We start from the raw sequence: 71,534 nt of genomic DNA, 5'->3' as shown, positions 1-71,534 counted from the left end.
ATAGAATTGTAGATTTGGAAGCTTCCTGGTGAAGTGAGAATCTTGACCATTAAGGGAGATTAAGGTGCTCAGTGCAAGACAGCAAATGGTGGGGCCCACCCCTCAAGAAAGAGTTGAGGAGCAATGATGTGACCTAGAAAAAAGCAGCAAGTGAGAGATCTCTGCTTGAATCCAAGGTTGTAGCAATCAGAGAAAAAAGGACTCTTGGGGGGGGGGTGTTAATGCTCCATCATAGGCTCAGGTTGTATATATGTGTAAATAAACCATAAATCCTAAAGACACCACAGCCTCCACTGTGCCTCATTCCAAAAGGAAACACAAACCCTGGGTAAATGCCTGGAAACCCTGCAATCTTCCACTGCTCAGAGATGGGGGTGGAATGAAAGAATAATATATCAGCCCCACTCTGTATTAAGGATTCCTTGGCAGAAGGATGGAACATAAATGTAATAAATAAATCAAAAGGCTCCTTGCTGCTTTTCCTAATACATGAACCCCTGTGCCTTAAAAAAAAAATCACCTTGGTAATATTTTTAGGATCACAACACGTTAGTGTTGTTTTTAATAACCTATTGCTTTAATAGTCAGCCAAGACATTTAACTCCCCCACCCGCAATGCTTCTTTGTTGAGACAAATGGTGCATTTTTCCTGAGCTATTTGGATTAGGGAAGTGTTTCAATAATTGTTTTCAAATAAAGCCTTTAAAAGCTGTCCTTTGAAAACATTATTTAGCACTATAATTTCTTCTTCAAATGTCCCTTAAGATGAGACATGTTCTTTCACATTAACAATGATCAAGGCTTTCACAGAAGGTCAGCTCCAAACACAAGGGTAGCAGGATTAATTAATCTTGCTGCAGTTCTTGACAAATAAATTTGACTGTGTAAAACTAGCATTTGCTGTTAAAGCCAAATATAAATTTGGAACAAATTAACTAGGTTTCTGATATGAGGCAGGATGTTGCTCATTTGTGACATCCAGCTTATTCTAATCCTTTTGGCTTTCCTACTTAAAGGAACAGCTTGTCCCCAAGTACCAACAATACATCCCTACTGATCTCCAGAGTTAAGTGATGCTTGTCTCTAAAAAAAACCCCAGATAGATTTTTTTAAGTAGATGTGTGCATAACTGAAATTAGCACCAATACAATACAATACAATACAGTACAATAGGCTTTTCTATTTTTGGACACCAACCTTTGCAACTGTTCTCAAAAAATACTACTACAATGGGTTTATAATTGCCTCCCTGTCTCCACATGGGAGATTTTTGAAATGAGAAGACCAAAAATAGTAACAGTTCCTGTAGTGTGATTTGGGTAATTAAAGGGTAGTATTAGTCCTCATTTGTGCTCCTTATGATCATTCACAGAAAACTTGTGAACATTCTGAAGTGGCTCAATATAGTACTGCTATTGTACTATAGCAGTTCGAAAAACAGTTTAGTAATGCTGGTGACATGACCCAGAAAGCTGACTGTGGACAAACGCCGGCTCCCTTGGCCTGAAAGCAAGATGAGCGCTGCACCTCTGTGCTGCCAAATGCAGCAGTTCTTTCCAAGAATATCAGGACAAAAGGAATGAGGAGGTGGAAGGGGAACCAAAACAGTTTTATTAACAAACAAACAAACATACAAAAGCACAACATAAAACATACCCGACAGGGGCCACCCAATCTCCCCTTCAGCTGCCCGGAGCCCCAGGTAGAGCAGCAGGAGAAAGACCCCCCACCGTCGGTCTCCTAGCAGCAGGTCCTTTCTGCTCACCGGGCCCCTCCCACCTATGGATTTTATAGCCTGCCTTGATGTAATCAAGTGCACCTGATGTTGTTGTTGTTGTTTAGTCGTGTCCGACTCTTCGTGACCCCATGGACCAGAGCACGCCAGGCACTCCTGTCTTCCACTGCCTCCCGCAGTTTGGTCAAACTCAATAACATTGTCCAACCATCTCGTCCTCTGTCGTTCCCTTCTTCTTATGCCCTCCATCTTTCCCAACATCAGGGTCTTTTCCACCTCTCTTCTCATGAGGTGGCCAAAGTATTGGAGCCTCAGCTTCATGATCTGTCCTTCCAGAGAACACTCAGGGCTGATTTCCTTAAGAATGGATAGGTTTGATCTTCTTGCAGTCCATGGGACTCTCAAGAGTCTCCTCCAACACCTTAATTCAAAAGCATCAATTCTTCGTCGATCAGCCTTCTTTATGGTCCAGCTCTCACTTTCATACATCACTACTGTGAAAACCATAGCTTTTACTATACGGACCTTTGTTGGCAAGGTGATGTCTCTGCTTTTTAAGATGCTGTCTAGGTTTGTCATTGCTTTTCTCCCAAAAAGCAGGGGTCTTTTAATTTCGTGGCTGCTGTCACCATCTGAGGTGATCGTGGAGCCCAAGAAAATAAAATCTTTCACTGCCTCCATTTCTTCCCCTTCTATTTGCCAGGAGGTGATGGGCCCAGTAGCCATGATCTTTGTTTTTTTGATGTTGAGCTTCAGACCATATTTTGCGATCTCCTCTTTCAACCCCATTAAAAGGTTCTTTAATTCCTCCTCACTTTCTGCCATCAAGGTTGTGTCATCTGCATACCTGAGGTTGTTGATATTTCTTCTGGCAATCTTAATTCTGGCTTGAGATTCATCCAGCCCAGCCTTTCGCATGATGAATTCTGCATATAAGTTAAATAAGCAGGGAGACAATATACAGCCTTGTCGTACTCCTTTCCCAATTTTGAACCAATCAGTTGATTCGTATCCAGTTCTAACTGTAGCTTCTTGTCCCACATAGAGATTCCTCAGGAGATAGATGAGGTGATCAGGCACTCCCATTTCTTTAAGAACTTGCCATAGTTTGCTGTGGTCGACACAGTCAAAGGCTTTTGTATAGTCAATGAAGCAGAAGTAGATGCCTTTCTGGAACTCTCTAGCTTTCTCCATTATCCAGCGCATGTTTGCAATTTGTTCTCTGGTTCCTCTGCCCTTTCGAAATCCAGCTTGCACTTCTGGGAGTTCTCGGTCCACACACTGCTTGAGCCTGTCTTGTAGAACTTTAAGCATAACCTTGCTAGCATGTGAAATGAGTGCAATTGTGCGGTAGTTGGAGCATTATTTGGTGCTGCCCTTCTTTGGAATTGGGATGTAGACTGATCTCCAATTCTCTGGCCACTGCTGGGTTTTCCAAATTTGCTGGCATATTGAATGTAGCACCTTAACAACATCATCTTTAAAAATAGTTCAGCTAGAATATCATCACTTCCACTGGCCTTGTTATTAGCAGTGCTTTCTAAGGCCCATTTGACTTCACTCTCCAGGATGTCTGGCTCAAGGTCAGCAACCACACTACCTGGGGTGTACGAGACATCCATATCTTTCTGGTATAATTCCTCTGTGTATTCTTGCCACCTCTTCTTGATGTCATCTGCTTCTGTTAGGTCCTTACCACTTTTGTCCTTTATTATGGTAATCTTTGTACGAAATGTTCCTTTCATATCTCCAATTTTCTTGAACAGATCTCTGGTGTCAGGGAGAGGCAAACGGGAAAAGATTCAAGAACAGAAACTAGCACTTATAGAGAGCCTAAAGAGATCATTAGCAGCCTGTTGTCTGGCAGCGAGTCTGACACAGGGAGGGAGGAGGATGAGCCGAGAACAAGTCATTCTGTACACAGAGGAAGTCAGGGGCGGGGTTTCCACAGACTTGCATGCTGGGTAAAGAAAAGGGGGGGAAAGTAGACGCGGCAACTGTGCCCTAAGGGTCGGACGTAAATTGAAACACTGGAGATGTACTTTTGAACTTTGTCAATAAATCAAATAGATTGGAACTGGCCGTGAGCCCGGAGTTTTATCTATGCCAGCTTGACAGCATAAAGCCTCTGACAGCTTGCCGCGTCTCTCCTTTTGCTGCTGGAAAGCTGGTGGAATAAGGAAATAGCCTCAACATGGAAAAGGAGGTGTTGGAGCTGAAAAAGCGAAATGTCGCTCTGGAACGAAGATCGGCCGACCTGCAGAGCTGTTTGGAAGAAGCCAGGGCTGCTCAGAGAGGAACCCAAGGTGGGCTATCGGCAGATGGGGGCAAGTGTGTGTGGGTGGAACGGTTCCAGGGCGATCCGGAAAGTTACTTGGATTTCAAAACAGAGATGCGATATTTTTTAGAACTTGAAGGAGCCAAGTTTCAGAATGATGCAGCGAGAGTTGCTCACATCATTAGACACCTGGCGGGAGGGGCTAAAAGCTGGATCAGGCCGTTAATAGCCTCGGGGAATGAAGCCCTCAGAAATGAAGCCAAATTTTGGCAAGCTATGGACTTTATCTATGCAGATCAAAGTTTAATTGACAAAACGCAGGAGGAGCTGCTGGCTTTGAAACAAGGCAAATCCACGGTGCACAGTTATTGGTCCAAATTTGCTATGCTCATGCAGAAACTGGGTTGGGATTTAGAGACTGAGCCAGTACAAGCAATGTTTAAAAATGGACTTAACCCAGAAATTAAGGACGAGCTTGCAAGGGGGCCACGACCTAAAAATATATATGAATTAACAAAGGCTGCTCTTGGGGTGGGTTTGAGACAAGAAGCCAGATGGCGGGAAAGGAAGCAAGGCAGAGAGCGGAGTTTCCATGGTGACCGTATTCTTAAGATACCTGCAGCTGCCTCAGAACGTCAACAAGAGCAGGAGTCTATGGAGATAGGCACGGCCAGGGTGCGGGAGAGTTTGAAAGCCCAACAGTCTGGCGGGAAGGAGAAAAAAGACTGGCAAGCGGCAAAAAGATGTTTTGTGTGTCAGAAGACTGAGCACTTTGCCAGAGTGTGTCCAGAGCGTCGTAACTGGCAGGGAATGGTGGGGGCCACCCAGCAGGCAGAGGCAGAGGAGCCCCAGCATTCGGGAAACAAAGAAGCCTGGCTGGTGGTGAACTGGGGCAATAGCCAGGCAGGAGCAACACAGAAAGTCCTCGGCTTGGGCACCCCAAAGCAAGCATAATGTTGAAGGTGGTGCTAGAACTCCCAAATGGACAGACAGTGGAGGAGTTGGCGCTCGTTGATTCGGGTGCCTCAGCTTCCTTTTTTAGCAAGGAGTTTGCTGCGCGGCATCAACTGAACCTGAGGCCTTTGGATTTTCCGCTGCAAGTGACCACAATTGATGTAAGAGAACTGCTGGGAGGTGAAGTGACGCATCGAACACCTCCAATGCGAATGCGTGTGGCCACCCACTCCGAGGTCATCGCCTTTCACGTTGCCACACTGGCGGGTCCGCCTATCATATTGGGCATGAACTGGTTGGCGTTGCACGATCTTGTGATTTCCTGGCACCAACGGTCCCTGCCGTTTGGCTCGCCGCACTGCATGGAGAACTGCCTGGCTCAAGGGCTATCTCGACAAAGCGAGGGCAGCAGCATGCAGAGCAGGGACGAGTGAGATTCCGTCGTGTTACAGGGATCTACAGGAGGTGTTCAGCGAGAAAGAGGCAGGTGCGTTGCCACCACATCGGCCATATGACTGTCAGATCAACCTGGTCCCGGGGGCCACGTTGCCAGTGGGGAAAACCTATTCCATGTCGGAGGGAGAGCTCAAGGACCTAAAGGAGTTTATTGAGAAAAACCTAAGAAGGGGGTTCATCAGGGAGTCCATGTTAGGATATTTCCGTTCCACCTTAAAAGGGAGCAGGATGTTTGTATAGCAGCCTGCGCGTTTCCTGTCTCACAGGATGTTTATGTTGTCTGTTCCTTTCGTTTTCTGCTGTTTTGCCTGAGCAGTCGGAGCAGACGGTCATGTCATTTTTGTTCTGACCAACGCCAAATAAATTGTAAATATGCTCTCATGCTGTGCAACTTTTTGCTGTGTGAATTCTGCTGAAAGAGTGTGCACAAGTCCAAGAATGTGGCTATCTTTTCTTGAGGCTTCGTGTCGCTAAATTGCTGATATTGCCTGACTACGGGAGGTCGATGGATCGTCCGGCACCGAGCTTGGGGGCTCAGATGGACTTTATCTCCCTGGCAGTATCCCAACAACAGGTTATGGGCCCAGATTCACGGCACTTGCAGGAGAGTAACACAGCGACAGACTGCTGAGGTATGTGCTGGGAAAGTGAAAGTAGAGGCTTTTCTGGATGCCGCGGAAAAGGCCTTTGATGTCCGGCAAAGCCTAATTGGCCTGGGAGCCGAGCCAGAGGCATCGTGATTTATGAGCTGCCGAGATAAGACGTCTTTGAAGGCATAACGGCTCACGTAAAAAGCTGGAATGGAGATTTCCCAAGCTTCGGAGGCCACTGAGTGCCCAAAGTTAAATCGGCACAATTATCAGACCTGGGCAGAATGGTGTGAGAGTTTGCTGCGTCAGTTTGGAGTCTGGCATACTGTATCTGAAGCCACTCCAGTTCCTCGGACAGAGAAATGGCAGGGCCAGAATTTGAAGGCCATTGATATAATAGTCTTATCCGTCTCTCTGGAGGAAATAAAGACGCTTGCTGGAAATCTCACGGCACGTGACATGTGGGATGCTTTGAAAAAGGCCCACCTGCCAATCACCCCAGCCCAGGGTTTGAATGCATCGGAGGTCCTGGCTGTTTCCCAGAATGCGAGTGAATGCAGGGATGCTGAGGGCACCGATTGCAAGCTGCAGGGGGAGCAGACTGCCACGTCATCCCAGGCAGCATTCCATCCTCCAGGGGGAGCCAAAGAGTCGGCTGCTGAGAGCTCTGTTTCTCGTGAGAACCAAGGTCAGAGCCTATGCAGAGGCCAGAAGACCAGATGTAAACAAAGGATAAAGCCTGCAGATGGCCAGGAGCAGGGGGGCAAGTTGCAAAAGCCCACGCCAGTGGAAAACAAGGCTATGTTTGCTGGCACAGCTCCACCAAAGGCTAAAGGCATGTCTGATGGCCAGGAGCAGGGGGGCAAGTTGCAAAAGCCCTCGCCAGTGGAAAACAAGGCTATGTTTGCTGGCACAGCTTCACCAAAGGCTAAAGGCAAGCTGCAAAAGCCCACGCTGGTGGGAAACAAGGCAAAGACCAGGTTTGTTGTGGATTCAGGGTGCACGCGCCATCTCACCAAAGACCGCCATCTGTTCATCTCCTTCACACCTCAAGATGGAGAAATCCACCTGGCTGATGGAAGGACTTTGCAAGCTGCAGGAGTTGGGACTGTGAAACTTGCAAGTCTGCATACTACCATCAGAGATGTACTTTTTGTTCCAGGAGCTGCGGACAATTTGCTTAGTGTCCCACAGCTGAATGGGCGTGGTTTTGAGGTTTCCTTCAAGAGGACTGTCTGTGTCATCAGAAAAGGCAAAGAGGACATTTTGCATGCAAAGTTGATGGATGGTTTGTTCTGTCTAACTTATGATGACAATGCTGTTATATCTAATGCTGATACTTGTTGTGTTGCACAAACTAACAAGGTTCTTCATGCAGGATGCATTCATGATGCACATAGAAGATTTTGTCACTTATCTTGGCAAGCGCTAGCCAAGATGCCTGGGTTGGTTGAAGGTTTGGACATCAAACCCTGTAAATTTCACATGAAATGTGTATCTTGTGCAGAGAACAAGGTGAAGGTTGCTCCAAAAGGCAAGGAGTCTAGCAGGCAGGCTTCCAAACCCTACCAGCTAGTTCACGCAGACCTGGTAGGTCCTCTAGCGCCCTCTTTGGGAGGAGCAAGGTACTTCATGGTTCTAATTGATTCTTTTTCCAGGTACATTCATGTGTTTATGCTCGAGCAGAAATCGCAAGCATTTCCTAAGTTCAAGGCATTCTGTGCTTGGTTGGAGAATGCTCACGGTAAACGTATTGGTTGTCTGTTTACTGATCGAGGCGGGGAATTCACTTCTCAGCAGTTTGAAGCTTTCCTGACTGAGAAGGGAATTCAGCATGACTTGTCAACGCCTAGATCGCCATGGATGAATGGGCTTGCGGAAAGAGCAAATCAAACATTGCTGCAAGGGATAAAAACCTTGTTGCATGATGCCAACCTCCCTGAGAAGTTTTGGGGGGAGGCTTTGGCGAATTTTGTTTATTCTTTTAACAGGAGACTGTCATCACCTATTGGCTGCACTCCCTATGAGAAGATGTTTGGTAAGAAATCTAATGTCAAGCACATGAGAATCTTTGGTTCTGACATGTGGGTACACACCCCACAAAGCAACAAGCTTGGGAAGCGTGGGGCACATGGTTTGTTCATGGGGTACGAAAAAGGTGCATACAGGGTGTGGATGACTAACTCTAAATCCATTAAGTTCACAAGGAGTGTTGAGTACAATCCTAAGTGGGGGGGGGGGGAAATGTGGGAATTTTCCAGAGTTACCCAGAGGAGGATGAAGGTGATGTGAAGAAAGCAGATCATGCTGAGAAAGCTGAGGAAACTGAGGATGATGATGATGATGATGATGATCAGAGTTCGGATTCCAGTTCAGTGGGCGGTGCTGCTGCTGCTGTCAGTGACAGTGATGACACAGCAGACTACAAGAGCGCAAAGGCCTCAGTCAGACCATCTGATGAGTCTGACAATGAACTGGAAGAACCACTGTTCACCATTGGTCACTTTTCTCCTAAGAAGGAGGAGATGACTCCAGAAGACTTGCGTCTGGTTCGCAGGTCTGAAAGGGCGACCAAAGGCAAACCTCCAAAGAGATTTGCTGATGAGTTTGCTAAGACAGCAACTGCTGTTCTTAGTAGCTCAGAGAAGGTGTGGGAACCTTCTAGCTTCAAAGAGGTTCAGGAGTTGACCTCTAAAGATGCTGAGCCTTGGCTTAGTGCCATGAAGGCTGAAGTTGATTCCTTGAACAGGAACCAAACTTGGGAACTGGTACCGGTAGTCCCAGGAATGAGACTGGTTGGCAGCAAATGGGTCTTCAAGGCCAAGACAGACCAGAATGGCAAGGTTGTCAGACACAAAGCCAGATGGGTTGCCAGAGGTTTTTCACAGGTACCAGGACAGGATTACCACGAGACCTACTCACCCACGGTCAAATATGAGAACATTCGGCTGATGCTAAAGATCGCTGCGGAGGAGAAACTGCATGTTTCCCATCATGACATTAATACAGCTTTTTTGTACGGGATTTTGAACGAGCAGCTGTACATGCTTCCACCTGATGGAATGCAGATACAGAAGGGAATGGTCTGTAAACTGCGGAAATCCTTGTATGGTCTCAAGCAGAGTGCCAGGTGTTGGAACACAAAACTCACTGAGACATTGCTCTCTCTAGGTTTTCACCAGGGCAAAGCTGATCCATGTGTGTTTGTCAAGGAGGAGGGGCAAAACAAACTGTATTGTTTATGTTTTGTTGATGATCTTCTGATGTTTTGGAAGAATCAGGCTTTTTACCAAAGCACCCTAGCTCAGCTGAAGGAGCACTTTGACATGAAGGATCTTGGTGAGGTATCCAACTATCTTTCTCTGCAGGTGGAGAGGGACCAAGCAGGTAATTTTCTGGTACACCAAACACAGAAAATTACTGATGTATTAACCAGGTTGAATTTGGTCGATGCAAACCCAGCAGACACACCGATGGTGACAGGTTACCAGGTAGACAGTACTGCTGAAGCGTTTTCTGACACAACGCTATACAGATGCATTCTAGGCAAGTTGAATTTCATTGCTAGATGTTCAAGACCTGACATTGCTGTAAGCACTAACCTGCTTAGCAGACATGCTAACAATCCTACTGTTCAGGATTGGAAAGCTCTGAAGCGCATAGCCCGGTATTTGAAAGGGACTATGCACTACAGGCTGAGGTTCACCAGTCAGAAGACTGGAGGTCTTGAAATCTTTGCAGATGCAAGTTTTGGAAGTGACACCACGGATGGTACAAGCACTTCTGGAGTATGCTACATGTACAACCACTGCCTGTTTGACTGGTTGTGCAAAAAGCAGACGACAGTTAGCCTAAGTTCCTGTGAAGCAGAACTCAATGCTCTGTCATTTTCACTCATGGATTGTGAATGGTTGATGCAACTGTTTAAGGACATTGGGGTTTCTGTGAAATGTCCTATACAAGTGTATCAAGACAATAGATCTTGTTTGGCTTTGCTGAACTCGGAGAGTTGCAAGCAAAGGACCAAGTACCGTATTTTTCGCACCATAGGACGCACTTTTTCCCTCCTAAAAAGCAAGGGAAAATGTGTGTGCGTCCTATGGAGCGAATGCAGGCTTTCGCTGAAGCCTGGAAAGTGAGAGGGGTGGGTGCGCACCGACCCCTCTCGCTCTCCAGGCTTCAGGAAGCTATCCGCTAGCCGTGGGAGACCCAGCTCTCCCACGGCTAGCGGAGCGCTGCATTAATCCCGAAGCTTGGGGCGTGCGGAGCTCAGCGCGCCCCAAGCTTCTGGGTGCCGGCAAGGTCTCCGCTAGCCGTCTAGACCTTGCCGGCACCCAGAAGCTTGGGGCGCGCTGAGCTCCGCAGCCCCAAGCTTCGGGATTAGCGCTCCGCTAGCTGTGTCTAGGCTGCGGATAGCAGCCTGCCTCCCGGAGCGTCGGGCGCCCTGAAAGCAGAGCGCCCGGCGCTTCGGGAACTCATCCGCAGCCTAGGCAACCCTGCGGGAGATCCCGCAGGGATGTCTAGGCTGCGGATAGCAGCCTGCTTCCCGGAGCGTCGGGCGCCCTGAAAGCAGAGCGCCCGGCGCTTCGGGAACTCATCCGCAGCCTAGGCAACCCTGCGGGAGATCCCGCAGGGATGTCTAGGCTGCGGATAGCAGCCTGCTTCCCGGAGCGTCGGGCGCCCTGAAAGCAGAGCGCCCGGCGCTTCGGGAACTCATCCGCAGCCTAGGCAACCCTGCGGGAGGTCCCGCAGGGATGTCTAGGCTGCGGATAGCAGCCTGCTTCCCGGAGCGTCGGGCGCCCTGAAAGCAGAGCGCCTGGCGCTTCGGGAACTCATCCGCAGCCTAGGCAACCCTGCGGGAGATCCCGCAGGGATGTCTAGGCTGCGGATAGCAGCCTGCTTCCCGGAGCGTCGGGCACCCTGAAAGCAGAGCGCCCGGCGCTTCGGGAACACATCCGCAGCCTAGGCAACCCTGCGGGAGGTCCCGCAGGGATGTCTAGGCTGCGGATAGCAGCCTGCTTCCCGGAGCGTCGGGCGCCCTGAAAGCAGAGCGCCCGGCGCTTCGGGAACACATCTGCAGGGTGGGGAGCCCTGCAGGAGTTCCCTGCAAGGCTCCCCAAGCTGCGGATAGCAGCCTGCCGCCCGGCGGGTGGGGCGCCCTGAATCAGAGCGCCCCTCGCGCCGGGCAGACATCCGCAGGGTGGGGAGCCCTGCAGGAGTTCCCTGCAAGGCTCCCCAAGCTGCGGATAGCAGCCTGCCGCCCGGCGGGCGGGGCGCCCTGAATCAGAGCGCCCCTCGCGCCGGGCAGACATCCGCAGGGTGGGGAGCCCTGCAGGAGTTCCCTGCAAGGCTCCCCAAGCTGCGGATAGCAGCCTGCCGCCCGGCGGGCGGGGCGCCCTGAATCAGAGCGCCCCTCGCGCCGGGCAGACATCCGCAGGGTAGGGAGCCCTGCAGGAGTTCCCTGCAAGGCTCCCCAAGCTGCGGATAGCAGCCTGCCGCCCGGCGGGCGGGGCGCCCTGAATCAGAGCGCCCCTCGCGCCGGGCAGACATCCGCAGGGTGGGGAGCCCTGCAGGAGTTCCCCGCAAGGCTCTCCAAGCTGCGGATAGCAGCCTGCCGCCCGGCGGGTGGGGCGCCCTGAATCAGAGCGCCCCTCGCGCCGGGCAGACATCCGCAGGGTGGGGAGCCCTGCAGGAGTTCCCTGCAAGGCTCCCCAAGCTGCGGATAGCAGCCTGCTGCCCGGCGGGTGGGGCGCCCTGAATCAGAGCGCCCCTCGCGCCGGGCAGACATCCGCAGGGTGGGGAGCCCTGCAGGAGTTCCCCGCAAGGCTCTCCAAGCTGCGGATAGCAGCCTGCCGCCCGGCGGGTGGGGCGCCCTGAATCAGAGCGCCCCTCGCGCCGGGCAGACATCCGCAGGGTGGGGAGCCCTGCAGGAGTTCCCTGCAAGGCTCCCCAAGCTGCGGATAGCAGCCTGCCGCCCGGCGGGTGGGGCGCCCTGAATCAGAGCGCCCCTCGCGCCGGGCAGACATCCGCAGGGTGGGGAGCCCTGCAGGAGTTCCCCGCAAGGCTCTCCAAGCTGCGGATAGCAGCCTGCCGCCCGGCGGGTGGGGCGCCCTGAATCAGAGCGCCCCTCGCGCCGGGCAGACATCCGCAGGGTGGGGAGCCCTGCAGGAGTTCCCTGCAAGGCTCCCCAAGCTGCGGATAGCAGCCTGCCGCCCGGCAGGTGGGGCGCCCTGAATCAGAGCGCCCCTCGCGCCGGGCAGACATCCGCAGGGTGGGGAGCCCTGCAGGAGTTCCCTGCAAGGCTCTCCAAGCTGCGGATAGCAGCCTGCCGCCCTGCGGGTGGGGCGCCCTGAAGCAGAGCGCCCCTCGCGCCAGGCAGACATCAGCCAGCCCCACAAGCTCGGGGGACAGCAGGGAGGCGCAGCGCCACTATCCCGCTGTTCCTCGACCTGGTTCGGTTTCCCTGACCTGCTTTTGGGGGGGGAAATAAAGGGATTTTTTTTTCCCTTTATTTCCCCCCAAAAAAACTAGGTGCGCCCTATGGTCCGGTGCGTCCAATCGTGCGAAAAATACGGTACTTGCAGATTAAGCTACATCGTGCAAGAGAGTGTATTCAGAAAGGACTCATTCAGGTGTCCTACATGCCAGGAAATGAAATTCCTGCTGATCTGTTGTCTAAGGTTGTTAACAGAGAACAACTTAAGGTTTACGCACAAAGGTTGCAATTGGGTTGAACCACAGGTACTACAGGTTACACGGAAAGGGGGAGGATGTTAGGATATTTCCGTTCCACCTTAAAAGGGAGCAGGATGTTTGTATAACAGCCTGCGCGTTTCCTGTCTCACAGGATGTTTATGTTGTCTGTTCCTTTCGTTTTCTGCTGTTTTGCCTGAGCAGTCGGAGCAGACGGTCATGTCATTTTTGTTCTGACCAACGCCAAATAAACTGTAAATATGCTCTCATGCTGTGCAACTTTTTGCTGTGTGAATTCTGCTGAAAGAGTGTGCACAAGTCCAAGAGTGTGGCTATCTTTTCTTGAGGCTTCGTGTCGCTAAATTGCTGATATTGCCTGACTACGGGAGGTCGATGGATCGTCCGGCACCGAGCTTGGGGGCTCAGATGGACTTTAACTCCCTGGCAGTATCCCAACAGTCCAAGGCGGCAGGGGGGAGTCCAGTGTTCTTCGTCGACAAGATATCGACGAGAGACGCCTGGTGGTGGACTTTAGAATTTTGAACAGCCAGATGGAACCGGTGGCTTTCCCAAATGCCGAGGATCGACGTTTTGGCACGGGTGCGGGAGGGGAAGATTTTCACCAAACTGGACCTCCGGGGGGCTTACAACCTCATCCGAGTACGAGAAGGCGATGAGTGGAAGACCACCATGTTCCCCCTGATGGGGGTGTTTAAGTATTTAGTTATGCCCTTTGGTTTGCAGTGCGGAAGTCACTGTTTCCAAGCCTTCATGCACCACGTGCTAGGACCTTTGCTCTACAAAAACTGTGTTTGCTTTTTGGACGATTTGTGTACTCAGAAGACGAACAACAGCACGTGAAGGATGTACGTCAGGTCCTGAGCAAACTCAAGGAGCACCGCTTGTGGGTCAAGCTGGAGAAATGTCAGTTCCACCCAAAGGAAGTTGAATTCCTGGGGTACCGACTGTCGGACCAGGGGTTGGCCATGGATCCGGAGAAAGTGAAAGCGGTGGTGGAATGGGAGAGTCCCAAAACCAGGAAAGATGTTCAGCGTTTCCTGGGTTTCAGCAATTTCTACAGGAAATTCATAAAGGATTTCGCAAAATTGACGGCACCCATAACGGACTGTCTCAGTGTCAAGAAGAGGTTTCAGTGGATGCAGGCGGCCCAAGAGAGGTTTGAGAAGCTTAAGAGGGCGTTCGCTTCGGAGGAGCAACTGATCCATGTCGACCCTGCTCAACCACTACAGGTGGAAACAGATGCGTCAGATCGGACGATTGGGGTGGTGCTGCTGCAGCCAGATCGAAAGGGGGAGTGGCGACCATGTGCTTTTTTTCTGCGGAAACTGAACAAATCAGAGCAGAACTACACCATCTATGATAAGGAATTGCTTTCGATCGTGGCTGCTTTCAAACAATGGAGGCACTTCCTGGTTGGGGCAAAGCACCAAATTTTGGTGTGCACTGACCACAAAAACTTGGAGTATTGGCGTAGGGCATGAGTGTTGTGCCAGAGACAGATAAGATGGGCAGAGTTCTTTCCCAACTTCAACTTCAAGATCCAATACGTGCCGGGAGAGCAGAATGCAAGGGCGGATGTGCTCTCCCGGAAACCCAAGTATATGGTGGGGGAAGGGCCTCCTGTGACAAGACTGATGTTCCCGGAGAGCAAATGGATGTGCGGGGGGATGTTAGTCAAGGACGACGAACTGATGCAACTGCTCAGAGACGATGTCTTTGCCAGACAAAAAAATGGGGGAGTTAAAGAGAAAAAGGGGGTGCCGAGGGTGGTTTTGAAGTGAAAGGGGGGCTACTGTACCACAAAGGGGCCTTGTATGTTCCAGGAGAAAACCTTCGGGGCAGAATTCTCAAGCAACTCCACGACAGCTGCACGGCAGGGCATTTTGGACAGCATAAGACCATGCTACTGGTCACACGGGAATTTTGGTGGCCAAGGGTGAGAGAGGATGTAAAGGAATATGTGCGAGGGTATGACACATGCCAGAGGGCCAAAGGGGAAAGGGCGGCACCAGCTGGGTTGCTGGAACCATTGCCCACACCAGGGAAGCCGTGGGAGGTGGTAGGGGTGGACTTTATCACTGATCTGCCCAGATGTAGGGGTAAGACAGCAGTCGTGGTGGTTGATCTCTTGACCAAAATGTGCCATTTCGTGCCCTGTTCGCACGCAGTGACGGCAGAAGAAACAGCCAAGCTGTTTGTAGAGCATGTGTTTAGGTTGCATGGGATACCTGCATGGGTGGTTTCGGACCGGGGGGCTCAATTTACCTCACAATTTTGGTGCAAACTCATGAGGCTGCTCCAGGTGGAAGTGAGCTTTACAACGACTAGGCACCCGGAGACCAATGGGCAAGCAGAGAGGGCGAATGCTGTGTTACAACAGTATTTGCGGTGTTATGTAAGTCAGAAGCGGAATGATTGGGTGGACAAACTAGCCCTGGCAGAGTTTGCTTACAACAACGCGGAGAATGTATCCAAAGGGAGCAGTGCAACAAGGTTACGGAAATACTGGACTCTCATTGGAGAGGGGGGAATTTGGAATATTTGGTGGCTTGGGAAGGGGCCCCGACATCAGAGAATACCTGGGTCCCGGAAGACAGTATTTCTGACAAGGAACTGGTAGAGGAGTTCCACAGTTTTTTCCCTGACAAACCCAAAGGCAAGGATAGGTCCTTACAACAGGTGTTCGAAACAACAGATGACGAAGAGGAATTCGAAGGTTTCCCAGCATCGGACAGGGAGGAGGAAGACGAAGGCGTAGACTGGGGAACACCAGGAATTGGGGGTTGGAGGGGGGTGTTCGAAGAGACGGATGAGGAAGAGGCTAGTTTTGCGGGATTCTCCCCTACCACCTCCGAGGAAAGAGATGGGGGTATAGTCGGGTCTCCTGAGTGGGAGGGGGCCTTTGAGGAGGGGGTGGATGTCAAGGAGAGGCAAACGGGAAAAGATTCAAGAACAGAAACCAGCATTTATAGAGAGCCTAAAGAGATCATTAGCAGCCTGTCGTCTGACAGCGAGTCTGACACAGGGAGGGAGGAGGATGAGCCGGGAACAAGTCATTCTGTACACAGAGGAAGTCAGGGGCGGGGTTTCCACAGACTTGCATGCTGGGTAAAGAAAAGGGGGAAAGTAGATGCGGCAACTGTGCCCTAAGGGTCGGATGTAAATTGAAACGCTGGAGATGTACTTTTGAACTTTGTCAATAAATCAAATAGATTGGAACTGGCTGTGAGCCCGGAGTTTTATCTATGCCAGCTTGACAGCATAAAGCCTCTGACATCTGGTTTTTCCCATTCTATTGTTTTCCTCTATTTCTTTGCATTGCTCGTTTAAGAAGGCCTTCTTGTCTCTCCTTGCTATTTTTTGGAAATCTGCATTCAATTTCCTGTATCTTTCACTATCTCCCTCGCATTTTGCTTGCCTTCTCTCCCCCGCCATTTGTAAGGCCTTGTTGGACAGCCACTTTGCTTTCTTGCATTTCGTTTTCATTGGGATGGTTTTTGTTGCTGCCTCCTGTATGATGTTACGAGCCTCCATCCATAGTAAATCCTTAAACCGGTTCCTCACTTCCACTGTGTATTCATAAGGGATTTGATTTAGATTATATCTTACCGGCCCAGTGGTTTTTCCTACTTTAAGCTTGAATTTTGCTATAAGAAGCTGATGATCTGAGCCACAGTCAGCTCCAGGTCTTGTTTTTGCTGACTGTATAGAGCTTCTCCATCTTTGGCTGCAGAGAATATAATCAATCAACTCAAGCACAAAGAACCCCAGCATAACAACACCAAGCAAGAGCCAAAGCCCAAACATTTTAAATAAACATCAGGTGGCTAGCCCTCCAAGGCTAGTAAAACAATCGCTGCCCTCTAGTGGAAAACTAAAGAGAACTCCAGACCCAAAGCAAGAAACTCCCCAGAAGGGAGTACGAAAGAGCCAGAACTTAATTTTAATTAAACATAAACTAGTCCTCCTCCCTCTTTTCAAGCATGGAGGCCTTTCCACGCCTGCACAACAGAGAATTTATACACTTAAGAAAATTGACTTAGTCATCAGGGGCATTATTCCAGCAGAAAATATTGTCAGCGTGAAATTTCTTCCTTTTGATAAGGCCCAAAACAGAGTTGTGGTGACCTTTAAGGATTGGTTGGTAACTAAACAAATCTTAGACAAGAGGGACAGGCTCCAGAGGGCTGGCCTGTTGGTGACCCGCCTATTCGAAGAGTCCGGCGTTCCACCATCCCTCTTAGGAACACGTAAGTCTACTAGTCTGCGCACAGAATTGGAAATGGCTTCTGAAAACTACAAACAAGTCCAACCGGAGGCAGTCAAAATTTCCAAACAGAAGGCTAAGCTCCCAAAAATTTTACTCCCTTCCAACGAACCCAAAAAAGATATCTTAAACGAAAAGGAGCAGTTCTTTCTAGCCTCCCTTGAGCAGATTCATCAGTCCCAGGATGCGTTAATAGCTAGGTTACAAACCATCAAAAAATGCTTACTCCCCCAAGGCTTTTCTGCTCCTTTGGAATTTAACTTTGCTACTAACACAACAAAGCCCTTATCCAACGAAGACTGGACGCAGTGCCGGTTCCTGTCCCCCGAAGAAGTGGGTTCTCCCACACAACCCTTAATACCTCAAACAACAACACACCAGGTAGATCTTGCCATGCCGATGAGTAGGAACGGTGCAATCTTTGTGGACGCCTCAGGATCCTTAGATGACATCCAGGTGGAGGATTGAAAGACAGACACAGCGAGGGGACACTGTGCCAGTGAAACAAAACTTACTAGGTTAGCACCTACCACAAATGATTTTAACAGCTCACTCCACCTCTACAAAAACATTCATTCCATCATACTAAAGAACAAACGGAGGAGTCTACCTTTGTTCCCCTCACCACCATATTTCCACATCTTGTCGTGGAATGTGGCGGGCTGGCTGTCTAAGCAGGGCGATGCTGATTTTCTGGATTTCCTCTCAAAATTCCAGATTATTTGTTTACAAGAGACCTGGTGCCTAGACTCTCATCTCCCTTACTTACAGGGCTATGTGGCTTTTGCTACCCCCGCGAAAAAACTAAATAACCGTGGCCGACCTAGCGGCGGTTTGGTCACTTTTATCCCTATAGAGCAAGGGTACAGGGTGCGACAATTGTAGTGGATGAAGAGCAACAATTTTCAGATTTTACTTATCTCCAATAACACAGGAGGAGATTTTTTATGTTTCAACGTTTATATTCCCCCCGTACTTCCTCTCAGACAATACAAATCTGGGAAGATTTGGAGTCATGCTTGGAGAAGGCCAAAATAGAATTTCCTGACTGGAACATCCTGCTGGCAGGTGACTTTAATGCTAGGATAGGCAGCGACATCAATTCGTATGGCTCCAAAACCCAGTTTTTACCAGAGGCGGACTGGTTTATCCCTTGGAGTTCTGATGAAAAGGTCCTGAATAAGGCAGGTAATACATTACTGGAGATTGCCTTTAAGCATAATTTGTACAACCTGCATGGTACTTACATGGATAGGTCTGGAGGTTTCTTTTCTTTTATCGGCCCTCGTGGTGCAAGTGTGATTGACCATATCCTGGTCTCTCCAACAATTTTGGAGAGGGCACAGGGTCTCAGCACTTTTAATAGAACTGAGAGCGACCATCTTCCTAGAGCAATCTCATTAACTCCCCTCGAATCAGGGGGATTACAACAACTACATTGTGCAGTTCCTCCTCAAGCACCGGCCCCACGCAGGCGTAAATGGAACAGCAAGCTGGAGCTTAAAATTAAACAACACCTGCACTCTCCAGATTTATTGGTTCTGAGAGACCAGTGTCTTTTACCTAACTCTGATCCTTTTTCACTATATCAGCGGGTCTCAGAGTCTCTTTTCCCATTACTTACAAACACCAGGCCTCCCAAACAACATAACAAATCAGGGGTCTGGTTTGACAAAGACTGCCGGAAGCTAAGATCCTTGCTTAGGAAACAACAAAACAAGGTAAAACAGGAGAGGACTCTGTCATCTATGCTAAACTTCCACAGATGGCGCTCTTACTATAAAAACACCTTAAAACTCAAGAAATCCCTTTATAGGAAAGAACAATGGGAGGCACTTGATAAGGCAATTAAATCACGAGACGATAGAAAATTTTGGGCAATAGTAGCACAGGGAGTCTCATCCAAAGGAAAAATTGTAAACAACAGTATTCCATCCGATGTGTGGTTTCAACACTTTTTCCAGCTATACACACCCTCAAATATTGCTAATTCGAGTCCGTCCCTCCCATTGAAGAATGTTCATCTAGCTAGTTGGGATCCTGTTACGGAATCAGAGTGCCTACAGCTAATTAAAACATTAAAAAATGGCAAAGCTCCTGGTGAGGATATGATCCCCCCTGAGGTATTTAAATCAAATACCCAATGGTGGGCCATCTTTTTGGCCAAACTTTTTACGGCAATAAACAACACATGTAAAATCCCAGCAAACTGGAAACTAAGTGTGGTAGCCCCTATCTACAAGAAGGGAGATATTCAAGATCCAGCAAACTACCGCCCTGTAAGCCTTCTGGACATCGCATACAAACTTTATACCCGGTACTTATTAAACAAGTTGGTAGACTGGGCGGACCATTCTAACCTGTTCAACCAGGAACAGGCAGGATTTAGAAAGGGCCACAATACGATAGGTCACTGTATGGTACTACAGACCCTGGTAGCTAAATATGCAAAAGCTTATAAGAGCAGACTCTTTGTGGCCTTCGTTGACTTGACATCTGCCTTTGACTCAATCCGTAGAGATAGACTATGGAAAAAATTATATGAAACGGATATTGATAGACGACTTTTAAAAATTCTCATAGAGTTACACACAGATACTACAGTCAAAATCAGAACTGGGCCATTGGGAACTCTTACAGACCCACTGCCATTGGGGAAAGGGGTCAAACAGGGATGCCTGCTAGCCCCATTTCTTTTTAACTTTTATATAAACGATATTGTTCAGTACATGGCAAAGTACAAGTCATCGGCTCCAGCCATTGAAGGTAAACGTTTGAACATATTGCTATACGCCGATGACATGGCTTTAATGGCACTCACCCGAAGAGGCTTACGCAGCATGCTGGAGGGGATCGCAGCCTACTGCTCCCATAACTCACTAAAGATAAACTATGACAAAACAAAAATTGTGGTGTTTACTAGAGCTCGCCACACCTTTAGATGGTCTTTAGACGAACATGTGATTGAACAGTGCCCCTTTTTTAAATATCTGGGTGTTACATTTCAGGCTACATCTAGTTGGCTAGCCCACTTTAAGGCTGTAACCATCCTAACACGAAGAACAATTGGTGTCCTGCTTAGTTTCTTCCATACCCGGGGAGGACAATTGGTGATCCCGGCATTAAGAGCTTTTGTTGGGAAAGCTATTCCCCAGATGTTATATGGGATAGAACTCTGGGGGTGGAACCAGAGGCTGTTGGAACGGCTTGAAATTTTGCAAAATTATTACCTCAAGAGGATTCTAGGCCTTCCTCAAGGAACACCAGCAGCTTTCTTAAGGGTGGAAGTTGGATTACCCTCTGTGTCTGCCAGGGCCCACTTAAGATTCCTACGATTTTACATCAACCTTGCAAACACTTCAAACACCTTATTGGCCAAACAAGCCTTTGTATCTCTTCAAAAGAACACCACTTGGCGTCAAAACCTATCTGAGATCCTGGTTAGATACACCCTACCGGAGTTTAATATTCTCAAACTGTGGAGCCCGGACAAAGTTCGGGAATGGATCCTGGAGAGAGACGCTCTGTTAGATATTACAAAAATACAGAACCCAGGGTCCTCCCACTGGTTTCCCCGACTGAAAACAGTCAAAACCTGCGCCAATTATTTGGCGAATATCACCAATCCCACCCTTCGGAGAGCTTTCACCATGGCCCATTTTCAAACCATTCCTACGGCCTATTTGTCAGGCAGATATGCAAAAATCCCAGTAGAGCAGCGTATATGTCCTTGTCATATTCTCACACATTACATGTTGTATTGTCCCATCTACTCGGCCTTCAGGGATGCGATGTTACAAACTATTCCCAAATCAATAGCCAACTCTGAGGACCAAGTAAAGTTTTTACTGGTGGACGCTGATCCACGGATTTCTCACGTGGTAGCGGTCTTTGTGGTGAAGGCTATGAAAACTAGGGTATGGTTCCTGGAGGAAATGGTGAGGTCCCTCCCATTGCTCTCCTAACCTGTTGCTGTATCTTCTTTCCTGAATGGCGAGGTTTTTTGGGTAGTTTCCTTGCTGGGACAGCATGGCATGAATTTTAGCTTATTTTTATAATTTTATTGTTTATCTTTTAATAATGTTTTATGGTATTTTGTGTAAAGGCATGGACCTCACAAATCTAATAATAAACTTTATAACTTTATAACTAGTTAATTAGTAGGAACACTCATGCTTGGCTACTGTGTGACCTTAGAATATAATCAATCTGATTTCGATGCTGCCCATCTGGTGATGTCCATGTGTAGAGTCGTCTCTTGTGTTGTTGGAAAAGAGTGTTAGTGATGACCAGCTTGTTCTTTTGGCAGAACTCTTATTAACCTTTGCCCTGCTTCGTTTTGAACTCCAAAGCCAAACTTGCCAGTTGTTCCTTTTATCTCTTGATTCCCTACTGTAGCATTCCAATCCCCTATGATGAAAAGAACATCCTTCTTTGGTGTCACTTCTATAAGGTCTTGTAAGTCTTCATAGAATTGGTCAATTCAGCACCAGTAGTTGGTGCATAAACTTGGATTACTATGATGTTAAAAGGTCTGCCTTGGATTCGTATTGAGATCATTCTATCATTTTTGAGATTGCATCCCAGTACAGGTCTCGCCACTCTTTTGTTGACTATGAGGGCCACTCCATTTCTTTTACGGGATTCCTGCCCACAGTAGTAGATATGATGGTCATCCGAAGTGAATTCGCCCATTCCTATCCATTTTAGTTCACTGATGCCCAGGATGTCAATATTTATTCTTGCCATCTCATTTTTGACCACATCCAACTTACCTAGGTTCATGGTTCTTACATTCCAGGTTCCTATGCAATATTTTTCTTTACAGCATTGGACTTTCCTTTCGCTTCCAGGCATATCCGCAACTGAGCGACCTTTCAGCTTTGGCCCAGCCGCTTCATCAGCTCTGAATCTACTTGTATTTGTCCTCCGCTCTTCCTCAGCAGCATGCTGGACGCCTTCTGACCTGAGGGGCTCATCTTCCAGCGTCATAACTTTTATATGCCTGTTGTCTTTGTCCATGGAGTTTTCTTGGCAGGGATACTGGAGTGGCTTGCCAGTTCCTGCTCCAGGTGGATCACATTTGGTCAAAACTCTCCACTATGACCTGTCCATCTTGAGTTCCCTGCTCAGCACAGTTCATAGCTTATCTGAGTTATTCAAGCCCCTTCGCCATGGCAAGGTAGTGATCCATGAAGGGGAATCAAAGTATTACAAAACTCTTAATGAACAGCTGATACTGGTACTCTGTGAGGTGATGAACTCAATTCTACAAGGAGGAAAGATACCAAATTCCTGGAAAGAGGCTTATATAACGCTGATCCCTAAACAGGATACAGATTATTTGAACGTCAGTAATTTCAGACCAATATCACTGTTAAACAATGATTATAAATTATTTGCGGACATTATGGAGAACAGATTAAAAATAATACTAAATGAACTGATCCATAAAGACCAAGTAGGTTTTTTACCAGGCAGACAACTAAAAGATAATGTAAGACACATTGTTAATATTCTGGAATACTTAGAGGTTAGAAATAATAAATCAGCTATATTAATGTTTATTGACGCTGAAAAAGCATTTGACAACCTGTCTTGGTTATTTATGAAGAAAAGTATGGGGATGATGGGTAAGTGGCTCTTTTCTGAGAGGAATTGAGGCAATCTATTCAGAACAGAGAGCAAAGTTAATAGTGAATAATGTAATTGACAGAATCATTTGACATCACAAAGGAAACCAGACAGGGGTGCCCACTGTCTCCACTATTATTTATAATGGTATTAGAGGTATTAGAAAATTGTATGAGAGAAACATCAGAAGTAAAAGGAGTTAAAATAGGTGCCAAAATTTTTAAGCTTAATTTAAGAGTATTAACTCTAGAAGAACCCCAAAAGAGTGTCAAAAAAGCAATGGAAGAAATTGAGAAATTTTAGCAACTGGCAGCATTCAAATTGAATAAGACAAAGACGAAAAAGGTGATTAAAAATATGGAAAAGAACGAGATAGAAATATTGGAACAAGAAAGTGGAATCAAGGTGGTTAAGAAAGTCAAATACTTTGGAGTCTGGATGACGGCAAAGAATATAAATTTGTTCAATGACAATTATCAACCAGTGTAGAAAGAGATTAAAAGAGACTTGGAAATATGGGATAGACTAAAGTTGTCAATAAGTGGAAGAATGTCAGCGATTAAAATGAACATATTACCAAAGATGCTATTTTTATTTCAAACGATTCCTATAATTAGAGGCATAGGACAATTCAGAGAATGGCAGAAGGTTCTCTCACGTTTTACCGTATATGGCAAGGGAGAAAACCAAGGATTACATTTAAAACACTGACGGATAGAAAGGAAAGAGGTGGTTTTTTGGTACCTGATTTAAAACTTTACCATGAAGTGGCTTGCTTATGTTGGATAAAATATTGGATAATTTTAGAAAACACAGACCTGTTAAATTTGGAGGCATACAATAACAGATATGGGTGGCACTCCTATCTCTGGTATGCTAAAGTGAAAGTGCACAGAGGATTTACAAACCATGTGATACGGAGTGCCTTGTATGAGGTATGGGATAAAAACAAGAATCTGTTAGAAAGGAAAACACCGAAGGATGTTGAAAAACGCTGCTCTAATTGGTTCCAACCCAATTTCTTTTGCAGGCCAGAGATGCTGGATGCTGCAAGGAACAAAGCCCGAGTAAAGGCCTGTTACATTATGATTGCCCTGACAATCATGGCTTGCTTTGCTGTGACTGCCTCTGATAAAAGGGCTGTTGAAGGCCATGGATCCCTCACAAGCTGGAACTTAGCAAAGAAAGCCAAGTGGCGTGAAGAGGCTGCAACAAGAGCAGAAGAAAAGGCAAAATAAGAGTCATCTGCTCTTGAAACTGGAGCTGTGCTGGGAACGAAGAAAGCACACAAAATTGGCAAGTTAGCAAAAGAGATACCCTCCAGGGAAAACACTGAAGTTGAACACAACTTAAATTTCCACTTGTATAACAAATACTGGGAGAGAGAGAATTATTTTTTTCTGTCACAAGTGAATAAATAAATCAAGTTCAGTAAAAAAAAGAAAAGAAAGAAAAGAAAGGAAAACACTGTGGTGGGTCTCACAGTTGAAATGTTAACAGTAAAGAAATTGAACATGGAGGGGAGGTGAGCCACATATGAGGAGATTCTGATGAAAACAGAGAAAGGATGGAAACTCAAGCTTTATAATTGCATTGAGGAGAAATTTACAGGATGGCTGCAATACCATCAAGGGAACGATGTGTTTAAGGATGATAAAAAATTAGGATTCGGTGATAAAAAAAAATCAAAATTTCAAATTGATATACTAGAAAGTAGGACCAAATTACTTTTTAAAAATGTACAATTTCTTACTAGAATGGAACACAAGAGATGAACTGATAAAAGAGGCAATGATAAAATGGGCAATAGATTTTGGGCACAACATTGAATATGATGCATGGGTGAAACTTTGGACTGAGACTTTAAAATTTACTGCATGCATTACTCTAAAAGAGAATGTAATGAAAATGATATATCGCTGGTATTTAACCTGTCAAACTAGCAAAAATGTATAGGACGAGTAGTAAAATTTGTTGGAATTGCAAAGAAAAGGATGGTGATTTCTACCACGTGGTGGACATGTGACAAAATGAAAAAATTTTCGGAACTGATCTATAACGAATTAAAAAAGATACCCGAAGCTTTTTTGCTAGGTTTGATGGGGGAGGATATCAAGAAGGCGGACCAAAGATTCATGTATGCTACGGCTGCTGCCAGTATCTTGATAGCCCAAAAATGGAAAACACAGGAATTACCAACTGTGAAGGAGTGGCAGACGAAGATGTTCGAATATGCGGAATTAGCAAAACTAATCCATAGGATCCGCAATCAGGAGGAAACAAAGTACCAAAAAGAATGGATAGGTAGCCGTGTTGGTCTGCCATAGTCAAAACAAAAAAAATTTTTCCTTCCAGTAGCACCTTAAAGACCAACTAGTTGGTCCTTAAGGTGCTACTGGAAGGAAAAAAAATTTTTGTTTTGAAAAAGAATGGAGTAAATTTATGGATTATATAAGTGAGAACTGTTGAAGTTTGAGGACGTTAGCAGGACTGAAATAAATCTTATGTCATGGTTCAGATACTACTAAGGAACTGTGGATTAGAGATTGGAATAAGAAAACCTGTGGAAGGGAAGGAGGGAAGTCAATGCTCTACGGAGAGTAAGGAAAGATAGATGTAAATAGATATGAAACAATTGTGTATTTTGTTTGTGTATTTGAAATGAAAATCTAATAAAAAGCGTACGTTTTTTAAAAAAATCTGCTGATGAATCAGACTAGTCACCTGCAGTTTCTGCTATGGCATTCTGCATGTCTCTGTGGTATGCAACACCTAGAGCCCAGCTCATGTAACATGTGGTAAGATGACATGCAAGAGGATGGGGATGGGGCAATGGACAGGCGAACCAAAGATGCATAGGATAAATAATAATGGGAAATTACTTTTTACATGCCTGGTGACTGCTAAGCACAGAAAAACTGAAAAGAGTTAGCAGAGCTGCAATTCTGGGCGCTGCATCTCCCATTTGTCCCTGGCTGAAGCTGATGGGAGTCAAATGTCCAGCGACTTTTGGAGGACCCCAGGTTCCCCACCCCAGCCAGGCAGAGTGAGGTGGTAGGTGCAGGTAGCCTGATTCTGGACTGTGTCACTTCCATGGGTAGGCATGACATCATGTATTTTGAGTCTAACAAAATACCTCCCTTCCTGTGTAGCATATATGAGATGCGCAGAACCCTATGCGCGCGCAGAGTCGCTCTCTCCTGCGAGAGAGAAGGCTGGCCCCCACATTCGTGTTCTGCTGTGGTCGCGCGTGGGGCAGGGGCAGCAAGCTGCAGTTCCTCGCCCACGAGAGGCTCCGTTTGGCTTCCGCAGCCCACCCGCACCATCCCTCCACAAAGGGGCACGAGAGGAAGGCCACTGGGGGAGAAAGGCAGGTGAGGGCGGGGGGCGGGGTTGCCCCCTGGGGAGAGCGGGGTCGAGAGAGAGCGGGTGGGAGAGAGAGGGGGGCCAGCCTGGCTCGGCACGTCTCTGCTGGCCCAACGTCGCAGCGCCTCTTCGCCCCTTTCCCCTCCCCTTCCTGTCCTCTTGCCTCTCCTCCGGTAGCACCTCCTTCCGGTAATCCTAACCTCGTCCAACATGGCGGCAGCACAGCCTCTTCCGCCCATTTTCCTCCCCTTCCTGTCCTCTTGCCTCTCCTTCCGTGGCACCTCCTTCCGGTAATGCTAACCTCGCTTCAACATGGCGGCAGCACAGCCTCTTCCGCCCGGTTCCCACCCCTTCCTGTCCTCTTGCCTCTCCTCCCGTGGCACCTCCTTCCGGTAATCCTACCCTCGCCCAACATGGCGGCAGCACAGCCTCTTCCGCCCGGTTCCCACCCCTTCCTGTCCTCATGCCTCTCCTTCCGTGGCACCTTCTTCCGGTAATCCTAACCTCGTCCAACATGGCGGCAGCACAGCCTCTTCCGCCCGGTTCCCACCCCTTCCTGTCCTCTTTCCTCTCCTCCCGTGGCACCTCCTTCCGGTACCCCTGCTCTCGTCCAAGATGGTGACAGCGCAGCCTCTTCAGCCCTTCAGAGCTAGGAGTGCAGAAAAAGGTGAAACTGCCATGAAAAGGAGGAGTGAGTGTGTGTGTGAGTGAGTGAGTGAGTGAGCGAGAGAGAGACAGGGAGCATCCTAGAATGGTAGAGATGGAAGGGAACCCAAGGGTCATCTAGTTCAACCCTCTGTAAAGAAGCTCAGAGCTACAATTCCCAGGTCTTCTTTGGGAATTATATGGGAATTGAGAGTTTCTAAATTCATGAGCATTCGCTCATGTTTTTACCTTTTATTGAAAGCGGCCACAAGTCACTTGGGAAACGCAGCCAGATGGGTGGAGTATAAATAATATAATTATATTGCTCCTGCTGCTGTTCTTCTCTTACTCAAACCCAACCCTATCCCAAACCTTAACGCTCACCCTAACTCAAACCTAACCCTCACCCTCACCCTGTTGTTGTTTACCCTCACCCTAGCACTCACTTAACCCTAACTCCAACCCTAAAGTTAACTTAAACCCAACCCAACCCTATCCCGAACCTTAACCCTAACCCAAATTTAAGCCTAAACCCAAGCCTAATTTAACCCTAAACCTAAACCTAACCTTAACCCTAATTCTAATTTAAACCTAACTCTTAACTTAACCCTAACCCTGATTGTAATCGTTACCCTAACCCTGGCCCTAACCCTAACTCAAACCCAACCCTAACCCTAAAGGTGCAAGGGGGTAAGGGGGTGTCCTACGGTTTAGGAGTTAGGGTCAGGTTGGGGGTAGGGTTTAGGGTTATGGTATAAGGTTAGGGTGGACTGGGACACGGATGGTGCTGTGGTCTAAACCACAGGGCCTAGGGCTTGCCAATCAGAAGGTCCGTGGTTCATATCCCCACGACGGGGTGAGCTCCCGTTACTCGGTCCCTGGGCTTGCCAACCTAGCAGTTTGAAAGCCCGTCAAGTGCAAGTAGATAAATAGGTACCGCTCCGGCAGGAAGGTAAATGGCGTTTCCATGTGCTGCTCTGGTTCGCCAGAAGCGGCTTTGTCATGCTGTCCACATGACTTGGAAGCTGTCTGCAGACAAACACTCCCTCAGCCAGTAAAGCGAGATGAGTGCCGCAACCCTAGAGTCAGGGGCCAGGGCCACAGCAAGGTCCTCCTATATGCTCAATTTGCAAACTAAATCAGGAACTCTGCATCTGCAGTTTGTGAAGGGATGAAGAAAAGAAACCTGCACAGAACTATGCAGTTAAGGTCAACTGTTGTCTGGCCCTCAGTTGACTATTGGTACGAGATAGAGCATCCCATTCCAGTCACTGAATGGGCAAACTGCTTTGATGGGCATATGATGGGCTGCTTTGTGTGGAGGGAATTGGAGCTTAGATTTGTCATGGAACCCTTATCAGGGAAGGTGGATCTGTGCCTTGAACTGGTTTGATGGAGTTTGGGATTTGAGTTTGGGATTTGACCAAATTTGGTATGCAGCTCTACTGCATACTGCTAGCTATATCTATATATTTGCACTTTATTATTATAATAAAGTATTATTATACTTGGAACATTATCCTTTTTTTAAATGAAAACATATTTTTATTAAGTTTTACATAACAAATTTAAATTCAGACATTAATCATCATTTAGGATTCCCTGAATCCTTCGACTCCCCTCCACCCTTCCATGGTTACCATTATCAATCTCCCCCCCTAGCTGCTTCCCTTATTTTATCTATTTTTTTAATATATATAAAAAATCTTTTTACCATTTTTTTTGTACATTACAAGCATTTCTCAAATCCTACTAAAGTTTTTAGTAGCTTACAGTTGCTTAGATACAATATAATTTTTTCCTATTATTTCTTAAAATTATTCTCTTCCTGGTTTCTGATTTTCCCAGTCAATTTCCAATTTCGCCATATCAACCATTCATCTCTGCTCAGGGCTTTATCTTCTTTGCAATAGTATCCACACTGCTGTCATCGCGTACATAAATAGTCATTTCTGCTCCTTCGGAATTTCTGCACCTAAAATACCTGGTGTTATGTATTGAAGTTCTCACCCTGGCTACCAGGAGTATCGTGTATAGTATATAGTTTTCACACAGGTCCACGTCAGTTACTTTAGGCGGGAAACCCTGGGTTGTTGTTGCTACAATGTTGACAGCCGGCTGCCTATAAAAGCAGGCCGGCTGAGCTGTTTGCTATTCAGTTCTGTTCCAGCTTACAAATAAAGAGCTGCTTTGGAGAAATTGCTGCGTTGTCTGCTATGTCTACCCACTATTTAACACCTAATAAAAGACTGGATTTTTCGCAAACGTTACTTTAAACATTTTTTTCAATTCATTATAAATCATTTCTCAGAATGCTTTTGTCCACCACATTTCTTTCTCTTAGCATTTCCAACAAACATTTGAAGCAGTTCTAACCCTCCATAATTTTTCCCAAGATGAAAATTGGATATTATTCCCAATATATTGTGCCCAATATATCATTACTGATTTAACTTTTTCATCTTGGGTATGCCACTTTAGCAACAATTTATACATTTTAGAAAGTAACCACATTATTTTCCATTAAAGATTTTTCAAACCTTGAAATTTCTTTACTGAATCCAATTTTCTGATCTATTTTAAACACATCATTTAATTGATATTGGAACCAGTCTGTTACTGTCTTATATCCTCAAAACTTTTTCAATTTCAATTGTTGCTCTACTTCCATAAGCAACTCTCTATAGGTTGCCCATTCATTTTTTGCATTAGTCTTTCTCAGGGATATCGCTTCCCTGGGGAAAGCCACCATGATGTCTTCTGCTCTAACAAGTTTTTATATTTTCCCCATAAATTGCTTTTCTTACCAAATGATTCAAAAACCATTTATGCACTTTGGTCTTCTCATACCTTAGATGTGCATCTATCTGCTATCATGACCCTCAAAGTCTAGAATATCTGTATTTTTTAAAAGTTATCCATTCCTATAGCCAGTAGGGACATGACACCTCATAATATAATTTCAAATTCGGCAGAGAGAAGCCACCTATTTCTTTACTATCTGTTAATAGTTTGTATTTAATCTTTGGTTTCTTCCCCTGCCAGATAAATTTAGATGCATCTTTTTGCCATTGTTTGAAGCTCCACTGACCACAGGTATTGTTTGAAATAAAAATAACATTCTTGGCAATACTGTACATTAATTTTCATAACTGAAATTCTTCCCCAAAGTGATAAATTCATCCTTCCCCAGACACCCGTAATTTCTTTATCTCTTTCCACGTTGTTACATACTGTAATGGTTATGGGGTTGCTCGTGCGTAAGTTGCCGCCACTCCTGGGTAGGTGGCCTGGTTAAACCTTTCCTGGCTGGACAGCCCCTCACTTCGTGGCTGCTCAGTCGCTGGCAGAATCCGACAGTGGGCGTTTCTTCAACCTTTTCCAACATAAAAGTTGTTTGACGCCCAGTCTCCTCCTAGCCTCCCTGCACGGAAGCCTTCTGCGCAGGGTGGGCGTGGGTAGCGGAGGACCTGTGCTCTCTCCGCTGGTGTCCAGTGAAGAGTCTCTGAGCCTGCTCTCCGCTTCCCCCATTGGCCACACCCACCATCCCTGGTGTCGCACTGAATTTCTTCCCCAACAGGAGACCTGCCTCTCTCCCTACTTGGCCCCTCTCCAGCATCGTCGTGGAGCCTCTCCTCCTCCTCTCGTTCCGATGGCAGTTCCCTGACATCCATCTCCCCCCCAGAACCCCCTCCACCCCCGGCCCCACCTCTGGATCCAACTTCGTCCCGGTCCTCGGCCGACGATGCGGGAAATCCTCGGAAGGAGCTGTCGCTATCCTCAGAGGATTCAAAACCCGCTTCCCACCCTCTCTGATCTCTCCTCGTGGGGTGGGCCTCCCAGTCCGAATCCTCCCTTTCTGACGCTTCTCCTCCCTCTTCTTTGGAGTCAGGAAAACCCTCGAACTCCTCCTCGTCGTCGGTGGTGCCAAATTGCTCCTCCCAGAATCTCGCTGGTGGTTTTGGTTTGCATGGGAACCGACTGTGGAACTCTTCCACTAGATACCCGTCATTGATTGCCTCCGCGGGAACCCACGCGTCTTCAGACCGGGGTTCCCCCTCCCAAGCGACCAAGTACTCTGCGCCCCCGCCACCTGGAATCGAGTATTTCCGTGGCTTGGTTGTGGTGTTCTTTCTCCTCTACTTGCAGGTGTGTGGTGACTTCCCCCTCCCGTCCCGGGAATTCCCGCCCCTCCCTGTACGGAGAGAGTAGGGACCTATGGAACACCGGGTGTAACTTCATGCTGTCCGGCAGCTTGAGCCTATATGCCACGGGGTTCACCTGCTGTGTTACCTCAAAAGGTCCCAGTCGCCTCGGCTGCAACTTCTTGTACCCTCCCTTAAAGGGTAACCCTCAGGTTGACAACCACACCCGGTCCCCCACCCGTATGGTCTCCCCTTCCCGACGGTGCTTGTCTGCCTGCCTCTTGTAAATTTCTTTGGCCCTCTCCAAATTCATCTGGAGTTGCTGGTGCAAGGCCTCCATTTCTTCCACAAACTGCTCTGCTGCAGGTACGCTCCACCCTTCCTCCCCTCTCCCTGGGAAGGCCCGGGGGTGACACCCATAATTGGCCATGAACGGGCTCATTCCCGTGGACACGTGTTCAGCGTTGTTGTATGCAAATTCAGCCAGCGCTAGTTTCTCTACCCAATCGTTCTGTCTCTCGCTGACGTAGCAGCGTAGGTATTGCTGGAGTATACTGTTCGCTCGTTCCGCTTGTCCATTGGTTTCCAGGTGTCTCACCATCGAGAACCCCACTTCGACCTGCAGCAAGCTCATGAGCTTCCTCCAGAACCTTGAAGTAAATTGTTTCCCGCGATCTGAGATGACCCTCGAGGGAGCCCCATGCAACCTGAATATGTGATCTACAAACAATCTGGCCGTTTCCTCTGCCGTCACCGCATGCGAGCAAGCTATAAAATGGCACATTTTTGTCAGTAGGTCAACTACTACCATGACTGCTGTCTTCCCTCTTGATTTGGGCAAATCAGTCATAAAATCTATGGAGACCACCTCCCAGGGTCTTCCCGGTGTAGGTAAGGGTTCTAGTAGCCCTGCAGGTGCCGCCCTCTCCCCCTTTGCCCTCTGGCAGCGGTCGCACCCCCGTACGTACTCCCGTACATCTTCCCTCACCCTTGGCCACCAGAACTGCCTGGTGACAAGCAGCATGGTCTTGTGCTGACCAAAGTGCCCTGCTGTTGGGTTGTCGTGGAGTTGTTTGAGTACGCTTCCCCTCAATGTCTCCCCCGGTACGTACAGCGCTCCCTTATAGTACAGTACCCCTTCCTTTTTCTCAAACTCTCCCTGGTTTTCCCTTCCTTCCCGTAGTGCCCTGATTTTAGTTTGGGCGAACTCGTCGTCCCTGGTGAGACCAGCCAGTTCCCATTTCCCAACCAACACTCCCCCCCACACCCATCTGTCCTCGGGGAACACGTGTCGGGCTTCTGGCGGTCCCTCTCCTTCCATGTACTCCGGCTTCCGGGAGAGAGCATCAGCTCTAACATTCTCCGCTCCCGGCACATACCGGATCTCGAAGGAAAACTTGGAGAACTCTTGTGCCCATCGAATCTGTCTCTGGTTGAGTACTCGCGCAGTCCTCCAGTACTCCAAGTTCTTGTGATCCGTGCAAACCTGGATCTTGTGCCGCGCCCCTATCAACAGATGTCTCCACCGGCGAAACGCAGCATAGATAGCTAGCAGTTCGCGGTCATACACCGTGTAGTTCTGCTCCGACTTGTTCAGCTTCCTCGAGAAAAAGGCGCACGGCCTCCACTCTTGCTGGGTTCCGGGCTGCAAAAATACGGCTCCTATGGCCCTGTCTGACGCGTCGGTCTCTAGCCTCTGGGCTTCTCTGGGCTTCTCCAGATCCACGTGCAGGCGTTGCTCTTCCGATGCGAATGCTTTCTTCAGGCTTTCAAAGGATCGCTGGGCCCCTTCCGTCCAGACGAACTTCTTTTTGCTGCTGAGACAGTCTGTGATGGGTGCTGTTAAATGAGCGAAGTTCTTGATGAACTTCCTGTAAAAGTTGCTGAACCCTAGGAACCTCTGCACGGCCTTCCGGGTCTTGGGGGCCTTCCATTCCAGTACCGCCTGCACCTTGCTGGAGTCCATAGCTAGACCCTTGTCTGACAACTTGTACCCCAGAAACTCGACCTCCCTTGTGTGAAATTGGCATTTTTCCAGCTTGACCCACAACTGGTGCCTCTGCAGTCTCTTTAGCACTTCCCTGACGTCCTTGACATGTTGCTTCTCATTGTCAGAATAAATTAAGATGTCGTCCAAGAAGGCTACGCAGTTTTTGTACAGCAGGGACCCCAACACGTGGTGCATGAAAGCTTGAAAGCAGGCGGAGCCGGACTGTAATCCGAATGGCATAACTAAGTATTCGAAGGCTCCCAGGGGGGTGAACATGGTGGTTTTCCATTCGTCCCCCTCCCTCATTCTGATCAAATTGTATGCCCCCCTGAGGTCCAGCTTGGTAAAAATTTTCCCCTGCCTCACCCGTGTTAAAATGTCGTCAATCCTGGGCATTGGGAAGGTCACGGGTTCTGACACCAGGTTGACGCCCCGGTAGTCCACAACAAACCTGGGCTGATTTGTATACTTTTTGTCCACAAAGAACACCGGACTGCCCCCACCGCCTTTGATTCTCTTATGAAACCTCTTTTCAAGTTCTTGTCGATAAATTCCCGCAACTCCTGCATCTCCCTGTCTGACATGGCATACAGTTTACCCACTGGCAGCTGAGCCCCTGGGAGTAGGTTGATTTGGCAGTCAAAGGGCCTATGGGGGGGTAGCCTATCCGCCTCCTTCTCGCTGAAGACCTCCTGCAGGTCAGCATATTGGGGTGGCACCTTCCCTTTTGGCTCCACCGCCATTCCCGCCACCCTGGCCACTGTCATCCTTGGGGTTCCCCCCCCCATGCAATGTTCCAAGCAGTAAGCTGACCCAAAGGTGACTGTCCGCTGATGCCATGCCACTACTGGATCATGCAGTGACAGCCAGCTCATTCCCAGTATTATTGGGGTTCCTGCCAGTGTGGCTACGTGAAAGGCAACGGTCTCCGTGTGCCGGGAAACCCTCATTCTCATTGGCGGGGTCTGGTGCATCACTTCCCCTCCCAGAAGTTCTCTGCCATCTATGGTGGTCACTTGCAAGGAGAAATCCAGGGGCAGCAGGTGGAGTTGGTGCGCCAGAGCGAAGTCCTTGCTAAAGAAATTGCAGGAGCTGCCTGAATCCAGCAGCGCCTTCACCTTGACTGGGTGCCCATTCGGGAGTTCTAGCACCACTTCTATGGCTATTGCTGCCTTGGGGGGGTCTGGCTGGGGCACTTCTATTAGTTGCTGGCCTGGCTGCTGTGCCCGCTGATCGGCAGCCAAGCGTTGGCGTTTCCCTGCCCCTGCCCATTTTCCTCCTCCTCCCCCTCACCAGCGGCTCCCACCATTCCTTGCCAGGCCTTTCTTTGAGGGCAGACCCTGGCAAAATGTCCTGGCCATTGGCAGAGGTAACACTTCTTGGTGGTTTTCCAATCCTTTCCCTCCTTTTTGCGACCTTCACCGGAGTTTGAAACCTTGCGCGCGCGCGCTCCATCTGTCTCCATTGGTTCAGCCGGCTGGGGAGACTGCCTCGGTATTTCAGGAATGCGGTAGTCATGGCAGCGTTCCCCTCTCCCTCCACGCTTCTCCTCCGCCCGCGCTTCCTGGCGTAATCCAATCGCAAGCACAGCCTTGGTCAGCTGATCCATCGACTGCGGGCGGGGCGCGCGGGAAATCTCGTCCTTCACCGTTGGGGACAACCCCTCCTCAAACAACATTTGAATGGGCGCCGAGTCTAGATCCCACCCGAGTCGGTGGATCAACATCGCAAAACGCGACCAGTACTCTCTAACTGATTGGCTCCCCTGCTTGCACCCCATCAGTTCCCGGCGAGTCACATTTTGTTCCACTTGGCTGGAGTACATTGCATCCATCGCGCCAAAAAATTTCCTAAGGTCCTTCAAGGCAGTGTTTTGCGTCGCCATTAGGGGCCTGACCCATTCCCGGGCGCCATCCTGTAGATGCCCAATGACATATGCGACCCTCTCCCCATCATCAGCAAAGTCACTATGCTGCAGTTCCAAAGCGTACTCTATTTCCGTCCGGAACGTGTTATAGTCTTGGGGCTTCCCCCAAACTTATGTACCAGTCCCGGTACCTTCCTTGCGACGGGGGTGGTTCTGACCTGTCCATCCTGCGCCCGCCTTTCTTCTAGCCGCGCCGTCCGCAGAGCTACATGCTGTTCCAAATCTCGGTTCCTCTCCACCAGATTTTGCACTCCAGCTGCCTGCTCCGTGGCGCCTGCTCCCCCGTTTGGCTCATGGTGCTGCCTGCCTGTCGCTGTGCACAAGCAACTTCAGGGACTGTCGGATTGCTGTAATGGTTATGGGGTTGCTCGTGCGTAAGTTGCCGCCACTCCTGGGTAGGTGGCCTGGTTAAACCTTTCCTGGCTGGACAGCCCCTCACTTCGTGGCTGCTCAGTCGCTGGCAGAATCCGACAGTGGGCGTTTCTTCAACCTTTTCCAACATAAAAGTTGTTTGACGCCCAGTCTCCTCCTAGCTTCCCTGCGCGGAAGCCTTCTGCGCAGGGTGGGCGTGGGTAGCGGAGGACCTGTGCTCTCTCCGCTGGTGTCCAGTGAAGAGTCTCTGAGCCTGCTCTCCGCTTCCCCCATTGGCCCCCCTCCATCCCTGGTGTCACGCTGAATTTCTTCCCCAACAGGAGACCTGCCTCTCTGCCTACTTGGCCCCTCTCCAGCATTGTCGTGGAGCCTCTCCTCCTCCTCTCGTTCCGATGGCAGTTCCCTGACACATACCTATCCTTAAAAATATTTATATTCTTGACTGTTAGCCATACCTTCACCTTTCCCCTCAATTATCAATTGTGTTGCTAGTTGTAGCTCGTTTTTATTTTGTTCTGTCATATTTTTCACCAGTACGTTTGTTTTATTTTTATTTAACTTGAATCCTGCCACCTGTCCGACCTCAGATATTGTGTATATTTGGTATACTCGCCAACAGGTTTCCTACAAGGTCATCTGCAAATGATCTCCTTTTATTTGCTGTGCACCCATCTGTTATACCTTTTATTTCTTCCTCAGATCTTTTGTTCCTTGCCAGGGTCTCTAATACAATAACTAAAATAAACAATAACAGTGACAGGGGGCAACCCTATCTTGTCCCTTTTGTAATTTTACATTATCCTGTGCCTCATTACATCAATACATCAAGCCCAAATAGGCTCACCACCCAAGCAGGGTGGGGGCAGGAAGTCAATCCTGGCTTTCAGAACGTAGTGATCAGACCATGGCACTTCCACAAGTGAGGACATGATCCTCACCAAAAATCATACTATACCTTCACCAAAAATCAAATCCAGCATGTGGTGAGAGCCCTAATATTGCCATGGAAGACACCAGGTCCAGAGCCTGTGAGGAGGAGGTGGCATCAGCATGGACGTTGCTGAAAACCTCCAAGACCCAGCCTTCCACCACATCCAACAGGCCTGACAGGGTGGCTACTGGTGGTTGGTACACCAGCCAGATAGCCAAGCTCTCCTTTGTGCCCCACACTAGGCCAACACATTCAATGCTGGAGATTGATGGTGATGGCAGAGCCCTGAAAGAGCAATCCTTCTGGATTAACAACGCTAACCCTCCCCCCCCGGCCCACAGTCCGCGATTGGTGGAGGATGGAGAAACCTGGTGGTGACATCTCATAAAAGGTGAATACTTCGCCTTCGTGCACCCAGGTCTCTGTCACACAAGCCAGGTCAACCACCAGTGAGATAAGTCTCGCAAGGTGGCAGTTTTATTGCCTATGGACCTGGCATTGCACAGCACCAATGACGGAGGTGGATAATCCCTGCTCATGTCCCTTGGGATGGGGCGTAGCTTGGAAGGGGTTCGAGCATCACCGCATCTCAAAATCCTTCATAGATAATATTTACCCCTACTGCCATTCCTCCCTTGCCCTTCGACGGTGGCAATCCCAAACCCCACGCTAGCCTCCCCTGTAGAGGAATGATAACATAACATCCCTGGGCCAAGTCTCCCAAATCGAAAAGGTATGATATTGAGATGAAAAATCAGCAGGACAAACATCCCCAATAGGTAAAACCCATCCAGCCACACCCCAGGTAGCGAGGGGAGCCCCACACTGGTCCACTAACTGTCAATCCCTCTCTCTCTCATAAGGTAGCCGGGCTACTAACTCTTTCTGTGCCTTTGGGAGTATTAAAGAGGCATGTGCTGTAAAATGGGGTCACTAGCCAGCAGAGAGCCGCTTCATGTTCAGAGACTCCGTCCATCCTATCTCACCAAAGATGCAATAGAGTCAGTCATTCTTGTAAGTTTTAGGAGTTTTAGGCAAAGGCCCGAGTATAGCCTGGGTGCTTGGTTTCAGCAATCTATCTGCGACATGAAGTTCTTTAGAAGTTGTTGCCATGAGAGTGTCAGAGTTGCCAGGTTCATCTTCTCCATCGCTATCGCTTGGGAAAAGATCAGGGAATTGCATAGTCGTCTTTCATCAAGATGAAGGGCTATTGGGCATATTTCGAAATTGTGTTCCGGGCTATAATGTCCTTATGTTTTGAACTGAGATTTCAATCTTTATGCTCAATAATCTCCTCTTCAGTTCTTCTAATTCTTCTAATTCCAAACACGGGTTTATTTTCCTCCTTCGTGCAGGTATTGTTTCTTATTGGCGTTTGCTTTGGTTCTCTGCCAGGGACTGGCTGCCTCACTGTCTCATCCTTGGAAACCCTTATCAGGTAAAGAAGGTGAGACCGCCATAAAATGTTTTTCATCACCATAAGTTGAGATGGAAGAGCTGGCATTCTAAAAGTCATAAATAGGTGTGCGATGTTTCTTATGCTGGGCAGGAAATGGAAATTTTTCAGATCTACTTTTTGGTAATGGCAGGTCAAAAGCTGAGATAAGGACGTCATAATTAACCTGCGATTCATCCACTTGTACTCATTTTGATGAATCTCAAGCATTATCTGGTTCGCTTGGGGGACTTGGCAAGGCTTTATTTCATCCATGACTTGTATTGACAGTTCGCTGGCATAGTTGTGTCTAATCCTCCTTTTAGCCCTTTGGGCATTTATAGAAGGAGGGCAATTATCCAAGTATTCCTCTGTATTAGTTATTTTGGTGAAAATTTCATTCAGTCTTTGAAGAACTAAGACCATAGTTTCTGCTGACATCATATGGTAAGGGTATAAATCTGGAATCTGCTGGAAACAAGTTCCTCTATTTGTCTTGTTCTAAAGACGTGGATGGGTCAGCATTTGGGATGGGGGGATCTCTCCTACTCCTGTTTTCTGGGTGAAATCATCTCCTTCCCTCCTTGAAAGGGGGAGGGGTCGGATCATCTCCTTCCTTCTTAGAGTGGGGGAGGGTTCTCCCAGCAACATTACTCACAATTTGCTCTGTTTCCGAGCTAGGAATGAAGGTGTTGGCTTTCTGCCGCTTCTCTGCGTTGGAGGAATTGTGAGTCCCAATTACCGTATTTTTTGCTTTATAAGACTCACTTTTTCCCTCCTAAAAAGTAAGGGGAAATGTGTGTGCGTCTTATGGAGCGAATGCAGGCTGCGCAGCTATCCCAGAAGCCAGAACAGCAAGAGGGATTGCTTCTTTCACTGCGCAGCGATCCCTCTTGCTGTTCTGGCGTCTGAGATTCAGAATATTTTTTTTCTTGTTTTCCTCCTCCAAAAACTAGGTGCGTCTTGTGGTCTGGTGCGTCTTACAGAGTGAAAAATACGATATGCTGTTTTGGCTCTTAATGCCTCGTTTTTTCCTTCTAGCAGGCATAATTAGCAGCGGGGTGAGCTCCCGTTGCTCAGTCCCTGCTCCTGCCAACCTAGCAGTTTGAAAGCATGTCAAAGTGCAAGTAGATAAATGGGTACTGCTCCAGCGGGAAGGTAAATGGTGTTTCAGTGCGCTGCTCTAGTTTGCCAGATGTGGCTTAGTCATGCTGGCCACATGACCCGGAAGCTGTACGCCGGCTCCCTCGGCCAATAAAGCGAGAGGAGTGCGCAATCTCAGAGTCGGCCATGACTGGACCTTTTATCAGATCAAGGCCAGGTCTTATGTTCAATGGATGAAAGCTGTGTGTTAGTTGCAAAGACTGCAATCTACCTTCTTTAGTGTTCCTTGTTACACTAAATCGAGTTGAGCCATAAAACAGTAGATAATAAAACAGTAAAACTGTTTTATTAGACTAAAAGCAGAGAAAACAAAACGACAACTAAAAATATAAACATAGGGTCAGAAGATGGCTAAAACCTAATTAAAAGCTTAATTGAAGGCAGGAGGTTCTGGCTAGGCTGCTACCTCCGTTGCCATTTTGGCTCACAAATGTTTGTTTGCTGCTGCTGTGGGGCCATTTTAGATGAAGGCAGAGTGACCGGAAAGAGGCGCCACCGGAGGAGAGGCAAACGAAGACATGCCACCACCGCCATATTGGTTGAGGGCAGTCGGGCCTAGCCTGGCCATTTTGTGGCGCTGGTCTCCCTCGTGAGGTGAGCGCCTCATCTCTTGAGGGGTCCCAGGAGAAGTTAGGGGTCCCTGCGGAGAAGGAAGAGTGGAGACCCCCCCCCAATCCCCTCAGGCAGGAGTTCCAACAGTGCCTTAGGGGCCTTGGCCTTTCTCTGGTTTGTTGTTGTTGTTGCTGCTGCTGCTGCTGTTATCATCATTATCCTCAGTATTATCCTTATTCTCCTCCTCCATTTCTTAGCTGGGAACCCAAGTTTCTTCCAGGAACCCAAGTGCTGGTGCCTGCAACTTCGCCTGTGACTGCTGGGATTGCTCTGACAAGATCCATTGACACTAGTTTTGGCGTCACCAAAGGAATCAGGGAGATGTGCTTCAATTCCCCTCGCAGATAGTATTTAACCCATCACGGCATCTCTCAAAGCACCCTGGGAACTGTAGTTTCTTATGGGGGGAGAGAATATTCTGCACAACCTTTCCCAAGGGAACTCTGGGAGATATAGCTCTGAGAGGGTCTCTTTGGGAAACGGAACAAACTACAGTTCCCACGATGTCCCCCAAAGCACCCTGGGAACTATTGCTTGCTCTGGGTGTAGAGGGTTGCGAATCCCTTGACAGATCCAGTTCCCAAGCCCTTTTCTCTTCCTAGGGAACTCTGGTAACTGTAGCTCATGGGAGGAACATCACTTGGTGCCCTGAATTCTGGGAACTGTAGCTTGCTCAGGGCGCCTGATTCCTTCTCCTTCTAGGCTACTGGAATGGGCTGGCACTGCTGAGTGTCGCCTTGGCCTGCGACTTTGAAGGCACCGCCTGCAGCTGGGAGGACATCAGCATGTCTGGGTACTGGTGGCGCCCAGGGTGGGGCAGAGGCTGGGTGCGCGGCCCCGACTCCCCCTTCAGCCACATGCTGGGCACCGACCAGGGTAAACTTGCTTCATTTGAAAGGCAGAGAAGCATTGCTTAGCAGTTAGAGCACCCCTTTGACCTGGCGCCCCCCAATCAGGCTGGTACATGAGCACCTCGGAGCAGCGAACCAAGCCGCCTGACTCCGCTCCCTGACCATGAGTGACACAGCCACAGCCTGTGAACTCTGCACCTGGTACAGTATGACTGAGAAAGGTAAGCTTGGGGCACTGGTCGGAAAACCAACAGGCACAGAGCCATGTACTTGGCCTTTTTCCCTGTGTGGAGGAAATTCCACCAGGCACAGTTGTCGTAATTCCGTATTGATATCACATATTACATTTCTAAGCTGCAGGACATATCGTGGTGATATCATATAATTATTATTTATTGATTTCCAGACCACTGACCCGCCTGGTAGGGCCAGCATAATGAAATACCATTCTTATCAGGAAATTTACTGATGCCCTGCTTCCCGTCCCCCTTTGGGATTCCTGGCAGCTGACCAATAAAAATGAGAGCGGTTGAGATGAGATGTCATTCTGCAATTCTCGCAGGGGTCAGGCTAGATGACCCCCGGGTCCCATTTCCTCTCTTTATATATCTATGGTTCCCACCTGCAGGGGTCAGGCTAGATGACCCCTGGTTCCTCACCCCTCAGCCCTTCCTGTGCAGGACTCAACGGGAGCTTCCCTGTGGAGCTGAGCCACGGCAACCACATTGTCCCCTGTGGCGAAGCCCTGCCTCATCCTCAGGCACCTGGCGCCCCCTGCTGGCTTACACTGGAAGAGTCCACAGCGCTTTCCAGGTAGGTCTTGGGCTCCTCGCCCTCCCCGGCCGGCTCCTTATCTGGAGCATGTCAAGAGCGCAGGTGACCTTCTCCTCGGCGAGTGTGGCACTGGACAACGTGTAGTTCATGAACTGTGGCCCCCAAAGTAAAGCTTTATTTTCCACCTCCCCAAAACCTGGCCAACCAGATAGATTGCTTGGAGGCAGCTCATTAACCGTTCCAACATTTCCAAGTCCCCGGAGCTGCACCCCAGGCAAGCCATGCTTGCCAAGCGGCTGCATGGCACCTGCCTGCACCGAGGACTGTGGCGACGGTGGAGATGAACGGGGTTGCGGTGACCGGTCAAGGGGGCATTCGAGGCCAGGGGAACATTGGCACCACCGGAAGGGAGGGGGCTACCAGGAAACCTCCCAACCAGGCCAAAGCATTTAAGGAGGGTGCAGAGTATGCTAGCTGAAATGGGGCTTACCCTGGGGAAAATCCTGAGCGGAAGTTGCAAGTTGGTGGCCACCACTGCCTCTTGTAGCAGGGAGTTCCATAACGTGCGCTTTGTAAAGAAGTACTTCCTTTCTTTGATGTGTCCTGAACCTTCCAGCGTCCAGCTCCGTGAGTTCTACCGTTATGAGAGGGAGAAAAACTTTCCTCTATCCACTTTCTCCAGGCTAGGTCTCATTGGCCTGGAGAAATCACATCTTTGCATAATTTAATGCACAAAGAACAAATAGAAAATAGGAACAAATAGGAAAACTCCCCTGCATTTACTAAATAACCACATCCCTCATTTGTGTTGCTGAGATAAATTTATTTAACACTCTGACGAACTCACCTGCCAAAACACAGGAGAATATCAACAATCCAGGACAGAAAATTTTACCCATAGTGTTTTGTTTTTCCAAAATCAGCTAAAACAGAAGGGAGAGGTCACCCATTACCTGTAAGGGAGCAAATATTCCTTTGAGAAGTTTCTCCCAAAATGGAAGGCACACGAGACTCTGTAATTCTCTTCTTTGGGAGGTGGGTGTCGTGCAGGTGGCCTTGGGGAGCTGGATGCGAAGGAGGCACGTCCCAGGCCTTTGAACTGCAACAAGGACAACCTGGGAACATCTCTCACCTACTGTGCCTGCATCTCCTCACTCTCTCAATCGCTCCGCTCCCAGCCGAGAACAAAGACCAACCTCTCTTGTGGGGTTAATGTTACACATGGTGTTCCCATTATGTAGGGACTGGTGATTCGCTTCATCATTAGGGTCCAGACTGAGGTTCCCAGCGTGGCATGTGGACTCCATGGCACCCTCAGACACCCTTCTTAGCACCCACCAAGGCTCCCTGAGTCTTTTAAAAAAGTTTCCCCAAATTCTGTTACGTTTTTACAGTGCTACAAGACCATTTGTTTTGGCAGTTGAGGGATTATTTATTTATTTCTTTATTTTGCCCTTTATTTTACTCCACTGTAAATTATTAAATAATAAAAAATAGTGTTTGTTATTTAGATCAATCCGTATAGCGCATTGAGCACAAGACTCTTAATCTAAGGGCCATCCTTTGAGCCCCATGTTCCCAGAGTTCCCTGGCAAGAAGGGAACCCCACCCCTAACAAAATCCTAACCCTAACCCAGGGGTTGGCAAGGTTTACCGGCCATGGGCCAGATCACTCCCACAGAAATCACATCTGTGCATGTCTGCGGCGCTGGAAATTGCTTCTGCGCATGCCCAGACGCCGAAAATCACGGACAGCTCAGTCTGCAGAGCAGAAGACTTTCCATCTCAAAGTCCTGGGTTTGAGGGGCAAAAAGATTCTTCCCTTGCAAAGGGTTGGACTGCAGAAGGACCTTTGCTTTCCTGCTCTCTCCCAAACTGGGAAACTCCCATCAGAAAGTGCTCTGACCTTTCTCTTTTTCTTCATAGGGGTTTTCACACCGTACAGTATCTGCTTTCTGACTGGGTTTGGTTTAAAAGCCTCCCAAGTATTCCTTGGATCGAGCAGTGCTAATATTTGCTCTGCTAATCTTTCCACCAAAGCTGGCCGGCTTCTGGATTAAAACTGGATGAAACGCAGATTACGTTCTGTATTTAAAACAAATGTCAAATCAATAAAAAAAATTCAAGAGAAACGCTAAAAATATAATTGAGACAAGACAATTTAAGGAAAATTCACCAGAAAGTATTCCTCTTTGTTGTGGTTAGTGGTTGTGGACATGGCATAACATTACAGCACATGACTCCACCCCACAAGAATTATGGGAACTGTAGTTTGCCCTAAACTATAAGTCTTAGCACAACACATGACTGGCTTATCATAGAGACCACTGCATGCAAAAACTTGCGCCTCATATTTACCCTGGGATCCCAACCACCTTTGCCCAGGACACTGGACTCAGCTCTATGGCTACAAATATGACATTTGAAGTATGTTTAAGGTGCATTATACAAATGTGACACTAGATGGCGATTGTGAGCTTATGGCAAATTCAATATATTCTTCGAAACACTTTTTTTTAAAAGGTGTTTTCATTTTTAGATTCCACCACTCACACAGGGTCAACGGAATTGCTGTCCATCTGAAGATCATAATGCCTTTTGTGCCTATATCAATCCCTCAGGTGGTAAAATCAAAGAAGTACAAAATATTTTACAACTATATCTATATATATGAGGAGCCTTTGCTGGAAGGCTGCGGCGCTATGCACACTTACCTGGGAATCAAACTCACTGAACTCCAAAGAACTTCTGAGTGAATGTGTATAGGATTGCACTATAAAGGCCTAAAATTTTGACCAAGATTCATCTCAGACTCGTGGGTTTGAGTCACATGTTGCGTGAAAGATTCCTGGATGACACTTGGGGTCTCTTCCAACTCTACAATTAGCAAAGTATAAATAAATAAAAAATAAAAATGTGCTTTTAATGAAAGGGCTTCTGCTGTGCTGTTTTTATTGCCATTATTAGTTTGGTTTTACAAGATTTTAATATGTATACACACACAGTTTTAATTCTATCAGTGTTTAATTGCTTTTTAATTGTAGACCCCCCCTCCGGTTTTAGCTTGTCTTCTTTTTTCTTTTTTTTATAATATTTTTATTCAAAAAGTTTTCCATATAAACATAACATACATAAACATACATAAACATACAAAAACAGAAACAAAAACAAAACAAAAAACATGTACCATTTCATATCCTAATTTCTTATACCTTCCTTCCCCGACTTCCTCATGCCTCCCTTTTCTGTATTCCAAATTCTTATCAATTACTCAGCAAATCTTCCCTTATTTTAATTTAAGTTTAAACTAACCTTCCTTATTCTCCTTGTCTTAACCATTACTAATAGTAACCATTTACTTTCAGTCCATCATCATTCTAACTTTCATTAACTTTATGGTATTTCTTTAAATAGTCCTTGAATTTTTTCCATTCTTCTTGCGCTGTTTCTCTTCCCTGGTTTCGGATTCTACTCGTCATTTCTGCCAAGCCCATGTAGTCTATCACCTTCATCTGCCATTCTTCCAGTGTGGGTAGATCTTTCGTCTTCCAGTACTTCGCAATAAGTATTCTAGCTGCTGTTGTAGCATACATAAAAAAAGTTATATCTGTCTTTAACACCCCCTGGCCAACAATACCCAAGAGAAAGGCCTCTGGTTTCTTGGTGAAAGTATATTTAAATACCTTTTTAAGTTCATTATAGATCATTTCCCAGAATGCCTTAATCTTCGGGCACATCCACCAAAGGTGAAAAAATGTACCTTCCTTTTCTTTACATTTCCAACATTTATTGTCAGGCAAATGGTAAATCTTTGCAAGCTTGACTGGGGTTATGTACCACCTATAGATCATTTTCATAATATTTTCTCTTAAGGCATTACATGCCGTAAATTTCATCCCGGTGGTCCACAACTTTTCCCAATCAGCAAACAAAATGTTATGACCAATGTCCTGAGCCCATTTAATCATGGCTGATTTAACCGTTTCATCTTCTGTATTCCATTTCAGCAGCAAATTATACATCTTTGACAAATTCTTAGTACTGGGTTCTAGCAGTTCTGTCTCCAATTTTGATTTTTCCACCTGAAAGCCAATTTTACTGTCCACTTTAAACGCTTCATTTATTTGATGATAGTGCAACCAATCTCTCACCTTCCCTTTTAATTTCTCAAAACTCTGCAATCTCAGTTTATCCCCTTCCTTTTCCAAAATTTCCCAATATCTTGGCCACTTAGACTCCATATTTAACTTTTTAACTGCCTTAGCTTCCATTGGCGACAGCCACCTTGGAGTTTTACTTTCCAGCAAATCTTTATATCTGACCCAGACATTTAATAATGCTTTCCTGACAATATGGTTTTTAAAACTTTTGTGTGCTTTAACCTTGTCATACCACAAATATGCATGCCACCCAAAAATATTATTAAAACCTTCCAAATCCAAAATGTCTGTGTTTTCAAGAAGCAGCCATTCTTTCAGCCAGCAGAAAGCTGCCGCTTCATAATACAGTTTAAAATCTGGCAGGGCAAACCCCCCTCTTTCCTTTGAGTCCGTTAATATCTTAAATTTAATTCTGGGCTTTTTGCCCTGCCAGACAAATTTAGATATGTCTTTTTGCCACTTCTTGAAACAGTCCATTTTATCCACTATTTGCAATGCTTGAAACAAAAACAACATTCTTGGCAATACATTCATCTTTATAACTGCAATTCGACCTAACAAGGAAAGCTTAAGATTTGACCAAATCTCCAAGTCCTTTTTCACTTCTGTCCAAGTTTTTTCATAGTTATCTTTAAATAAATTCACATTCTTAGCTGTCATATTTATCCCCAAATATTTCACTTTTTTAACCACAGACAACCCCGTCTCATTCTGAAACCTTTCTTTTTCGATCTGTGTTAGATTTTTCTCCAATACCTTAGTCTTTAACTTATTCAATTTAAATCCTGCCAATTGACCAAACTCTTGGATTATTTCTAAAACTCTTTTCGTGCTAGCTTCTGGCTCCTGTAATGTAAGTACCAGGTCATCTGCAAATGCTCTCAATTTGTATTGTTTGACTCCGACCTGAATGCCTTTAACCAACTGGTCCCTCCTAATCATATTAAGCAAAACCTCAAGGACCGATATAAAAAGTAATGGGGAAATAGGGCACCCCTGTCGTGTCCCTTTTTCAATCTTAAACTCTTCTGTTACAACATTATTTACAATCAATTTTGCTTTCTGTTCAGAATATATTGCACCTATACCATTTTCAAACCCTTGGCCTACCCCCATCCCCCGGAGGTTCTTCAACATAAAACTCCAAGAAATGTTGTCAAAGGCTTTCTCGGCATCCACAAATATCAAAACAGCCTTAGTGTTTATATTCACTTCCAGCTTCTCCAAAATGTCAATTATATTCCTTACATTGTCCGACAAATGCCTTTTCGGGAGAAAGCCCGCTTGGTCCCCATGAATCTCCTCCATCAAAACTCTTTTCAGTCTCTTTGCTAAAACATCAGCAAAGATTTTGTAATCCACATTTAGTAAGGAGATGGGTCGGTAGTTCTTAAGTTGGGTCTTTTCAGTCTCTGTCTTTGGTATAAGTGTAATGTAGGCCTCTCTCCACGTATCGGGTGCCCTTTTCCCCTTCATGATCTCATTACAGACTTCCTTCAAAGGTTGTATAAGTCCTTCCTTCAAAACTTTGTAATATTTGGAAGTCAGTCCATCCGGTCCAGGTGATTTGCCCAACGTCATATTTTGAATGGCATCTTCTATTTCCTGTGCTGTTATCTCCTGGTTCAAAATTGTCTTACTTTCCTGCGAAATCTTTTTCAGCCCATTTTTCTCGAGGAATTGTTGTATATCTGTTTCTTTTTGCGGCCCTTGTGTGTAAAGTTGTCTAAAGTAGTTCTGAAAACAGTTTCTAATTTCAGCTGGGTTGCTTATATTCTTTCCTTCCACTTCTATGTTTGTTACCGTGTTGAGTTTTTGTCTCTTCTTTATTTGCCAAGCCAGTAGCTTGCCACATTTATCAGCAGATTCAAAAGTCTTTTGTCTCATTTGCTTAATTTTCCACTCTAGTTCTTGATTCGTCAGTTCCATATATTTTGTTTGATAAAATTTAATTTCTCTTAGAATCTCTTGTGATTTTGGCTTCAATCTTAGTTTCTTTTCCCCTTCTCTTATCTTTTCCAAGATTTTTTCCTTCCTCTCGTTTTGTTTTCTTTTCTTCAGTGTATTTTGTTGTATCAGAAACCCTCTCATCACGGCTTTGCTTGCGTCCCATACTATTCTTTTTTCTACTTTAGTCCTTAGCTTGTCTTCTTTTCATCTGTAAACTGCCTTGGGTCCCCATCAGGGAAAAAGGCAGGGTATAAATAATTATAATAATAATTTCAAACTGGGCATTTTTTGTTTCCAATATACAATGCTGGCAAGAGAGAAAGGCCACCCATAACTTAGAGTGCAGAGATGAAACAAGCATATGATCCCCCAATGAAGGGTGTCATAGAAATTTAATAAAATTAGTTTAATCAGTTGCCTTGACCTGCTTGGCTGAAAAATCTTGCATGGCTTCTGGAAGACCCAGTGGAGACTGCAGTTGAACTGGGGGGGGGGGCGCGACACCTGCAAACACCTGGCCCATTGTCCCAGGCCTCCTTGCCACTGACATCATTTCACCCATGATGATGTCATCAATAATGCTGTGACCTCCAGGTGCTTGGGGTCCCCTAGAAACACTGGTGAGGGGAGCTTTCATTTTCTTTTCCCACTGAGGATTGGAAAGAGTTGAAAGATTAGAAATATTTGAAAAAGATGGAGAAGATCCGGTAAGACCATTCAAACTGGCTGTCTCTGGTTGCTAACCTTCATTTTGGCAGATTATTATCAAACTGCCCTGGCTTCTTTTTTTGATGTGTGTGGGGGGGGGAGGATCAAAGCGGTTTAAATAATAATAATAATAATAATAATAGTATACCATCCTCTACCCATAAATCTCAGGGCAGTTCACAGCATCAAATATGCAAAACAAAAAACACAAAATACATAGTAAAAACAAAGACAACCCAATAATTTATAGCCAGCCAAAGCTTAGCTTTATGATATCTGAAGAGCAGTCTCCTATTAGAGGGACAGAGCAGGCTTGGCAACACTAGAAAGAAGTCTAACCGAAATTCTCAGTGCCTCATCCTTGAATGATTTCGCTCTCTTGCCCATCCCAGTGGGCAGCTCTTCCTCGGCTGACCCTTTGTCGGAAGGAGGGGGGTCCCTCACTTCAGGGTCCTTGCTTGAGGCTGGGGGGCCTCTGTGGCCTTCCCTCCACATCGACTGGAGACCCAGCTGCCCCCCCCCTCAGACAGGGAAAGCCGTGACAGCTGGACAGCCTCAAGGTCTGCATCTTGCCATGGAGACCTTGCCTACGGAGAGGGCTGCCTCTGAAGACGCTTAGGACATTTAAGCCAGTGCAGAAGTTGGCAGCCAGGTTGCTAACTGGGGCAAGACGGATTGAGCATCTGACACAGAGCCTACCTTGACAGCACCAGCTGCACCCAATTCCAAGGGCTACTTCTAATGGAGAAAGCCTTCAACAGCTCTGGAGAAGGAAGGAAGGAAGGAAGGGGTGAGAGAAAGAAAGAAAGGGAGGGAGGGAGAAAGAAAGAGAGAGAGAGAAAGAAAGAAAGGGAGGGAGAGAGGGAGGGAGGGAGGGAGGGAGAAAGAGAGGCAAAGGGGGAAAGAGAAATAGATGGAAGGAACGAAGGACAGAGAGAGAAGGAAGGACTGAAGGAAGAGGAAAGGGAGGGAGAGAGAGAAAAGGAAGAAGGGAACGAGAGAGTAGGGAGAGGGGGGAGAGAGAGGCGAGAGGGCAGAAAGAAGGGGAGAGAGATGGAAGGAAGGGGGCGAGAGGAGTGAAAGAAAGAGAAAGAGAGATAGAAGGAAGGAAGGAGAGAGAGAGAAAAAGAGAGAGTGGAAGGATGGAGAGAGAAATGGAAGGAAGGGAGAGAGAGAAGGCGATAGGGAGAGAAATAGAGATTGAAGGAAGGGAAGAGAGAGAAGGAAGGAAGGGAGGAAGGACGAAGCAAGGAAGGGAGGACAGAGAGAAGGGAGAGAGAGAGATGGAAGGAAGGAAGAGAGAAGGGGGAAAGAGAGAGAATGAGAGAGAGACAGGCTGTTTTTTGTTCCATATGTGTAGTAAGAAGACGAATAAGCTTTGTTTGGGCTTATCTTGGTTTCGGTTTTTTTGGGTGTGCACGCATATTCACCCAAACATGGCAAAATGAAGAAGTAAGGCCAAATAAAGCAAAACAGGTTCAGTTTGTTTCAATATGCACACACAAAGGAAAACTGGTTATTTTTCACCCATATGCATATAAAGAAGAGGAATAAGCTTTATTTGGGTTTATTTAACTTGGTTTCTGATTGTGCACGCATATTCACCCAAAAATCATAAAACGAAGGGAAAAGTCCAAACAAAGCAAGAGCCATTGTTTTTTGGTCACCTCACCTAGCAAAGAAAAAGACGAATAAGCTTTGGGCATCTTTCACATGGTTTCAGGTTCTCTGGTCTTGCACACACAAACAGCAAAGCGAAGTGAAAGAATCCCTAACTAAGGAAAACTCGTTTTTGCTTCCATATGCATAGTTGAAAGAGGAATAAGCTTTCTTTGGGTATCTTTCCCTTGGTTTCAGGTTCGGCGGGCACCATTTGCGCCCCCCCCCCCCTAATCGCGGGGAGACCTCGATTTCTCGGGTCTCCGGAGCGAGATAGGGCGAGCGGCGTGGTGCTGCGAACAGACTGCTTCTTTCACGGAGTGAAGCCGCACACCCATTGCCGGAGAGCGCTGACTTTTTCCTATGGACAATTTGATCCCAATTTGAAACCAGGGGGGGAGCTGAGGGAAGAAGATTGGAAATTTAAAGTTCTCATTAAAGTATATATCAAGTTTAAGGTTTATATGAAACTAACAAAAAATTTCTTTTAAAAGGGATAGAAAAACGGAGGATTGACACTTCATGGATTTAGCAGAAATGTTATCAGAAGTTAAGTACTTATAAGTTTTAGCTTTAAGGTTAAAATAAGGTTAAGAAAATTATGTCATGTATAATTGAGATTTAAGAGAAAGAAAGAGGGAAAGGATTTGTTGAAATTAACTAAATTGAAGTGGAATACAAGGAGGGAGGTGCGAGGAAGTCGAGGAAATAAGTGAAAGAAAGAAAGGTTGTGTTTTGAAATGTTTTTTCTTTTTCATTCTTTTTGTATTGTGTTTGTGGTTTGTTTTGTTTTTTGTTGTGTTTTTGTTGTTTTTGTTGTTAAAATGCAATAAAGATTATTTTATTAAAAAAAAATCCCTAAGGAAAACTCGTTCTTGCTTCCATATGCATAGTTGAAAGAGGAATAAGCTTTCTTTGGGTATCTTTCCCTTGGTTTCAGGTTCTTTCGCTGTGCACCCAAAAATCGCAAAGCGAAGGGAGAACCCCAAAGGAAAACTGGTTATGTTTTATTCCATCTGCATAGAAAGAACAAGCTTTATTCGGGTTTATTTCACGGTTTCTGGTTCTTTAGGTGCATATTCACCCAAAAAACACAAGGGGGTTAAAGAAGCCCAAACGAAGCAAAGGAGGGTTTTAAACAGGGTTCTTTGGTTTCCATAAAGAATCCCATACAAACAAAAACTCATTGATTTTGCTTCTATTTGCATAGAAGAATATGAATAAGCTTTATTTGGGTTGATTTCATTGGTTTCGTGTTTTTTGGCTGTGCATGCAGATCCATTGAAAAACTGAAAAGGAAGTGAAATCTCCAAACAAAAAGCCATTGTTTTGGTCACCTTGCAGAGAAAGATGACGAGCATGCTATTTCTTCGGGTTTTTTGGGTGTTGGAAAATTTTAAAAACGTGGTTTAAGGCCAAATATGGTAAATATGAAGACGAATAAGGTTTGTTTGGGCTTACGAACTTGGTTTCCTTTTGTTTGGGCTTATGAATTTGGTTTCGGTTTCTTGGGTGCGCAAAATGGCAAAACGAATTCAAGTAAGGCCCAACAAAGCAAAACAGGTTCTTGTTTCAATATGCAGAGAAGGAAGATGAATAATCTTCTTTGGGTTGATTTCACTTGGTTCTTTAGGTTCTTTGGTTCCAGGTTTAGATTTAGATTTCGCTTGGTTTCAGGTTTAGATTTAGTTGTTGTCAGAGCTGCCCGAGGTCCCAGCTCACAAAGGACCAACGCTGCTTCGTTGTTTAGTATAAAAGTCTTTATTGAAGTTCAGTTTCACTTCCACAGCCGCAGCGTGCAGCACTACGTCTCAAACTCTAGACCGCTGAAGCTCCGTCTGAATCTCCTCCCCCCTGACACCAGTTTAAGACTCTAGCCTTGCTCCACCTCTTCCTTTGTTCTTTCCTCCTCTGGGTCCGCCTGTCCGTCGGGGTCTCGCCCTTCCTAGACTCTTCTGACGCTGAGTCCCCTGACTCTTCCCCCTCCCTCCGTCGGGCTTTAGGACCTGGTTCCCAATCCGGGTTTCCTGCTGTCCCGCGCGCCTGTACATTTGAACTTGGCGCGCGCGCCCAGCCTCCCACCTTCCTTCTGACCGTTACACTGCTGCTGTCACTGCTCCCCCCCTTCGGGGAGGCTAGCTGGAACTGACCTCCCCTCCGTTTCCCCACTTTCCGATGGGGGCGTGGTCAGCCCTGACTCATCTTCTCTCCCCGCTGGAGGAGAGGCTGGTCCTGACACATGTGACTCTTCCCCCCCACTAAGCTCTGGTGGGGAAGCTGGTCCTGATCCCCCGCTGCTGCTTTGGGAGTCCCCACTGGCCCCTTGCTTCTGGTGCGTCCCCCCTGGGACCCCCCTTGCCCTCACCATCGGCGCCCCCTTCTGGGAATCTTCTGATTCGCTGGAGAAGCTCATGGAATCTCTCGGGTCACTGTCATACTCCCCTACGCTCCCCTCGGATTCCTCCCCTTCGCTCTCCATTTCCTCTCTCCCCTGTGCTTCTGCTCCTGAGCCCCTGACAGTTGTGCACCAAAAAATCTCAAAGCGAAGTGCTCGTTGGTCAATATGTATAGAATGAAGACGTATAAGCTTTGGACATTTTCATGGTTTCTTTTGGTGTGCACCCAAAAATCGTTGTTTTTGCCTCCATCTGCAGAGAGCATATTCACCCAAAAAACACAAACCAAAGTCAAAGAAGCTGTCAGAGGCTCAGGAGCAGAAGAGCAGGGGAGAGAGCAAATAGAGAGCGGAGGAGAGGAATCAGAGGGGAGCGTAGGGGAATATGACAGTGGACCGAGAGATTCCATGAGCTTCTCCAGCGAATCAGAAGATTCCCAGGAGGGGGCGCCTATGGTAAGGGCGAGGTGAATCCCAGAGGGGACGATCCATAAACAGGGAACCAGAGGGGAGTCCCAAAGGAGTAGCGGAGAAGTAGGGCCAGTTCCCCCACCAGAGCACAGTGGGGGAGAAGAGGCATGGGAGTCAGGACCAGCGTCTCCTCCATCGGGGAGTGGGGAGACGGAGGGAAGGGCAGGTCCAGCTAGCCTCCCCGAAAGGGGGAGCAGTGACACAAGTGTAACGGTCAGAAGGAAAGTGGGAGGCTGCGCGCGCGCGCCAAGTTCAAATGTGGAGGAGCGCGGGACAGCAGAAAACCCGGATTGGGAGCCAGGTCCTAAAGCCCGAAAGAGGGGGGAGGAGGAGTCGGGAGAATCAGCGTCAGAAGAATCTCGGAGGGCAGAGACTCCGACTAGCAGAAGGACCCAGAGAAAGAAGGAACAGAGGAAGAGGTGGAGTAAAGCTAGAATCTTAAGCTGGTGTCAGGGGGGCGGAGATTCAGATGGGACTTCTATGATCTGACGGATAGATGTAGCGTTGCGCGCTGCACGTCTGGAGATGAGACTGAACTTCAATAAAGACTTTTGAACTTGAGCAAGAAGCAGCGTTGGTCTTGTGTGAGCTGGGACCTTGGGCAGCGCTGACAGTAAGTCCCATCTCAAATAAACTCTGCGAGCTCACGGAGATAGGCAAAGATGACGACTGAGGAAAAAGTCAAGCAATTGCAGGAAGCGGTGTCAACGCTCTACGCAGAATTAGCTGCGTCTAGGAAAAAAGAAGAAGACACAGCTGCGCTCTGCCAGGATCTGCAAGCCAGGTGGGACAAATGGGGAAAGGAGGGGCAGCTGGGAGCCAAGCCGGAGGGAGTTAGCCTCGGGAAAAGGGGGGCAAGCCTTGTGACCCATTTTGACGGGAACCTGCAGCAGTACCCTAACTTCAGAGCAGAAGTAGTCTTCGCGCTCAATTTGCTTCGGAAAGATTTTAGAGATGAGGAGGAGAAAGTGGGTTTCATAATCACTCATCTGCATGGGGAAGCTAAGTCGTGGCTGCGAACTTTGCTACGCGAAAATGACCCCGCCCTCAAAGATTCAAGCGCTTTTATTGGAGCCATGGACGCTTGCTTTAAATCAACGGTGGATGTGGATGTCGCTAGAAGGGAAATGCATGGATTGCGACAAGGGAGAGCGACGGTGCGCCAGTATCATTCCCGCTTTTTTGGGTTAGTAAATGTGCTGGGCTGGCAGAAGGACTCAGCTGCCGTCAGGGATCTGTTCTGGGAGGGGCTGAATGGAGCCGTTAAAGATGAACTGGCGAGGGGGGAGAGACCCCAAAATACAACAGAAGTAGTCCAAAGGGCGCTTGCAATTGGGGTGCGCCTGGAAGAACGCCCGTGGAGCAGGGAGGAGGGGCGAAGAGCAAACACGTCAGTTAGAACGACTCCCTTCCTACCCAGAGAGACAGAGCGCGCTCAGTCCGCGCCTCCTCTCATAAGTGGAGAGGAGCCAATGGAAATCGGAGGTGCAAGGGCTCAGACAGCAAGCAGAGCCCAGACACCAGGAGCAGTCAAGGCGAAGGCTCCTAGAGGGAGCAGGAAGTGTTACATCTGCGACAGTGCACAGCACATGGCGAAAGAGTGTCCCCAGAGGCTCCAGAAGCACACTGCAGCCTCAGCAACTGTTAAAGGAGGAATTCAGCAGGGAGTTGAGCAGCAGGGAAAAGGCGACGCCTGGTTGGAGATGGAGGCTCTGGGGCTCAACCAGGCGAGTCAGTGAAACAGTCCCCAGAGATTTTGCAGCCCACAGACCCCCTCCCACCCAAACCAGTGGTGCAACTCACTGCATCGCTCCAGCTGCCCGATGGGCTCACCCTGGAGGTCCCTATTACCATTGACTCTGGTAGCAACGCAGACTTTGTAGGGTTGGACTTCGTCAAGCAGCATCGCATAGCACTCCTGCCAGCCACGATGCCACTAAATGTTGTCACGGTAGATGGCAGGAAGATACTGGGAGGAGAGGTGGTACAGCAAACACCGCCTCTGGTGATGCAAATTGGAAACCACCGCGAAGTCATCAGTTTCAACGTCACCCACCTGTCGGACACGCCCATAGTGTTGGGCATGAGTTGGCTGGATAGGCACAGCCCGGCATTAGCGTGGTACCAGCGGCAATTGACCTTCTGCTCTTCCTACTGCGCAGCGCACTGCATCCAGACCTACCAGGAAGGAGAGGGGCAAGAGGATGCACCGCAGCTACACCTAGGCGTGGTGCAAGCGGTGCCCAACAAGTACAAGGACTTTTTGGAAGTCTTCTGCGAGAAGGAAGCAGACAAGCTGCCTCCCCACAGACCCTACGACTGCAAGATTGACCTCCTGCCAGGGGCGACGCTGCCAACTGGGAAACTGTACTCCATGTCTGAAGACGAAATGCAAGAACTCAGGGAGTTCATAGATCGCAATTTGAAGCGGGGATTCATCCGGGAATCCAAAGCAGTGGGGGGCAGTCCCGTGTTTTTCGTGAAGAAGAGAGACACGCCCGAACGGAGGCTCATAGTGGATTATAGAATCATCAATTCCAGGACAAAGCCCACAGCATTCCCCATGCCCAAAATTGACGACCTGCTCACGACGGTGAGGAAGGGACGGATCTTCACCAAGTTGGATTTACGAGGGGCCTACAACCTTATACGCATGCGGGAGGGCGACGAGTGGAAGACAGCCATGTTTACGCCTTTAGGAACCTATGAATACAGAGTCATGCCGTTTGGTCTCCAAAATGGCTCCCATTGTTTCCAAGCTTTCATGCACCACGTGCTAGCGGGACTCCTCTACAAGAAGTGCGTCTGCTTTTTAGATGATATCCTGATCTTTTCGGACTCGCAGGAGGCGCACGAGGAGGACGTCAAGGAGGTCCTGCAGAGACTACGGGAGCACAGACTTTACGCCAAACTGGAGAAGTGCCAGTTCGACACGACAGAGGTGGATTTCCTGGGCTACAAGCTGTCCGACAAGGGACTTGCCATGGACAGCGCCAAGGTCCGCTCAGTGTTGGACTGGAAGAGCCCGCGCAACCGGAAGGAGGTCCAGAAGTTCGTCGGTTTCGCCAACTTTTATCGCAAGTTCATCAAGGGGTTCGCGAAGGAGACAGCGGCCATCACGGACACCCTCAGCTCCAAGAAGAAGAAGTTCACCTGGACGGACCAGGCGGAGCAGTCCTTTCGGAGGCTCAAGCGTCTCTTCGCGTCCGAAGAACAGCTGCTACACGTAAACCCCAGCAAACCGATGAGGGTTGAAACGGACGCCTCGGACAGAGCGGTGGGGGCGGTCCTGTTGCAGCAAGATCCGCAAGGGGACTGGAGACCGTGCGCATTCTACTCCAGGAAGCTCAGCACGTCGGAGCAGAACTACACCATCTGGGACAGGGAGTTGCTGGCCATTCATGCAGCTTTCAAGGCGTGGCGGCACTTCCTCGTCGGAGCCAGACACACGGTGCAGGTTCGCACGGACCACAAGAACCTGGAGTACTGGCGCACGGCGAAATTCCTGAACCAGAGACACATCCGCTGGGCGGAGTTCTTTGCAGATTTCGATTTCCGGATAGAATACATCCCGGGAGACAACAACGTCATGGCGGATGCGCTATCCAGGAAGCCGCAGTATCTCGAGGAAGCGGCACCGGCAGCGGCCAAACACATTTTCGCACCAGAGGTGTGGGCGTGCGCTTCAGCCGCAGTGGACCTGGACGCAGTCCGTCGTGCGCTACAGGCGGATTCGTTTGCGCAAACCAAGATGGAGGAGGTGCGAAACGGCACAGCGAGGGACGACGAGTTCCAGATACGCGACGGACTACTCCTCCGCAAAGGGGCTCTCTACGTACCGGGAGAAGACCTTCGCGCGAGAGTCTTGCAGCAGCTGCACGACGCGCCCAGCGCTGGGCACTTCGGCAAGGACAAGACGGCGGAATTAGTCACCAGGGACTTTTGGTGGCCCAAGGTGCGGGGAGAAGTTGCGGATTACGTTTCCAGGTGTGACACCTGCCAAAGGGCCAAGCCAGTACACAGGAAGCCGGCGGGTCTGCTGGAACCGCTGCAGACGCCGCTCGAACCATGGGAGAAAGTGGCCCTGGACTTTGTTACAGATCTGCCCAGTTCGCGCGGCAAAACAGCAGTACTCGTGGTCGTAGACCTCTTCACCAAAATGGCGCATTTCATTCCGTGCGCGAAGGTGGCCACAGCGGAACAGACCGCCAAGCTGTTCATAGACCACGTGTTCAAAGCTCACGGCCTGCCGCGGTCCATCCTGTCCGACCGGGGCCGCCAATTCATCTCGAACTTTTGGCAGAAGCTGCTGGGCATCCTGAACGTCAATATCAACTTAGCGTCGGCACGACACCCGCAGACCAACGGACAAGCGGAGAGGGTCAACGCCATCATGCAGCAGTACCTGCGATGCTACGCCAATCAACAGCCCTCGACCTGGGTGGACTACCTACCGCTAGCCGAGTTTGCCTACAACAACACGAAGCACGGGTCTACAGGGGTGACACCGTTCTTCGCCAACAATGGGCGCCACCCCAGAACCTTCCCGGGGTTGGAGACCGAGGCAGAGGGGGAGCCACGGGGGGCAGAGCACTTAGCCGCAGAGTTACAGGAGGTCCATGAGCAACTCCGAAGGCACTTGGAACTCGCGAAACACGCCTACAAGATGCAGGCAGACAGGCACAGGAGGGTTGGGGAAGACATACAGGTAGGGGACTGGGTCTGGTTAGCAGCTCAGGCAGTGCCGGCCAGAACGCTAGCTAAGAGGAAGCTAGGACACAAGCAGCTGGGACCTTACCAGGTCGCGGCACAAATCAATCCAGTGGCCTACCGGTTGACACTCCCGGAGGGCTCCAGAATGCACCCAGTCTTTCACAGGTCAGTGCTCACGCCTTACAAGGCGCCCCACAGGTTTCAGGCGCCAGGGACCGCACCAGCTCCACGTAGCCCATCGCCAGCAGGGGAGGGACCACAGAGGGCGACGCCACTCAACGAGGTCACAGAGATTTTGGACTCCAGATGGGGGGAAGAGGGAGTTGAATATCTCCTCGCCAGGGAGGGTACTCCGGCCAGCGCCAACGAGTGGGTGCCGTGCTACGCCGTGGAGGAGCACTATCTCAAAGACGAGTTCCATTCGATCTTCCCACACAGACCCATGCCGGCGGAGTATTTTGACGACTGGCTTTTCACACCCACACTGTCAGCCAGCACGTTCCAAGGTTTCTCCTCAGATGAGGAGCCGACGCCGGGGATGAGCTCCCCGGAGGGGTCGCTCTCGGGGTTTGCCACGGACCGCTCCTATTGGTGGGACACTCAACCAGAAGTGGGGTGGAGCAGGGAACTGCTGAGGGGGCCCTTGCACACAGCCTCACCCGAGGGACCGGGGGGAGAGGAGGACATGGACGTGTGGGGGGAGGATCTTGGTTTTGAGCACGACAGCAGAGAAATGGAAGCAGAGGAAGTCGACGTCGACGAACCCATCGTGGGGGGGCCTGATCCCGCTGGACGGTTGCACACCAGGGAGAGAGAACGGAAGCCAGCACTCACACCCCCAGCGCTGGAGCACCTGGAACCCACACCCGAAGAGGGGGAGGGGGGAAGGGGGGGCTTCGAGGGGGGGATGGATGTCAGAGGCTCAGGAGCAGAAGAGCAGGGGAGAGAGCAAATAGAGAGCGGAGGAGAGGAATCAGAGGGGAGCGTAGGGGAATATGACAGTGGACCGAGAGATTCCATGAGCTTCTCCAGCGAATCAGAAGATTCCCAGGAGGGGGCGCCTATGGTAAGGGCGAGGCGAATCCCAGAGGGGACGATCCATAAACAGGGAACCAGAGGGGAGTCCCAAAGGAGTAGCGGAGAAGTAGGGCCAGTTCCCCCACCAGAGCACAGTGGGGGAGAAGAGGCATGGGAGTCAGGACCAGCGTCTCCTCCATCGGGGAGTGGGGAGACGGAGGGAAGGGCAGGTCCAGCTAGCCTCCCCGAAAGGGGGAGCAGTGACACAAGTGTAACGGTCAGAAGGAAAGTGGGAGGCTGCGCGCGCGCGCCAAGTTCAAATGTGGAGGAGCGCGGGACAGCAGAAAACCCGGATTGGGAGCCAGGTCCTAAAGCCCGAAAGAGGGGGGAGGAGGAGTCGGGAGAATCAGCGTCAGAAGAATCTCGGAGGGCAGAGACTCCGACTAGCAGAAGGACCCAGAGAAAGAAGGAACAGAGGAAGAGGTGGAGTAAAGCTAGAATCTTAAACTGGTGTCAGGGGGGCGGAGATTCAGATGGGACTTCTATGATCTGACGGATAGATGTAGCGTTGCGCGCTGCACGTCTGGAGATGAGACTGAACTTCAATAAAGACTTTTGAACTTGAGCAAGAAGCAGCGTTGGTCTTGTGTGAGCTGGGACCTTGGGCAGCGCTGACAGAAGCCCAAAGCAAAACTGGGATTTTTTGTTCCATGTGCAGAAAAAGAAGAGGAATAAGCCTTGATTTGGTATCTTTCGCTTGGTTATTCAGGCGTGCACCAAAAACCGCAAAGCGAAGTGAAAGAATCTGTGAGATGCTTTCACTTTGCTTTGCGGTTTTTTTGGCGCACACCTAAAAAACCAAGCGAAAGATACCAAATCAAGGCTTATTCTTTGTATGTATCTGGAACAAGAAATCCCAGTTTTGTTTGTTTGGGCATGCACACCTAAAAAACCGTGAAATCAACCCATATATACTTATTCTTATTTTTTTATGTGAATATGGATGCACACCAAAAGAACCAAGTGAAATCAACCCAAATAAGCTTATTCGTCTTCTTTCTCGCCAAATTCAGGCAAAACCAACGTTTCTTTCAGATTCTTTCACTTCGCTTTGCGTTTTTCAGTTGAATATGCTTGCAAAGAACCAAGTGAAATCACCCCAAATAAGCTTATTCTTCTTTGAAACCAAAAAATCCCTTTTGTTTCGAGATTCTTCGCTTTGCGATTTTTGAGTGAATATGCATGCACACCTAAAGAACCACGTGAAATCAACCCAAATAAGCTTATTCGTCCTTCTCCAAATGGAGGCAAAAGCAACGAGTTTTGCTTTCTTTCAGACTCTTTCACTTTGCTTTGCGTTTTTTGGTTGAATATGCTTGCAAACCTAAAGCGATTTCATCCCAAGCAATTTCATCCCAAATAAGCTTATTTGAAACCAAAAAAATCCCTTTAACTTGGTTCGAGATTCCTTCGCTTTGCAATTTTTGGGTGAATATGCTTGCAGGCCTAAAGAAATTGTTTTCGCCTCCATCTGTAGAGAAGGAAGACCAATAAGCATATGGGTTGATTTCACTTGGTTCTTTAGGTGTGCATGCATATTCACCCAAAAATCGTATTAAAAGAAACTCGAACAAAGTGATTTTTTGGTTAAAAAAAGAAGACGACTGTCAGAGCTGCCCGAGGTCCCAGCTCACAAAGGACCAACGCTGGTTCATTGTTATGTACGAAAGTCTTTATTGAAGTTCAGTTTCGCTTTCACAGCCGCAGCATGCAGCTCTACGTCTCAAACTCTAGACCGCTGAAGCTCCGTCTGAATCTCCTCCCCCCAGACACCAGTTTAAGACTCTAGCCTTGCTCCACCTCTTCCTTTGCTCTTTCCTCCTCTGGTTCCGCCTGTTTGTCGGGGTCTCGCCCTTCCTAGACTCTTCTGACGCTGAGTCCCCTGAGACTGTGCTTCTGCCCCTGAGCCCCTGACAACGACTAAGCTTGATTTGGGGTAATTTCACTTAGTTCTTTAGGTTTGTGAACATATTTAACCAAAAAACCAAGGGGGAGGGAAATAGAGAGAGGGGGGGAGAGAGAGAGAGAGAGAGAGAGCAGGAAGGAGAGAGAGAGAGAGAAGGAAGGGAGAGAGAGAGAAAGGGAGAGAGAGAGAAAGGGAGGGAGGGAGAAGGATGGGAGAGAGAGAGAGAGAAAGAAAGAGCAGGAACGGGGAGAGAGAAAGAGAGAGAGGGGGAAGGAAGGGAGAGAGAGAAGGAAGGGGGAAAGAGAGAGAGGAAAGGGAGAGAGAGAAAGGGGGAGAGAGAGGAAGGGGGGAGAGAGAGAGAAGGAAGAGAGAGAACAAGAGAGAGAAGGGAGAAAGAGAAAGAAGGAATGGGGTGAGAGAGAGAGAGAAAGAGAATAGAGAGACAGAGGGAGAAAGAGAGAGAGAAAAGTAAGGGAGGGAGGGAGAGATGGGAGAGGGGGGGAGAGAGAGAAAGGTGGAAGCGAAAGTAAGAGAAAAGGGATAGAGAAAGAGATGGAGAGAGAGAAGGGGGAGAAAGAGACGAGGGGGAGAGAGAAGAAAGGAGAGAGAGAGAGAGAGCGAAGGGAGAGAAGAAGGAGAGAGAGAGAAGGAAAGGAGAGAAAGAGAGAAAACGAGACAGAGAGATAAGGGGGAGAGAGAGGAGGAAGAAGAGAGAGAAGGAAGGGAGAGAGCGAAAGTGAGAAAGAGAAGGAGAGAGAGAGTGCACGAAGGGAGATAGGGAAAGAGAGAGAGAAAGAAAGTAGAGAGAGAATTAGAGAGAAGTGATAGAGAGAGAGAATGAGAGAGAAGTGATAGAGAGAGAGAATGAAAGAGAGAGGAGTGAAAGAGAATGTGTGACAGAGAATGGTGTGTGTGAGAGATAGAGAGAGACGGACAGACAGAGACAGAGAGAGAGAATGGAGTGAGAGAGAGAGAGAGGGAGAGGGAGAGAGAGAAAGAGAGAGAGAAGAGGAGAGAGTCAGAAGTAGAAAAAAAGAGAGAAGGGAGGGAGAGAGAGAGAGAGAATGAGAGAGAGGAAGGGTGTTTGTGTGACAGAGAGACACAGAGAGAGAATGGAGAGAGAGCGCACAAAGGGAGACAGGGAAAGAGAGAGAGAAAAGGAAGTAGAGAGAGGAGGAAGTAAGAAGAGAGAGAGGTGATAGAGGAAGAGAGGGAGGAGAGGGAAAGAGAATGTGAGAGGGAGAATGGTGTGTGTGTGAGAGAGTGAGACAGAGAGAGAGAATGGAGGGGGAGAGAAGAGGAGAGAGAGAGAAGAAAGCAGAGAGAGAGAGAAGGAAGGGGGAGAGAGAGAGAGATAAAAGGGAGGGAGGGAGGGAGGGAAGGGGAGAGAGAGTGGAGGAACGGAGAGGCAGAGAGAAAGAAGGAAGGGAAAGAGAGAGAAAGAGAGAGAGAGAAGTAAGGGAGAGAGAGAGGTGGGAGAGAGAAATAGAGAGAGGGAGAGAGAAGTGATAGAGAGAGAGAGAGAATGAGAGAGGAGAGAAAGAGAATGTGTGAGAGAGAATGGTGTGTGTGAGAAAGAGACAGAGAGAGAGAATGAGGAGAGAGAAGGAAGGAGAGAGAAAGTGAGTGAGAAAGAGAGAAGGAAGGGAGAGTTAGAAAAGGAAGGGAGAGAACGAGCGAAAGGAAGGGGAGGGAGATATACAGAGGGGGGGAAGGGAGAGAGATAAAGAGAGAGAACGAAGGGGGGGGAGAGAGAGAGAGAGAGAGAGAGAGAGAGAGAGAGAGAGAGAGAGAGAGAAAGGATAGAGAAGGATAAGAGAGAGAGAAGGGAGGGAGAGAAAGAGAAGGGAGGGAGGGAGGGAGAGATATAGAGAGAGAAGGAAGGAGAGAGAGAGACAGAGAGAGGGAAGGTTGAATGATAGAGGGAAGGGGGAGAGAGATAGTAAAGGAAAGGAGAGAAAGAGAAGGTTTGGAGAGAGAGGAGAAGAGAGAGGAGTGAGAGAGAAGGGAGAGAAGGAAGGGAGAGAGAGATGTATGCGACGACTGCGTGAGTTCTCATAGCACGATGGAAGATTGAAGAAACCCCAACTAAAGAATCATGGCAAGAGAAATTGATGGACTATGCAGAACTGGCAAAATTGACATATATGCTACGGGACAAGGATAACTGTGACTTTAAAGATGAATGGGAACCCTTTACAAAGTATTTGAAGAGGCAACAAAGCGAACTGGACTCCTTGGCTGGCTTTGAATAAACATTCACAAACTTTTTTATTGATGATAATCAGCTAAATAGGATCTATACAACTGTGTAACATGCAGAAAACAGCATACTTAGAGAAATCAAAGACTGGAACTGAGGGAACCACCGGGGGGGTGGGGGTGGATGGGTTTTGTGTGGGAAGGTGGGGGGAGGGAGAGAAAATGGGGGGGGAGACTTCCGGGTTGGTGCCATCGGCAAATGGCGGAGCTCCTCTGATCTCCAGAGGAACTAGCTCCGTGAGATCGGGTCCCGCGCTGCGGCGAAAGCGGGGACCCTCCAGAAATCACAGGCGGGTGAAGTCTGTGAACTTGGGGTTCGGGGGCACCATTTGCGCCCCCCCTACTCGTGGGGAGACCTCGATTTTTCGGGTCTCCGGAGCAAGATAGGGCGAGCGGCGCAGTGCTGCGAACAGACTGCTTCTTTCACGGAGTGAAGCTGCACAGCCGTTGCCGGAGAGCGCTGACTTTTTCCTATGGACAATTTGATCCCAAAAGCAACTACCCGTGAGTAGAACAAATCGGAAGATTTTAAAAGAAAATTGGGTCAAAAAGGATTTTAATTTGAATTGGAGGATATAAAAGAATTAATTTGGCAGCTACGCGGGAAGGCTCAAATAGGAAGTCCGCCTTCCGCTTTTTGTATATAGATCGAAACAAAGACCCTACAAGCTAAAGTCCTGAAAGGTTTTGATAAAGGTTTTATTATTCATCATTTTAAAATGCAACCCCCCCTTTTGAAGAAGTAGGGGGGGGACTTTGAATTTAAGAAGCTCTATGAAATTAAAAAACCACAGCTCTGAGCCTGGGAACGGGCTGCCTTTGACATTTGGAGACTTATTTTAAAATATTTTTGACAGAATGGACTTGACAGTCAGTAAAAATACAAAGTTTCTTCCGTCCTCTTCTGTTTTTCAAGATGGAGAAAAGTAACTTTAAATTGATACAAATGGAAACTGTGTCCCTCTAGTGGGAGATTTTTGATACTATTGTAGGAGTGAGTGCCAGCTGGAAAGATAAGATCCTGAGAACTAGAGACTGACCTTGAAATACTTAAAATGTTGCTTACTGAAGAAACTGTGAACCTATTGTTCAAGATAAATTATTCGCTGGTAGAACTACATAAGAAGTTGAATGACAGGATTTCAAAAATTGACAATTGGGAACAGGAAATTCCTAAGCATAGACAAGAAATGAGCACTAATGCTAATTTGTCACAGGAATCTACTTTGGCAGCAGCTGTTGCTACAGAATCCAAAACAACACAAGTGAGAACCTTAGTCCCACAGACACAAACTGAGGATTATAAATTGAGGGTGCTTAAGACTGAATTTGGTGAAAGTCGGATCTTGGAAACTGGATCCTGGTCTGGAGTGAAGATGGAAAGTTGGCAAGATGTTATTACACAGGGACTTACAGACTTTTGGTATTTGGAGGGAGTCAAAGGTCTGGGGGCTTTTGGACTTGGAGACAATTTGAAATACGACTTTAATTTTAGCCATGGAAATTTGGCTGGACTGCTCAGAAGACACGACTGCAATATCAGGATGGAATTTTCCTGGGATCTGTTATTTGACATCAAGAAACATGAAGAAAACTCGCAGAAGGGGCCTGGAGGGGACTTAAGAGCCTCGGACATTAGATTTCCTGATTGAAGGACTACAGGGAATTGACGGATAGGACTGGAAATTCAACCAAGAGTAATTTCGGCTCATAGTGCAATAAGATTTGAATTAAAGGGCTTTGAAGAAAGATCATTTAGATGGAGATTGAATGATCACCTTTTGGATGATCAGAAAGTAATAGAAAATGCCCAGAAGTACTTCTTGAATAACTGTAATAAGGGAACAAAAATGAACACGGTCTGGGACACCAGTAAAGCAGTGATGAGAGGATTTTTTATCCAGCAGAATGCTTTGAAAAATAAAAATAGAGAGAAGAATAAAAAGGAAATACTAAAACAGATAATGGAGAATGAACAAAAATTGATAAAGAAACCGAACAATGAGAAAATAAGACAGAATATAAAGACCCTACAAACACAATTCTCAATGATGATAAACAAGGAAGTAGAAGGGAATATAAAAATAATGAGACAAAGAAACTTTGAATTCGTGAATAAATCAGGAAAATGGCTGGCGTGGCAGATCAAGAAAAGAAAGGAACAGAATACAGTAAATAAAATCGTTATCGACGGTACTGAAATAGAAAATCCGAAAGATATAAGAAAAGGATTCTTGGAATTTTACAGACAATTGTACAAAAGTAAGGAAAAGAACAATATGAGAAAAATAGACAGATTTTTAAAGGAAAAAGAAGTGCAGAAGATCCCAACTGAGAAAAAAGATTTTTTGAGCGCTCCAATTGAAATTGAAGAAATAAAAGAGGCAATAAAGGAATTGAAAAAAGGGAAAGCTCCAGGACCAGATGGATTTAAAGCTAGATATTATAAGGAAATGAGAAGCATCCGACTTGTACCATTAAAATAAGTTATAAATAATATATCACAGAACAGTGAAATCCCGGAAACATGGAAAGAAGCCTTTATCACACTTATACCAAAACAAGATACGGATTTGACACAGGTCAAAAATTATAGGCCTGTTTCGTTGTTGAATACTGATTATAAAATCTTTGCGAGTATATTAGCAAAGAGGATGAAGAAAGTATTGAAAGAATTTATACATAAGGATCAAGCGGGTTTTCTTCCTGGCAGACAGATGAAAGATAATATAAGAAATATAATAAATATATTGGAATATCTGAATGCCAGGAATGAAAAACAAGCTATTCTCATCTTTGTGGATGCAGAAAAGGCCTTTGATAACATATCATGGAATTTTATGTTAAAAAATCTAGAATATATGGAAGTGGGTAAAGAATTTTATAATGCGATAAAGGCAATCTATACAGAACAGAAAGCGAAGCTGATAGTAAACAACTATACTACAGAAGATATTAAAATAACCAAGGGTACAAGGCAGGGATGCCCATTATCGCCATTACTATTCATCATGGTGCTGGAAGTTTTGTTAAAATCACTAAGAAAAAAATGATGATATAAAAGGAGTGTCTATAGGGAAAAATGAATACAAAGTTAAAGAAGAGTGACTAGTGGGGTGCCACAGGGTTCTGTCTTGGGCCCGGTCTTATTCAACATCTTTATCAATGACTTGGATGATGGACTCAAGGGCATCCTGATCAAATTTGCAGATTACACCAAACTGGGAGGGGTGGGTAACACCCCAGAGGACAGGATCACACTTCAAAACAACCTTGACAGATTAGAGAACTGGGCCAAAACAAACAAGATGAATTTTAACAGGGAGAAATGTAAAGTATTGCACTTGGGCAAAAAAAATGAGAGGCACTGTAATGGTTATAGGGGTTGCTCGTGCGTAAGTTAAGGGGTTATAGGGGTTGCTCGTGACGCCAAGTCTCCTCCTACTCTCCCTGCGTGAAAGTCTGCGCAGGGTGGGTGTGGGCAGAGGAGGATCTGTGCTCTCCCCGCTGGTCTCTGGCGAAGAGTCCTGGAGCCTTTCCACCGATTCCCCCATCAGCCCCCCTTCACCCCTTCATCTATTTCCATTGGCTCAGCCGGCTGGGGAGACTGCCTCGGTATTTCAGGAATGCGGTAGTCATGGCAACGTTCCCCTCTCCCTTCGCGCTTCTCCAGAGCCCGCGCTTCCTGTCTTACCCCAATTGCGAGTACAGCCTTGGTCAGCTCATCCATTGACTGAGGGCGGGGGGCGCGGGATAGTTCATCTTTCACCGTTGGGGACAATCCTTCCTCAAATAACATCTGAATGGGTTCGGAGTCCAAATCCCACCCGAGCCGGTGGATTAACATAGCAAAGCGCGACCAATCGTCTCTTACTGATTGGCTTCCCTGCTTGCACCCCATCAGTTCCCGTCGCATCACATTCTGCTGCACTTGACTGGAATACATTGCATCCATCGCCTGGAAAAATTTCCCAAGGTCCTTCAAGGCGGCATTTTGCGTTGCCATTAGGGGCCTGATCCATTCACGGGCCCCATCCTGTAGATGCCCAACTATATAGGCCACCCTCTCCCCATCATCTGCAAAGTCATCATGCTGCAGTGCCAAAGCGTACTCTATTTCTGTTCGGAACGCGTTGTAGTCTTGGGGCTTCCCCCCAAACTTGTGCACCAGTCCCGGTACCTTCCTTGCGATGGGGGTGGGTCTGACCTGGGCATCCTGAGTCCGCCGTTCATCCAGCCGCGCTGTCAGGAAAGACCACATGCTGTTCCAAATCTCGGTTCCTCTCCATGAGACTCTGCACACCCGCAGTCCGCTCCGTGGCGCTGGCTTCTGCGGTTTGACTCATGATGCTGCCCTGCCTGTCGCTGCGCACAAGCAACTTCAGGGACTGACGGATTGCTGTAATGGTTATAGGGGTTGCTCGTGCGTAAGTTACTGCTACCCTGGGCTCCTCCTCCTCTAGCTCCGATGGCAGTTCCCTGACATCCACCTCCCCCCCAGGACCCCCTCCACCCCCGGCCCGATCTCCTGATCCAACTTCGTCCCTTTCCTCGGCCGGCGATGCGGGGAACCCCCGGAAGGAGCTGTCTCCATCCTCTGAGGATTCAAAGCCCGCTTCCCACCCGCTCCGATTTCTTCCCGCGTGGTGGGCCTCCCAGTCTGATTCTTCCCCCTCTGACGCCTCCCCTCTCTCCTCTTCGGAGGGAGGAAAACCCACAAAGTCCTCTTCGTCGTCTGTGGTTCCAAATTCTTCCTCCCAGAATCTCGCTAGTGGTTTTGGTTTATCTGGGAAGAGGCTGTGGAACTCCTCCACAAGATACCCATTGTTGATAGCTTCCGCGGGAACCCACGTGTTTTCTGACCTGGGTTCTCCCTCCCCGCCGTTGGGTTGTAGTGGAGTTGTTTGAGTACCCTTCCCCTCAAGGCCTCCCCTGGTACGTACAGCGCCCCCTTATAGTACAGCAGCCCTTCCTTTTCCTCAAACCCTCCATGGTTTTCCCTTTCGTCCCGGAGTTCCCTGATTTTAGTTTGAGCGAACTCGTCGTTTCTAGTGAGCCCGGCCAGTTCTCGTTTCCGAACCAACGCTCCCCCCCACACCCATCGGTTCTCAGGGATCACGTGCCGGACCTCCGGCAGTCCCTCTCCATCCATGTACTCCGGCTTCCGGGAGAGAGCATCTGCTCTTACGTTTTCCTCTCCCGGCATGTACCGGATCTCGAAAGAAAACTTGGAGAATTCCTGTGCCCATCGAATCTGTCTCTGGTTGAGTACTCGCGCAGTCCTCCAGTATTCCAAGTTCTTGTGATCCGTACAAACCTGGATCTTGTGTTGCACCCCTATTAACAGATGTCTCCATCGGCGAAACGCTACATAGATTGCCAGCAGTTCACGGTCATACACCATATAGTTTTGCTCCAACTTGCTCAGCTTCCTCGAGAAAAAGGCACACGGCCTCCATCCCTGCTGGGCCCCTGGCTGCAAAAGTACAGCTCCGATGGCTCGGTCTGACGCGTCAGTCTCCAGCCTCATGGGCTTCTCCAGATCCACGTGCAGGAGCTGCTCTTCCAAAGCGAATGCCTTCTTAAGTCTTTCAAAGGATTGCTGGGCACTCTCTGTCCAGGCGAACTTCTTTTTACTACTGAGACAATTGGTGATGGGTGCTGTCAAGTGGGCGAAGTTCTTGATGAACTTCCTGTAGAAGTTGCTGAACCCTAGGAACCTCTGCACGGCCTTCTGGGTCTTGGGGGCCTTCCATTCCAGCACCGCTTGCACCTTGCTTGGGTCCATAGCTAGGCCCTTGTCTGACAACTTGTACCCCAGAAACTCGACCTCTCTGGCGTGAAATTGGCATTTCTCCAGCTTGACCCACAACTGGTGCTTCTGCAGTCTCTTTAGCACTTCCCTGACGTCGCTGACATGTTGCTCCTCATTGTCAGAATAGATTAAGACGTCGTCCAGAAAGGCTACGCAGTTCTTGTACAGCAAGGACCCCAACACGTGGTGCATGAATCCTTGAAAACAGGCGGAGCCCGACTGTAATCCAAATGGCATAACTAAGTACTCAAAGGCTCCCAGGGGGGTGAACATAGTGGTTTTCCATTCATCCCCCTCCCGCATCCTAATCAAATTGTACGCTCCCCTGAGGTCCAATTTGGTAAAAATTTTCCCCTGCCTCACACGTGTTAAAATGTCGTCGATCCTGGGCATTGGGAAGGTCATGGGTTCTGACACAAGGTTCACGGCCCTGTAATCTACGACCAATCTGGGCTGATTTGTGTCTCTTTTGTCCACAAAGAACACCGGACTGCCCCCCACCGCCTTTGATTCTCTTATGAAACCTCTCTTCAGGTTCTTGTCAATAAACAGCCGCAACTCCTGCATCTCCCGGTCAGACATGGCATACAGCTTACCCACCGGCAGCTGAGCCCCTGGGAGTAAGTTGATTTGGCAGTCAAAGGGCCCTAGGGGGGGTAGTTTATCTGCCTCCTTCTCGCTAAAGACCTCCTTCAGGTCAGCATATTGTGGTGGCACCACCCCTTTTGGCTCTACAGCCATCCCAGCCACCCTGGCCACTGTCATCCTTGGGTTCTCCTCCCCCCAGACAGTGTTCCAAGCAGTAAGCTGACCCAAAGGTGACCGACCGCTGATGCCATGACACTACTGGATCATGTAATGCCTTGTTAGCTTAGTCCAGTAATTAAGGGGATTGAGAAAGTGAGAGATTTTGCTGCCGTTCTTACCGTTTGGGACTTTGAGGCTTGCTGCTGAGGATTGCTCATGTCCTTGCGTCTAAGTACTCTCTGTTGACTCACCTCCTGGTTAGGACATGGGCTTCGAAGGGTTCCTTTTTTGATGCTGCCGGCCAATGTCAGCCCTGGGCCACGCCCAGAGCCTTGGGGGGGGCGTGTAGCCTCCGCGTTGCCCCCCAAAGTTCCCTCTAACAGCTGCTAGGTGCAGAGAACCCGCGAAGCACATCTACAACGGAGGGCGGAAAAACCGGAAGCCCTTACATACCAGGTTTGGGAGGGGGATTTGGTCTGCAATCGGCTTTTTCCGTAGGGACACGGGTGGCCACAGAGCCTAGGGCTTGCTGATCAGAAGGTCGGCAGTTCGAATCCCCACGACGGGGTGAGCTCCTGCTGCTCGGTCCCAGCTCCTGCCAACCTAGCAGTTCGAAAGTGGAAGTAGATAAATACCGTATTTTTCACTCTATAGGATGCACTTTTTCCCCTCCAAAAATTAAGGGGAAATGATCAAAGCAGCAGAAATAAGAGATGATTGGATCCCTTTCTGAGCTCGAAGCATGGGTACCCCCAACAAAAATTTAAAATTCGGTTTTGTAATTTGGAACTAATGTGATTTGATTGGTTTGCTAATAAAAATTATTTTATTTAAAAAAAAATTAAGGGGAAATGTGTGTGCGTCCTATGGAGTGAATGCAGGCTGCGCAGCTAAGCCCAAAGCCAGAGCAGGGAGAAGGAGCGCTGCGCAGCGCTCCGTCTCGCTGTTCTAGCTTGGGGTTAGCTGCGCAAAGCCTCTGCAGGGCAGCGGGGTGAAGGTACCCTGCCGCCCTGCAGAGGCTTCAAAGGCCGTCCCCGAAGCCAGAACAGTGAGGCGGAGCACTGCGCGGCGCTCCGTCTCACTGTTCTAGCTTGGGGATGGCTGCACAAAGCCTCCACAGGGCAGCGGGGTGCCTTCACCCCACTGCTCTGTGGAGGCTTCAAAGGCTGCGCTCTGGGGGCTTCAGGCAGCTATCCGCAAGCCTTCCAAGCGCAGCAGGAGTTCCCGCTGCACTCAGAAGGCTTGCGGATAGCCGCCTGAAGCCTGGAGAGCGAGAGGGGTCGGTGCACACCGATCCCTCTTGCTCTCCAGGCTACGCTTCGCTGGAGAGGCGCTGCACAGTTTTCCCTCTCTGCGCAGCGCCCCTTCAGCAAAGCGGGAGGAGAAATGGAAGGGGCTCCATTTCTCCTGCCACTTCGCTGAAGGGACACTGAGCAGAGAGGGAGAGAATTCTCCCCCTCCTATGATCCGGTGCGTCTTATGGTCTGGTGCGTCCTATAGAGCGAAAAATACGGTAGGTGCTGTTCTGTCGGGAAGGTAAACAGCCTTTCCGTGCACTGCTCTGCTTTTGCCAGAAGCGGCTTCGTCACCCTGGCCACATGACCCAGAAGCTGTACGCCGGCTCCCTCAGCCTATAGAGCGAGATAAGCGCGCAACCCTAGAGTCGTCCGCGACTGGACCTAACGGTCAGGGGTACCTGTACCTTTACCTAGGCTTTTTCCAGATCTGCCTTACTGCCCTATGTTTCTAAATCTTGAGGGAGAGCAAAAGAAGCAGAATGCAGAAAGAATTAGACATCCTACTTACACTCAAGAAGAAATCTTTATTTTGCCGGAAAACATCATTACTTCTCACAAACCACCTCCTTTCTCCTGAACTATCCTCAAATAGTTGCTCTTCCCAAAGTCCTCAGCCAAGTCACTCAGCAGGGGGACGTGTCACAATGGAGGCCCTGACCCTGTTGCTTTAGCTACCTTGCTTAACAACGTGAATTGTTCCCCTTAACATTAATTTTTCAAATATATCTTCCAGTGGGTTTTTATTTTATTTATTTAGGAAGGATCTAGAGCTGGCTTCATCCAGCACGGTGCATTTCTGGACAGGACAGGAAACACCTTGCAAACACCCACTTTTCAACATGGCGGTGTCACCAAGGAAAAACTCTCCTGGCCTAGACTATGGCTGCTGTTTCTCAATTAATAGTAAAAAATGACCCTTCTCAACATCCTGTAATAATCTGTCCAGTATTAGGATGGACAGGAGCAGGACTTCACCCTTAGGCCCCCTCATCCCCCTGTTTCTTTCTGTTTCTGCCCAGTGTCTTCTGCCAATCAACAGCTTTCCTTAGCTTGCAAGGAAGTGAAATGTTATGAGTTACTTGGTGCCAGACTCCCCTTTGCCACGAGTTTCTGGGTGCCAGGCACTGAACCCCTGGACACTGAACATCTGGGGAATTGATCTAAGCTGTACCCCAAGCACTACATTTGATTGTTGGTTATTAAAAACTGATTGAAACCATTTTATTTCATTCACAAAAGAAATTTTGACATGTGATTATGATAACAGTTTATATAATAAAGGTGACACGTTTATTGATCCTTTTTGTAAGTTATTATTTCTCTACTTTAATGTATTTTTTATATATATTAATCAGTAAGGGGGTGGGGTGGGAAGCAGTTTTGCATATGAAACTGGTGGATGGCTGTCATTAATCCAGATCAATTTCATAGAATCATAGAAACTTATAGCTGGAAGGGACACCAAGGGTCATCTAGTCCAACCCCCTGTGATGCAGCAATCTCAGCAAAAGCATCCATGGCAGACGGCCATCC

The 71,534-nt window shown here is 48.0% G+C and overlaps 1 long non-coding RNA gene across 5 annotated transcripts; it reads left to right on the top strand.

Annotated features, from left to right (window-relative positions):
- Positions 1 to 25,851: 25,851 nt before the first annotated feature.
- On the top strand, positions 25,852 to 43,187 carry LOC128415148 (uncharacterized). Of its 5 annotated transcripts, XR_008330875.1 has the most exons (3): positions 28,405 to 29,735; positions 37,360 to 41,875; positions 42,767 to 43,187. It is a non-coding gene; the product is annotated as an uncharacterized LOC128415148 (long non-coding RNA). The 5 variants fall into 5 exon arrangements; XR_008330873.1 differs by lacking the exons at positions 28,405 to 29,735; positions 42,767 to 43,187 and adding an exon at positions 25,852 to 26,002 and having other exon boundaries at positions 37,360 to 42,356; XR_008330872.1 differs by lacking the exons at positions 28,405 to 29,735; positions 42,767 to 43,187 and adding an exon at positions 26,510 to 26,661 and having other exon boundaries at positions 37,360 to 42,356.
- Positions 43,188 to 71,534: the final 28,347 nt, after the last annotated feature.

Source organism: Podarcis raffonei, chromosome 6, assembly GCF_027172205.1.
Source record: "Podarcis raffonei isolate rPodRaf1 chromosome 6, rPodRaf1.pri, whole genome shotgun sequence".
Taxonomy (NCBI): Eukaryota; Metazoa; Chordata; class Lepidosauria; order Squamata; family Lacertidae; genus Podarcis; species Podarcis raffonei.
The sequence above is the reverse complement of the archived record's forward strand: the minus strand, read 5'-3'. Positions and strand labels throughout refer to the sequence as shown.